This window comes from Nerophis lumbriciformis, linkage group LG06, assembly GCF_033978685.3.
Source record: "Nerophis lumbriciformis linkage group LG06, RoL_Nlum_v2.1, whole genome shotgun sequence".
NCBI lineage: Eukaryota > Metazoa > Chordata > Actinopteri > Syngnathiformes > Syngnathidae > Nerophis > Nerophis lumbriciformis.
In genome coordinates this window covers 23,943,572-24,015,660 of record NC_084553.2, presented here as the reverse complement: position 1 = coordinate 24,015,660, position 72,089 = coordinate 23,943,572, and the positions used below count along the sequence as shown (strand labels likewise).

General features: G+C 39.9%; 1 long non-coding RNA gene across 1 annotated transcript; it reads right to left on the bottom strand.

The window, feature by feature from the left end:
* Positions 1-30,185: 30,185 nt before the first annotated feature.
* LOC133608307 (uncharacterized) lies at positions 30,186-52,297 on the bottom strand. Its single transcript, XR_009815554.1, has 3 exons — positions 52,219-52,297; positions 30,599-30,828; positions 30,186-30,504 (listed from the first exon to the last, which is right to left on the bottom strand). It is a non-coding gene; the product is annotated as an uncharacterized lncRNA (long non-coding RNA).
* Positions 52,298-72,089: the final 19,792 nt, after the last annotated feature.

The window sequence follows — 72,089 nt, the reverse complement described above, 5'->3', positions numbered from 1 at the left end:
TGTATCATGCCATCACTGCAAATTGAATAAAGGGGACCTATGATGATTATAAATTTAAACATTTCCTTGGTGTCTAAATAATGTGTTGGATATGATTTGGTGTAAATCTTGCATAAAATTAGTGCCACAGTCACTTTTATAATCTTTTTTGAGTCTGTCTGCAAGATGTTCGATTCTGGAGGCGTTGCAGGACTGCAAATAAAACCACGCCTGCACCCTCTCCCAAAGTATCAATTCACCGTATCTTTTCAAAATGTGCAATGTTTCTTCCACTTCGTGGTGATATCACGACATAGCCAGGCTGCAAAACCCAGCGAACATCCAAAACTGCGTGCAAGCTCACGCCAAATGATTATGATTATGATTTGGTGCTTTGGCATATTTTACCATGAGTAAAATAAGAAATAACAAACTTCACCCAAGATACCTATCGATTTCATCATCATGCGACAGACAAGTACAGTATGTACTCAGTGGTCTAGTGGTTAGAGTGTCCGCCCTGAGATCGGTAGGTTGTGAGTTCAAACCCCGGCGGAGTCATACCAAAGACTCATTACCTCCCTTATTGGCACTCAGCATCAAGGGTTGGAATTGCGGGTTGAATCACCAAAAATTATGCCCAGGCGCGGCCACCGCTGCTGCCCACTGCTCTTCTCACCTCCCAGGGAGTGAACAAGGGGATGGGTCAAATGCAGAGGACAAGTTTCACCACACCTAGTGTGTGTGTGACAATCATTGGTACTTTAACTTTAACTTAGCTTATGTTGAGAAATGTTTCTGTCATCAATAACTCCTAAAAATGTGGTTTAAGACACAGGGCTAACTTTGATGCTGTATGTATTATATATTTCGTTTTTTGCACTAAAAATCATAAAACATTTTAAAGTGTGCCAATTTATCAACTTTAAACCATTCAGAAATATTACACCAGGGGTCCCCAAACTACGGCCCGCGGGCCGGATTCGGCCCCCCAGCATCCAAAATCCGGCTCACGGGAAGTCCCAGGTTAAAAAAAAAGTTTATTTTTATGTTATAATTTTTTAAATCTTTCCTTTCTAATCCATTTTCTACCGCTTGTTACTCTTGGTGTCTCCTAGCCGCCCAGGCATCTCATATTGTCTAAAAATGAATTTTCCCATCGATAACGTGACAATGTTAATGTCAAAACGGATTAAAAAGACAACGTATATATCAGTGACGTGCAGTCAGGGGAGGAATGGAAAGAAAAAAAATTTAAAAAGAAAAAAACAATTTTTAATTGTTATATGTATTCAGTGATTATACTATAAAGTTATTTTCCATTTAACTTCACCAGTTTTAGATTATTGTGATTATTGTCGCTGAATTTTCACATTTGCCGTTCAAATACTGAAAAGAGACTTGCGGTGAGTCAGCAAACAGTTGAGGCACGTCACTGTGTTGAGCCTCAGCATTGATTGCACAATGACTCGGCTAACTGCTGGCCTGCTGTGCAGTGAGACCGTATTGCTATATGAATTGTATTACATATTTCCATAGTTTAGTTAGCTGAGGTATATAATGTACAGTGTATTTTGTCAACAACTGTATGTGTGTAACGTATTTCTTGTGCTAAGCAATCATAAAACTGCTGCGAAGACGCACTGTGTGAGGCTCGCAGTAATCCTGCCTCCTGGTGGTAGAGGGCGGTAGTGATCCCAGAGATCATTCATGCGACTACTCGGCTGCAGAAGAAGTGACAACAAGCAGCAACAGTTAGCAGCGATCATTTATTTTTTCCTCTCGCCTGGAGATCTACATTACATATCTAAAATAAAACAGTTTTCTAAACTGGACTTTCAATCGAAGCGGGAGGTAATACTTAAAGGAAGATCTACATCAAGACAGAGAGACTTTTAAAACTGAAGAAAGATGAGGAAGACTTCCATAAACAAGTTATCGATGCTTTTGTTCAAAAGGAGCTGCGCATGGACTTCATTTATAAGTAAAGGTAAGACCATAATAACGTTTTTTTTTAATTAAATGTGCTTTTTTGTGTGCTACAGTTTGTATGTGTAAAGTTAAAGTTAAGTTAAAGTACCAATGATTGTCACACACACACTAGGTGTGGTGAAATTTGTCCTCTGCATCTCCTTGATCACCCCCTGGGAGGTGAGGGGAGCAGTGGGCAGCAGCAGCGCCGCGCCCGGGAATCATTTTTGGTGATTTAACCTCCAATTCCAACCCTTGATGCTGAGTGCCAAGCAGGGAAGAATGCTGGTATGAGCTTTTAAACATAACCCGTTAACTGCTGCCAATCAAATGGTGAATAAGATACTCTTTAGGGTTCATATGTTTGTAAATCTGACTGTGATGAAGTCAGTGCCTCACCAGCCATCAACCTCACCGCACATCAATGCACTGTCTCTTCTGTTTGCAAATGACACCTGTTTTTTAACCGTCTAATACAGGGGTCCCCAAACGTTTTGACTCGTGGGCCGCATTGGGTTAAAAACATTTGGCCGGGGGCCGGGCTGTATATGTATATATATATATATATATATATATATATATATATATATATATGTATGTGTGGGAAAAAAATCACAAGACTATTTCATCTCTACAGGCCTGTTTCATGAGGGGGGGTTCCCTCAATCATCAGGAGATTCCTCCTGATGATTGAGGGAACCCCCCCTCATGAAACAGGCCTGTAGAGATGAAATAGTCTTGTGATTTTTTTTCCCCACACATACATATATTGCGCTCTACTACGGTATCGAGCACTATTTTTTGGATAATCTTATTAAGACATATATATATATATATATATATATATATATATATATATATATATATATATATATATATATATATATATACATATATATATACCCCTGTATTAGACGGTTAAAAAACAGGTGTCATTTGCAAACAGAAGAAACAGTGCATTCTTACAAACATTTTTGAATCATTGCTATAGATTAGAAATAAAATAAGTCCAAATATGGAACTCTGAGGAACCCCAGACATGTATTTAGCTCTAATACCTTTCTGATTATTAATAGAAACATATGTATCTCTTCCATGGAGATAGTTATGTGGAATTTTAAAACATATTCCAAACTGTTGAATTGTATTAGAAATATTTTATGAGAATAGGTGATAGTTTTATCGTAGAGTTATCCCTGATATTCTGCCTGTTGTTAAAAAAGTCAATTTGAAACAAGTTAAAACAAAGGAGATTAGTTTTATAGACTATTAAAGTAAAGTAGAAAATGATTTGATATACAGTAACATCTTTCAGAGGCCCTTATAGGCTCAGCCCTGACTCTTTACAATGTCTGGCCATGCCCCCGCAGTAAATCAAACTTTACAAGGCAAGATGGATTTCTCTCCTCTTAGATTTATTACCTTTGACATAAACACGTGAGGGGGCGTTTAAGTCAATCATGCTGGCTTTGCTACCTCTGTAATTCATCAGAGCCAAAGCAATTAATATTTCAATTAACTGAATCTGTTAAAAACTGAAGCTCTTAATTCATATATTCACTGTCAATAGACTTTGTGGAAGAAGGACATCACTCTCACAAATGCTTGATGCAATGTAGAAAATATAAATAAGCAAATATCAAATGGAAAAATACATTTGCTTTGATCACTGCATTTTTGTGTGTGTTATGCTTTTTAAACTGTCTTGTTCTTGACAAAGCATTGACAAAACACTTACTTCAAGTGTATAATTAGGGAACCCAAACACATTGTTAACATCAGTTTGAATTGCACTTACCACTGAAAGCAGAGCAAGATAAAATAAGCGTCAGGCAGTGGAATAATCAGATTTCAAATACTGTGCCGCCATACATTTAGTAAGGCTTTTGAGAGGCGACAAAGAGAGAATAGGTAAACTGTCATGATTTGTGAAATATTTGCTTAATTAATCTCAATACAGTCAGCATCAGTTCTCTTCAAAATATGGCAGGTTTTCCCAAACGTTAATGTTGAAAATCAATAATAAATGTATCTCTGCACCTTAGAAACATGTAGATACATTTCCTGCTCAAATTGTACGGCATCATTTCAGTTTTAGAGACATGCTTTTATTCATTGTAAAGATATGCAGTTGTGTAGCATTTTTTGGACTGGCAAGCAATAGGGTAATGTGATGAATTCCCTTGGCAGCATCAAGAAACATAAAGATCAACTGAGCATACACAAGCTGGAAAATGTTGTCATTCATATTCAACATTAAAATTCCTATCTGTGTGTATGTGTGTGCGTGTGCTTGAGTGCACAGTGATCACAGCCACCCGATTGCCTGCGTTGAAGTACTGTAGATTGCTGCTATTGACATTTTCCCATTGTGCATAGTGGTGCAGCAGGCAATAATTAAATATCAGGTGCATAAGCTGCTCTTTAATTTGACATGTGTGCTTGAGGCAATAAACACATGTGGTGCAGCGGGGGTTGCAAATTGCAGGGGAATAAAATATCATATCAAGAGTGAGAGGATCATTGTATCAGGTACGCCATGACAGCTCGTTTGATCATTATGTCAGGGTGAAGGAGGTTTGCTAATTAGTTGTCATTAAGACTCACCCTCTAATCAGGGCTCGCTCTTGCATAACAAATGTCCCCATCACATAAGTGAACAATAGCCTTATCCCTTTCTGGCCACGCGAATGCTGATACACAGGTGCATTGGCATCTTTTGTGGCTTTAATTACAACAGAATGACTGAATCATGCAGTGGAACTAATGTTCATTTCTAAACAGAGTGGAACACTTTTACTCCTTTCTAAATGATTCCCTCCTCCCAAAATCATCATGCCTAGAGTAATATGTAGGTTGATTTACTATGCAGAATAGATCAAGCATACGGTCCGTGAACAGAGATAAAGAAAGACTACTTCCGTCTCACAGCAGCACAGATGCATTATATCAGCATAAGTGGGAACGACTTCTTCAGACAACACCCTTGTGAGCGGACCCCAGATGTCTCTGAAACCACGCTTGCCTCTTGCCATAACTTTCAAAGATGGCAGAAAGTGCTCCGGTGAGAGACCCATGCATTATTAGCTGACAGTCCCATATAAATAATAAGGCACATAATGCCAACTGTGAGTGCTTGGGTGCCCACAAGGACACTCAACAGGTGCACCTCTCGTCGCTGCATTTCCATTTTGTTCAACAAAGAGCCTGTCTGTGCGAATAACTTCTGTCTGAAAGCTTTGCCTGATCATTCTTTTATGTGCCACTTCGCAGAATGCACAACATTCACAGGATCTCATGATAATAGGCTCGTCGGGACGCAGAGAAAGGAGCGAGACGCTTGTCAGAGTGCATATGTCGTCCTTCCACCCGAGGGAGATCGCTCAGAGCACGACACATCAGTTACAGGACACCGAGAGACCATCCAAGCTCCCCCTTTCTCCTGCCATCTTGCAGCCTAATGGTTGTCATGTTAGGGAGGGCCTGGGCTCTTGTCTGGGCCTGGCCTGTAGTCATGTGGAATCCATTAGAGGTCGCAAGCGCACAGGACGGACGGTCGATTAATAAGACAGAAGTAAGGCATTGGCAGGGGAAGAAAAGGAGTTGTTGTTTTTTTTTATCTCTGTACTGCACTGTACAGTACTGTCCATATGGGCTTGTTAAAGCAAACAGATGTAGGGAGGGAAATTGAAGAGGATGTCTAACATCATGGTTGCACTTCTGAGCCAAGTCTCTTGTGTACTCACAACAACATGCCAAATGGAAGCTCCCGTTCTGGCCACAATATTGCAGCATATTCAAGTTGCTTCAAGTTGGCTTGAATGACCCGCTGTATATTGAGATTGCCACCTAAAACCATAACTGTGGTAAACAACCTTGGACACGTTTAAAAAAAAAAAGATCATGAAAAAGCTAACGTCCCCACTATCTTACACTTGTTGCACACAATAATACAAAGTGTAGTCAGAGTGAATCTAGCAACGCGTCTTCATCAATAAACGTTGTAGCTTGTTGGCCAACTGCCAGAACAGTAAAGTAGAACAAAGAAAGCCGCAAAGATAAATACAATAATATGTTATATTTTCTTACTGAGATACTTGTTTATAAGCAGAAAACAGAGCAATGCAAATTATTCCATTGAATTTGCAAGCTCAATTGTACCCTGTGTGATACTAATGCTTCACACACAAGACTACCATGAGTGCAAGGTCATTGATATTATGCTCTGTGAATCGATATAGATAGATAGATAGATAGATAGATAGATAGATAGATAGATAGATAGATAGATAGATAGATAGATAGATGGATAGTACTTTATTGATTCCTTCAGGAGGGTTCCCCCAGGAAAATTTAAATTCCAGCAGCAGTGTACAGAATTGAGATCAAATTTAAAAAGTAAAAAGTAAATAATGGGGGTATGAATGGAAATAAAATAGAAAATATTACAACAAGAATACAAATAAAAAGCAACAATAAGAATACAAATTTTACAGTAAAAATTGTCATCCTAGTACCCGCCTCGCCCCCAGAGAGGAGTTGTACAGTCTGATGGCATGTGGGACAAAGGAGTTTTGCAATATTTAAAAGATATGAATACATAATCAATCAATAAAATAGATTATTTAACCCAGCCCTCACAATATCAAATATAGTAATGTTTTCTCTGACACAAAAATAATTGTTTTCCTCTTTGTTATGGACCCAAACTCCAACGTTCCTTATCCAGAATCAGAATCAGAATCAGCTTTATTGTCATTACGCAAGGTAACGAGATTGAGGCCATTCCATACAGTGCGATGTGTGCATGCTAGAAAAACAATGTGCAAATATATAAAAATATAAAAAATGTAGAAGTGCAATGAATATGGTGTGAAATGAATATATACATGAAAAATGAATAAGGCACCATTTTTTCTTGTCATCAAAAATGTAGTTGATTTAGTTTTTTCTAATTATCAATTAATTTCAGATAGATTTTTTTAAACATTTAGAAGCCTTTTCTTATGTAATGTTTTGTTGCATGAGCAATGGCTGCGATACGGCCAAAGCGGCAGAACCCATACAATTCTAGTCCGTGGGTCAGTTTCCCCCACCAGCACGGTGCCAACAGTCGGCAGCCCTCTGCCACATACACGCAGAGTTTCTATTTTTGACGCCGACAAACAATTTTTTAAATAAAATACTCTGTGTTCCACCTTGAAACGTCCTAATCGGTGGAAACAGATCTAAAGTAAACTGGTCTTTTTCAAATGTTATTGCACCTCGTTGACACGATGGATGAAAAAATGCTGATTTTGGAGCGCCAAAATGAAAGAATCATATTAAAGGCATAGCCTGAGACAGCTATTTTAGGGGCTTGTGTGAACTCTGACCTGACACGAGGGAGAAGCAGGGGAGTGATTAGCAGGAGTGGAATGAGAAGTGTGTGTGCATACTTTATTTGGAGCCCCTGCATTACAAAACATGTTAACACTTTTTTTGTGTATGTACAACTGTTTATATCATTTTAATCAAACGTGAATTTATATGATTCATGTTTTTTAACCAAAAAAAAAAAAACAATCATGGAAATAAATTGTGCAATATATATTTTTTGCAAAATATAAATTATAAAACACGTAAAAGATTAAATTATAAATTTACTTAACACAACTCTGTTCAGGATTCAAACCTAATACCACTTTCTTTTGAAACAAACACAAACAGTGTGCGCCACAGTTGCCAGAGGGAATACATTTGCGGTACAATTTAATATATTATTCATTAGGTGACATTTTATGTGCGCTTTGTTCACGCAAAACTGGGCCCCCCGTGGTCCTACGCGCATTGCGTGATTTGCACATAAGGAGGGTGGCCCTGCAAGTTGGTGTACATCACAGACACCACTAGTGGGTATTGACGGATGGTGAAACAGTGACACGTTCCACAGCGTAGGTGTTCAGCAGCTGTTACGCATCAAGTGGAGATCCGAGGTTACAAATGCCATGTATGGTCTGCTGTTTGTTGTTTGGAAATGACGTCAACCATTTGTTATTTAGCGTAGTCTTTTTATTTCCATAAACAAAAAATGAGTTGTCTGTTACTTCATGGTGTATAATCAAATTTGCATCAAAAATACAAATGGTGATATTGTTTATTAAGGCTAGTTATCATGATGTCAAAGAGGATTCATCTTTTTGCACTCTTCAGTGGTGTTAATTGACTGCATGGTTAAATGTGTTTGGTACCTTGAAGCGAACGCTTGTGTGACAAACGCATGCAAGATCTGCCACACAAAAACCCTGAAGTGAGAGGGATGCGATTCGCTGTGCCACCCAAGCCAAGTCATTAGGCTCCACAGCACCTGCACAGTTTCCTCCTACGTAAAGAGCTGTAAAAATTAATCACACACATCCTTATGCACTTTGATGCAATTTATATTGCGCTTTAATGAAGGCTGACAGCTGTAACTAAAAGGCAGAATGATCACTTATAATTCAAATAAAAATCAGAGTGCAAAAACAAAAGTAATTTACATGACTTTTTTCCCCCTGTCATGCTCTATTTCATCATTACCCTGCTTTGATTTGTGCTGTTTTAGCGAAAGACGCGTGCATCTGAAAAGACTAAATGATCTGCAAATTGATGCGACACCAAGGCTGTGTCTCACTCCCGTGTATGAGCTCTAATTGTGCATTGTGTGAAGGTGTAGCATGAGATTATAGAAAAAAGCTTTTCTCTTCACCTCATTTTAATCTCAATGTCTGATCAGTTGCCTTTGTTGACTTCCTGCATGCTTAGAGGCATTTTTACACTTCTAGTTTTATAACCTCGTATACATTGTGACTTACAGTAGATATATTTCTCCATGTTTTTGCAAAAGCGGAAGCTTTTTGGGTTTCCAAAGAAAAATTAAATAGAATCTACGATACATTTATGGCTAAAGATTCTGGTCGCATACAAAAAACATCATGAGCAAAACATTTGAGCTGACCTTCAGAGATCCCTAATTAAATTTTGGGCGTGTGGTGATGCTATAACTGATTTCATTCTTCATTATGGTCTGTAATGACATTTCTCAGCTGTCAGAAGCATTGCAGGAGGTTTGCTTGTGAAGTTGACGATGAATAATCCATTATACTAACCTCCACAGCATTACCATAAAAGAAAGGGATAAAACAGAGCTTAAATAAACCCAAAAACACAACAATGAATGTTTGCTAAAAATGTACTTTTGAAGAGGCAAATTAAAATTTAAACCATATGCCTTTGTCATTTGGTAACCGACATCAGGGCTCATACTGGCTTGTGCACAAACCCATATGTCTTTGACCCAATGAAAGACTTTTAAGGACTTCCAAAGATATAATTAAGATGTCAGTGTGTGTGGGTCAGCTGCAGTGTAGGATCTAGTACAGACGATGCACCGCAAATCTACAGAGAGCCCAGCTGGAACAGTGAAGATGCACACATAGATGGATGTCCTTAGCCCTGATTTACACAAATGTAAAAAGTACGACATGTTAAATACTAGTTCATTTGCACACAGTAAGAAGAGCTCTAATTTGTGTTGGAATGGAGAAGCGGAGGGAAACCCTCGTCACCACTTGTCACCTGGTGTTTGGGGTCTGCATAGTCAGAGTTTCTGAAAATTATAAGGCTGTGTCACAATTACACTTGATTTGTGCTTTATGTCAACACTAAAAGGTCAGAACTTGGGAATTGTGAAATAGAGAGCTTCACAAAACACAGATAGTATACTATGTATCAGAGTTTTTTTTTTTTTTTTTTTTTTTTTTAATGAAGCAAAGTTGCAGCAATTGACTTGTTTACAGTAAAAGACTCAAGCCAAATGTGATCCAGAAAACCAGGAGCAATCTAGAGGGGAGAAAGACTTGAACCTGCGGAAAAACAGAAAAAGTGCATCATTTCAAAACAAGAGAAAAAAGTAAGTCGCTACTATGCTATTTGCATCCTCTTTTACTGATCTTTTCCTCAAGATGCTTGAGGAAATGCTGAAAGAGCATGAGGAAACATAGGCGGTGGTTTATTTTGCTAATAATGTTAACCATATTAGTTTTGAAATAATCAAGGACCAGGGCGACAAAACCATGCAATTAGCGTATGCACTTAAAATCCTTTTATTTCCTCAAAAACCGACAGTGTGCTTTACAACCCGTTGCACCTAATGTACGGAATAATTCTGGCCAAAACTATTTTATTTAGTAAATGGTGTAATGATAAGTGTGACCAGTAGATGGCAGCCACACATTAGAGATACGTGTCGACTGCAATATGAAGCCAGTAAACAACACCAACATTTTCCGTTGGAAAGGGGGGCGTTTTATCTTCAGATTACTCAAAAACAATTTTTTATTATAGGGAAATGACTGTCAGATTCATATTCAGTAGTAAAAACTACTAAACATTTCGGTCACCTGGATGCTCTGAGTCAATAAATTCTAATCAAAGTCACCAAGGTCCCCTTAAAAAAAGTTACGGCCCACAACTCCAATGTTCTTCTTCCTTTATCTTATGTTTCAAATGTACTAATCATGATAAGTTCTAGAGGCGCATTGCACTTTGTAAAATATATCTGTTCCAATCCCAGTGGTCTTTGTAATTAATTTAGAAAAAAACATTCTCTTTTTGAGTTCTATTCACGCTTGTAGCGTATGGTGCTAAGGGATCTTATTTTCAATAGTTGGATATTCACTAAGACTTGAGGTGGATTTCTGGGTCAACCACATGTCCTCCTTAATACTACTCTATATGAGGCCATCCAAGTAAAATACCAGTGGCTCTGTTAAATATTCATCCCCTGTCAATAATTAAATGCTCATTATTTGAACCTGAATAGTGCTGTGATTCCAAATTTAATGTGCTTCTAATGCATGGGGCAATCGGCATGTCTAATAAATAGGCAGCATGATGAAAGGTAGATAAGTATAGTCATACCCATTCTTCTGAGCGAAAAATAATCCATGTTCCAGATGAAATATTCACAACAGTTGTCCAGACTTTGTTGAAGAACATCTGAGCTTTTGTATTCCATCACCGTACAAGGTTTGGAGCAAATGTCAGTGAAAAGATGATTGTTATCTTTGCCCCCTTTTTGGATGGACTCCCCTATGAAAAGCAGAAAGTGCCACAACATAATCAGCCGCCTGCAAGGGAGATAATGACACACAAGCCAATTTAGGTGATAGCATACAAGCAGGGCATGCATATACAATAAATATGCAAACAACAAGATCTGATAGCCAAAGGCAGGATGCTTCATGATAATACAAGTATTGTCCTGAAGCCATCTTGCACACTAAACTAGCAGTGCTACTGTATCAATTAAATCTTGGGGGAAGTCAGTGCATCAAGCCTTCTTTGCCTCTTTCTTAGAATTTGAAATACATCATTTTTTTCTTTGATGTCAGGCATTTTTCATTGTTTGTTGTTATTATGATATGCATACGAACAACTGAGAATTACCACAGCTCTTTTTTTCAACTGTCTCATAGTTGGTGTGTATGTGCGTGCACATGAGCTCTCGTATGGCTGAAGGACATGTCTATGATGTAAACACAGGGAGGATAAACACACAGGCAGTTGACTGTCTCTATTGTTATTATCCTGTTTGTATAATTAGCCTTATAAATTGCTCACATCAAAGGCGCTGTCCCCTGGAATACCTCAGTGTCTGTTGCAGAAGAAGCCTGCACTGGGGGTGCATCGGTTGTCCTTGTCCCTTTGAGACGTGTTGAACTTCTGGGGGGAATCATTCAGTTGAAGCAGGGAATTGTAGATCTTAACATCTTTTGTACTTATTCGTCAGTGACAGGGACATTTTCATCAGATTTCCAAATACTGCCCACCTCCTTATTTAGTGTGTTAAGAGAGGTTAAAACCACTAATTGAAGTCAGAGAACTTGAAAGCCTGCAATCACAGTAGGAAGAAGTGGTTGTCAGTACAGATGACTGCCAAAGCCAAACGGTTCAAAATGGATCGGAGCTTTTGTTGTTACCCACTTCATGCATATGCCTCAGTTTAGTCATCAAGATTAATTTATTATTTTTCCCGAGTGCTACTGAGATAGGCTCAAGCACCCCCTGTGACCCCATAAGAGACAAGCGGTAGAACGTTTTGTAATTTTTCAGTTTCACAAATTCCTCTGTAAATTCACCAAAACGCCAACGTGAGGTAATTGAGTCTTTTTAGCTGATAGCAGAGCTAGCTTCCGCAGCTAGTGGGTCCATGATGATGAATTCTGTTTTGCAGTGACGTGTGGTGAGGTTCATGGCTGGTGAGGCACTGACTTCATCACAGTCAGTATTACAAACATATGAACCCTAAAGAGTATCTTATTCACCATTTGATTGGCAGCAGTTAACGGGTTATGTTTAAAAGCTCATACCAGCGTTCTTCCCTGCTTGGCACTCAGCATCAAGGGTTGGAATTGGTGGTTAAATCACCAAAAATGATTCACGGGCGCGGCGCCGCTGCTGCCCACTGCTCCCCTCACCTCCCAGGGGGTGATCAAGGGGATGGGTCAAATGCAGAGGACAAATTTCACCACACCTAGTGTGTGTGACAATCATTGGTACACACAAAAAAGCACATTTCATAAAAAAAACCTTATTATGGTCTTACCTTTACTTATAAATGAAGTCCATGCGCTGCTCCTTTTGAACAAAAGCATCGATAACTTGTTTATAGAAGTCTTCCTTATCTTTCTTCAGTTTTAAAAGTCTCTCTGTCTCGATGGAGATCTTCCTTTAAGTATTACCTCCTGCTTCGATTGAAAGTCCAGTTTAGAAAACTGTTTTATTTTAGATATGTAATCCTCCATGTTAATAGTCCAGGCGAGAGGAAACAATAAACGATCGCTGCTAACTGTTGCTGCTTGTTGTCACTTCTTCTGCAGCCGAGTAGTCGCAAGAATGATCTCTGGGATCACTAGCGCCCTCTACCACCAGTAGGCGGGATTACTGCGAGCCTCACACAGTGCGTCTTCGCAGCCGTTTTATGATTGCTCAGCACAAGAAATACGTTAAACACATACAGTTATTGACAAAATACACTGTACATTATATACCTCAGCTAACTAAACTATGGAAATGTATGATATAATTTATATAGCAATACGGTCTCACTGCACAGCAGAGCAGCAGTTAGCTGAGTCATTGCGCAATCCATGGTGAGGCTCAACTCAGTGACGTGCCTCAACTGGCTGGTGACTCGTCGCAAGTCTCTTCTCAGTATTTGAACGGCAAATGTGAAAATTCAGCGATTTTGAATACAAATAATCTAAAACTGGTGAAGTTAAATGGAAAATAAGTTTATAGTATAAGCACTGGATACTTGTAACAATTTAATATTTTTTTTTTCTTTTTACATTTTTTTTCTTTCCATGATGGCACGTGAGGCCCCGCCTCACCTGCCTCCCCTGACTGCACGTCACTGCTGTTTTGTTTGATCGGCTGTTTTACTGCCGTGTGGAAGGCACCATTGGGAAACAATTAAGGTACCGTATTTTCAGCACCATAAGGCGCACTGGATTATAAGGCGCACCTTCAATGAATGGCATATTTCAAAACTTTGTTCATATATAAGATGCAACGGATTATAAGGCGCACCTACTGTATGCATCCGTTAGATGGAGCTGCGCTAAAGGGAATGTCAACAAAACAGTCAGATAGGTCAGTCAAACTTTATTAATAGATTACAAACCAGCGTTCTGACAACTCTGTTCACTCCCAAAATGAATAAACAGCTGTTTTATTTTTTTCCCCGAGATAAAGTCAGTGATGTGGTGTTTTGTTTATCTTTTAACAACAGCAAGGTATAACATGTAGTGCAACATTTATATCACATAGTGGAGGGGAACGTTTCCCTGATTCAATAAAGACGTAAAAAACAGTGATACTGTTACGGTAAATCAAACGTTAGTGCAATCACAATATAGTAACACTCGAAATAGTGCAGAGCAATAACAATATATCAATAACTCAACGTTGCTCAAACGTTAATGTCACACAACACAACACACAAAATAAACATGTAAAGCTCACTTTATGAAGTTATTCCTATTCCACGAATCCCTTGAATTCTTCTTCTTCAGTGTCCGAATTAAACAGTTGGGCGGATATGGCATCCAACATCGTCAAAGTCGTCATTAATGGAGTCAGTGTCGGTACTGCTCTATTCCCGTGTTCTACTGCGTGACTGATCGTCTTAAGGTTAAACTCTGCGTCGTAAGCGTGTCTCTTAATAGGAGCCATTTTGGGGTCTTTACATAAACAAAGAAATGAAAATCAAAACGGCACGCCTCGCGCATTCATATATCCCAGCATGCACCGCGCGCTTCTTCTTTTTCTTCGGGGGCGGCTGCTTACCGTAGAAGAAGAACTTCTTCTTTTACGGGGGAAAAAGAAGTTGGCGGCTGCTTACCGTAGTTGCGAGACCTAAACTTTATGAAAATGAAGTTTAGGTTTGTTGTGGTTCAATATTGGTCCATATATAAGGCGCACCAGATTGTAAGGCGCACTGTCAGCTTTTGAGAAAATTGGAGGTTTTTAGGTGCGCCTTATAGTGCGGAAAATACGGTACGTAAATAAACATTTAAAACTAGAGATTTCCGATAATATCGGACTGCCGATATTATCGGCCGATAAATGCTTTAAAATGTAATATCGGAAATTATCGGTATCAGTTTCAAAATTATCGGTATCGGTTTCAAAAAGTTCACGGTGGCAGAGGGGTTAGTGCATCTGCCTCACAATACGAAGGTCCTGAGTAGTCTTGGGTTCAATCCCGGGCTCGGGATCTTTCTGTGTGGAGTTTGCATGTCCTCCCCGTGAATGCGTGGGTTCCCTCCGGGTACTCCGGCTTCTTCCCACTTCCAAAGACATGCACCTGGGGATAAGTTGATTGGCAACACTAAAATTGGCCCTAGTGTGTGGATGTGAGTGTGAATGTTGTCTGTCTATCTGTGTTGGCCCTGCAATGAGGTGGCGACTTGTCCAGGGTGTACCCCGCCTTCCGCCCGATTGTAGCTGAGATAGGCTCCAGCGCCCCCCGCGACCCCAAAGGGAATAAGCGGTAGAAAATGGATGGATGGATGGGTTTCAAAAAGTAAAATGTATGACTTTTTAAAACGCCGCCGTGTACACGGACGTAGGGAGGAGTACAGAGCGCCAATAAACCTTTATTTTTATTTATTTATTTATTTATTTATTTATTTTTTATGTCCTGTCCAGCTTCTCAGGCAAATCATATAGTTGATGTAGATGCCCATGTCGGCTGTTCAGATTTACTTTACAAAAGAGAAGTGTAGGCTACTTCTCTTGTTCCCTTATTTTTATTTGACTTTATTAAATGTATTTATATTATCATTTGGTGCAGCCGGGCCAGAGCAGGAGGGGATAGAAAGAGAAAAAAAGAAGACAGAGGGGGAAATTGTGGGGACAAGAGGGGGATTAGACAGAGAGACAAAAACAACAACAGCAAACAACAACAACAACAATAGAGCAACATCAGCAAATACGACATGTACAAATAAGACGGTAAAAGTAATAGCAAATCAGCAGTTAGCGAAAAATAAAAAATAATACAGAAATGACAATGAGCATTATTACACTACAAATGGATCAATACAAATACCAATAGAAATAGCGGTATTGATAAAGAACACTACCAATACTTTACCTTTATTATCAACAATACAGTTGTTCATGTGCAACAATACATATACGTAATGATAACTTGACATACGAAAGAATGCAGAAAAATGGAGGGGGAGAAAGAGAAGCAACCTACATTAACCTTGTACATTGTTATAGTAAAAATAGGTTAAGCTTTGTCAGTGTGCCATGTGTTATACAGAGTTTACCCTAGGGCAACAACGTTAATATATGTTTGATGAGACGTGATTATGTGCATCAGTGTAAGTATGCATATGTACTTGTATATGTACAGAATGTGTATATGTGTTTGTACAATTAATGTATATGTACAGTATGTGTATGTGTATGTTTGTATATTGAATGTGCGTGTGGATGTACGAACTTTAAGTATGTAAATATGTACTGTATTTGTGTATGTATGTGGGAGCGTAGGTACCTATATATGTATGTATGTATGTGAGCATATGTGAATTTGTATGTACAATATATTCGACTCTCAGAGTGCGTGGGAGCCAGAGCACGGCCCCATCACCCCCGAGAGCCCAACCCACAAACAGTAGGCGTGGTGCCCAGGGAACCAGGGACCACCGCCCCCACGCAGCCAAGCCGGCCAGCGACAGGAACCCCAGAGCCCGGCCCACCGTACCGCCCACAAGGGCCAGGAGCAGGCCGCAGACAGACGCACTCGGCAGAGGACAGGGCACGAGAAAAGCAGGGAACAGCCAGACCCCAAGCCAGCGAGAGACCACACCCCACACGGGCAGAAAGGCGAGACGCCCCGCCCGAGGGACCCAGAGACTCCCCGCAACCGGACGGGAAGACCGCGCCCGCCCCACCGGCAACCGGGCCCCCATGAGCCCACCCCCCACCCCCGGAGAGCGCGGCGAGGTCAGCCCCCGGCCACCCCACCCAAATCGGCCGCCGCAGGACCACCCGGCACAGGGCCACGGGAACCACCCACCCCACCTGCAGGGACCCCAACGATGGAGATGGAACAACCAGCAACCGCCCCGCCGAGCTCCCCCCCTGAGGGTGATAGTAGTGTATACAGTATAACATGACATGATGTCTAGCTGCTATAAGGTTATTCTTTCGGGTATTTATAAAAGCGATACAATGTTTCAGTTTTTAAAGTGAACAAAACATCTAATTTGCAACTTTTTCAACATTAAAAGAGGCTTAATCATTCTGACAAACAAATATATAACTATTAATAAATATAACTTGATTAAGTAGAAAAGTCATAACAACGTTTCTGTATGTGAACCTGCAAAAGGATCATTACCTTTAACAGCAAAATGAGCTACACTTCCGGGGCGAGGCGGCGTGTTTGGGTGTGCGCTGTGTCCAATTTCTGGTAAGTTCCACCAGTGCCCACAGTGGGATTCGGTCGGCCAAAGTCCTTGCAATGGAATGGAGAGCTTCCTGTCTGACTGCGGTACGTCCCGATGAGCCCAATCCCCTATTTAGAAACATCTTACCAACACTAATAATTAATAATTCACAAATGTAGGGGAGAAAAATCCAGGCTCCAAAACAAAAAGTTTTGGAGCCTGTTGTTGGGCAATGCCCAACACCTCTGCAAAGTTTCGAGGAAACCTCATTGACAGAAATAGATGGGGATTTATTTTTGTACTTAAATGTATTTTGGAGGAGCGGTTTGGTTCAAAGCACTGAAGGAATTAGAGCATTTATCGCGTGACCTGCCCGTTTCCACACAGTTCCAACACAGTGAATACTGCAGTGGCTTCAGATGAATTCAATTCTTGGTAAAGACATATTTGCGGTGAATTTAATGACCGTTATGACCCGTAGTTAAGTATAAAGATGGGGAAGTGAAAGAGGGGAGGGTACGTAAGTATGTGCTGATTCGGCTGCACTCAGAGACGCAGGCGTGAACAATGATGGCTCGGCAGCTGGAGGAGAGTGATGAGAGACCGAAAGTGTCGGAATGGGTTTGCACGGATTTGATTGACATTACCGAAGCTGCTTCTGCCATCAATTTCATGCTGATTATTATTTAATGTGTGTTACTTAAAAGCATATGCAAAATTAAGATTTAGTCACAAAAACACATTTTATATGGTATTTAAAGAATAATATGCATAATATATTGCTTGTTAATATTTATGAAATAGGAATTTCAAGCATTTCTTGTCTTGGGATGGTCCTCTACTTAAAGTGTTGACTTTCCTGATCTCAATTAATAACTAAGACAGCAAGAAAAGGAAGAAAAAACTGGCAGCTTTTTAGCAGAGGAGAAAAAGCTGTCAAGAGGAATTTACTTCCTAGTCAAACTCACTAAAAAAGTGATTAGCCTCCATAACAGTATGAGAATTAAGTTTAATTCAAGATGAATCTGAAAATGTATATTTTTTGTCAAAAGCTTTTCATGATCAGTCGTTTAATGATTTTCAAAAAACTTATTTTGTGTCTGAGTTATTTTGTTGACACAAAAAACACCTGACACTAATTGTAAGTTACTGTAAGTCAGTCCTTCTCAAATAGTGGAGTGGTGCCCCCCTGGTGGGGCGCGGTGCGACCTCGGGGAACATGCTTTTTTGCCCTACCAGAATATGATGAAGCGTATGTAGCACTTGGCTTCACTGTAACCACGGTGGAAAACGAGGAAAAAACAGTGTGTTGTTTCCTTTAATGTTAATAATCTTACAATGTTATGTATGGGTATAGTTATAACACTTTTATAGACAAATTATATTATTTATAGTCACAGTGGAGAATAGGGGGGGGGGGGGGGCACAAAATATTTTCTTCCTACTAGGGCAGGGGTCGGCAACCCAAAATGTTGAAAGAGCCATATTAGACCAAAAATACAAAAACAAATTTGTCTGGAGCCGCAAAAAATTAAAAGCCATAATACATACAGATAGTGTGTCATGAGATATAAATTTAATTAAGAGGACTTAAAGGAAACTAAATGACCTCAAATATACCTACAAATGAGGCATAATGATGCAATATGTACATATAGCTAGCCTAAATAGCATGTTAGCATCGATTAGCTTGCAGTCAGGCAGTGACCAAATATGTCTGATTAGCACTCCACACAAGTCAATAACATCAACATTAATGCACAAAGTTAAAAGTTTGGTGGACAAAATGAGACAGAAAAAGAAGTGGCATAAAATACGGCCTAGAAAGTCAGAGAAAGTTATATATGTAAACAAACTACGGTGGGTTCAAGGACCGCCAAAATTAGTAGGACAAAACGGTGCTCGCCAAATACTCGAATCAGTGAAGCATGTTTAATATAAACAGTGTGCTTTATAACAATTAGGGAGGTTTGTGTCATGTTTGTCCTCCTACAGAAACCATACTAAAACAAAAAATATATTTTTTTCCCCTCATCTTTTTCCATTTTTCATACATTTTTGAAAAAGCTCCAGAGAGCCACTAGGCCGGCACTAAAGAGCCGCGGGTTGCCGACCCCCGTCCTAGGGGCACATAACAGAAAATATTTGAGAAGCACTGCTGTAAATTAAGCATTAAAAGTACATTATAATAGTTAGGGGTGTAACAAATAAAGAAGTATACAGGAGGCTTTTTTATGCTTTAAGATGCAAGCATAATATCAATAGTGTTATTTCTATTGCTATTTTTATTACTCCATTTGTAGTGCAATAATGTTCATTGTCATTTCTGTGATATTACTATCTACTGATCTGAGCCGAGGATGTCGTTGTGGCTTGTGCAGCCCTTTGAGACGCTTGTGATTTAGGGCTTTATAAGTAAACTTTGATTAATTGATTGATACTTCATTGACTGATTATTTGTGATACATTTTTGTATCATATTTCTTCATAATTTATTTGCTGATGTTTTTCTGCTCTCGTTGTTGTTGTTCTGTTGTTTTTTGTTGTCGATGTCTCTCTGTCTTATCCCCCTCTTGTCCCCACAATTTCCCCCTCTGTCTTCCTTTTTCTTCTTCTTTCTATCCCCTCCTGCTCCGGTCCGGTTGTGCCAAACATTAAATGTATTAATTTAATGAAGTCAAATACAAATAAGGCAAGAAGAGAAGTATCCCACACTTCTCTTTTGTAAAGTAAATCTGTACAGCAGATATGGGCGTTTACATCAACAATATGATTTGCCTAAGTGCTAGAAAAAATACAAATATATAAAAAAAAAGGTTGCCAGCATAATTTGAGTGTCAAGCTGCTGGTTGAAGTAATATTTGTCAAATGGTTGACCTATTTAGGAGTTAATATATAATTATGTTTTTTCTGCCTCATTTTCACAAGAAACAAAATTTAGTTTTGATTAGAAAGTTGACATGCGCGTTTCATTGCCGATCAGAGATCGACACAATCATGCGTTCAATGAGCGAGGCTAATTTGAGATACGAGTGTTTTGACTAACTAGCTTGATTGTGGAATGAATTGTGTTTGTAACTTCAGGTACCACTGTACTTGTAATCGCTATGCAGTTCCAATGAACCAAAAGCTCCCCCCGAGTATGCATTTCAAGTAAGACACAGGAAGTTTACTAAAAATGGATAATATTTTGTACTACATATTCAATTGTATTAATTGAAAATTATTAGACGCTAAACAACTTTATGTTATGCATTGTGTGTCCTTCCTGTACCAAAAACTGTGAGGATACCCATAAAAATAGTTGTGTCAGTGTGAATTTTTATGTGGACTACACAAAATGCAATGAGCATCAATGTATATGGTGTTCGAATCATGTAAGGCAGGGATTCTCAAACTGAGGTATGTGTACCACTGGTGGTACTCGGGCTCCATCGAGTGGTACGCCAAATATTTGATTCAAAATTTAAGTACAGTGTTTTATTTTCCTGTATTCAAACAAAGTGTTACTGTTCAAGTTGTGTGTAATGTTACAATATCCAAAAATATTAAATATACTTGTTAAATAAAACCTCTGCTTTGTTTTTAATGAATACTGAGGCCTACTACGCTACTGTATTTTAATGTTTGTCATTACGGTGGCATTTGGAGATCCAAGTGTTTTCTGAGGTGGTACTTGTTGAAAAAAGGTTGAAAACCACTAATGCAAGGCACATGTGTCCAACTTAGGCCTTCCACATCTTTTAATGTGACCCGGAATAGCCTGGAAATAAAATGTGTTAATAAAGTATTTTATATTTTCTTACTAAATGTATTTTTTCTTTCCATTTTGACATTGAAAATACATTTGCTGCATGCAATTGCATATCTTTTAAACTTTGATATTATCAAATAATGCAACAAAATAGTATGTCATCATACATTCCAAAATATTTTTTTATCAAATAAATACTTAAATATCTTCTTGACTTATGATTTCAAAGCAAGTTTTCCGTCAAATTGTACACTGTAAAAATGACAATAGCCTTTATGGCAAAATTCTGGCACCGTTAGTCCATACACAGTATTTCATAATAAAAACAACAACTGTAGAATTTACTCTAAAACACTTTTTTTTTCTTACATCGTATGTAAAAAAGATATAATAATCAGAAGTACTGGCAATTAGTACTTACATGTTATGATCATAACATGTGTTTATATATATATATATATATATATATATATATATATATATATATATATATATATATATATATATATATATATATATATATATATATATACCAGTGACGTGCGGTGAGGTTCATGGCTGGTGAGGCACTGACTTCATCACAGTCAGATTTACAAACATATGAACCCTAAAGAGTATCTTATTCACCATTTGATTTGCAGAAGTTAACGGGTTATGTTTAAAAGCTCATACCAGCATTCTTCTCTGCTTGGCACTCAGCATCAAGGGTTGGAATTGGAGGTTAAATCACCAAAAATTATTCCCGGGCGCGGCGCCGCTGCTGCCCACTGCTCCCCTCACCTCCCAGGGGGTGATCAAGGGGATGGGTCAAATGCAGAGGACAAATTTCACCACACCTAGTGTGTGTGTGACAATCATTGGTACTTTAACTTAACTTTAACTTTACACATACAAACTGTAGCACACAAAAAAGCACATTTAATAAAAAAAACGTTATTATGGTCTTACCTTTACTTATAAGTGCGGGAACAGTGGTGTTCGTGTTAGAGGAGTTGTGAATGAATGAAATATGAAATCCGTGCTGCAGTCTGCAGGTGTACCTAATGTTGTGTCCCTGCAGTCGTTCACGGCTCCTCCGGCGCGAGCATTGTTGTTTTTGCACTTTTTGGCTTCTTGTTAAGTGACTTTTTTTGGGTGGATTCGGTCTTGCACGTGGAGGGTTTGGGTGTGGGCTTTGGTTGGTGTGGCGCTCCCGTCGGGGGGTGAATTCTGCGGCGGGGGTGCATTAACCGGCACCAGGAGGCGGGATTACTGCGAGCCTCACACAGTGCGTCTTCGCAGCAGTTTTATGATTGCTCAGCACAAGAAATACTTTACACACATACAGTTGTTGACAAAATACACTGTACATTATATACCTCAGCTAACTAAACTATGGAAATGTATAATATAATTCATATAGCAATACGGTCTCACTGCACAGCAGGCCAGCAGTTAGCCGAGTCCGCAATCCATGTTGAGGCGCAACTGAGTGGCGTGCCTCAACTGGCTGCTGATCACCGCAAGTCTCTTCTCAGTATTTGAACGGCAAATGTGAAAATTCAGCGGTTTTGAATAAACATTATCTAAAACTGGTGAAGTTAAATGGAAAATAACTTTATAGTATAATCACTGAATACATATAACAATTTAATTCATTTTTTTTCTTTTTACATTTTTTTTCTTTCCATGATGGCAGGTGACCGCACGTCACTGATATATATATATATATATATATATATATATATATATATATATATATATATATATATATATATATATATATATATATATATATATATATATATATATATATATATATATACATACATTTATATTCATATATTTTCACTGTCACAAACGGCCCTCTGATGGCAACCATAACTGCGATGCGGCCCTCAATGAAAACCAGTGGCGGGGCATGCGTTTCTCACCTAGGCCTTCAGTGATGTCCGATTTAGTCCGACTTCACCTCTCAAATTTTTTTTATTTATTTCACCACATGGACACTGCATGAGATACTATACAGAAACACACTTGCACAGTACTGGCCATTGAATCCTCTCAACAGTGTACAAAACGGTCTATTTTTCCGGCACATTTAACATTCAATAAACCCGCTTCAGCAATTAAAACATATTGATTGATTGATTGAGACATTTATTAGTAGATTGCACAGTACAGTACATATTCCGTACAATTGACCACTAAAGGGTAACACCCGAATAAGTTTTTCGACATGTTTAAGTCGGGGTCCACGCTAATCAATTCATGGTAAATCTTACGTGGTACTGTCAAAATTAAAAGAATTGTATAAAACAAATGACTCATGAAAAAATAAAGAAATAAAATATTTGAACTCACAATTTGAGCCATTCGATGCCATATAAGCCAGTGGTACCGCTAGTAGAAGTCGGTTGATTCGTGTGAAAGTGGCGGGAAAACCATTTCACCGCCAGGATAGTTTCCGGTGTCGGCCGACCTCGTCTAACAAGATCTAGTTTCTCTTAAGTATCCTTCTTGAAAATGGCCTTGCAAATATATATCTGACACCTAATCAACGTTTCGCTCTCCTTCTTTGTGAGTACAGGTGAGTTTTGCTCTCCTTCTTTGTGAGTATAGGTGAATTTTCTGTGGCTTTCTATGGCTGGTATGGCTCTGGTGCCATTTCCTGTTTTCGCAACTTGTAATTGGATACTCACAAGTGAGTATCCAATCATAGCGTGAGACCATCTAGAAGGCCTTACTGACAACAACTCGTGATCTAATTGGCTATAGCAATTGTCTAACAACTGTATGTCCCCGTTGACTTACAGTGCATGGACGCCCGCATTGTTGATTCTGAAGGCCCCGGGCAGATTTGGAACAGCATGGCAACATAAGCTCGCTGAATTCTGATTGGATACAAACTCTAACCTGAAAACAACAGCACTGGAAAGAGATAATATCATCAATCAATCAATGTTTATTTATATAGCCCTAGATCACAAGTGTCTCAAAGGGCTGCACAAGCCACAACGACATCCTCGGTACAAAGCCCACATAAGGGCAAGGAAAAACTCAACCCAGTGGGACGTCGATGTGAATGACTATGAGAAACCTTGGAGAGGACCGCATATGTGGGTAACACCCCCCCTCTAGGGGAGACCGAAAGCAATGGATGTCGAGTGGGTCTGACATAATATTGTGAGAGTCCAGTCCATAGTGGATCCAACATAACAGTAAGAGTCCAGTCCATAGTGGGGCCAGCAGGACACCATCCCGAGCGGAGACGGGTCAGCAGCGCAGAGATGTTCCCAGCCGATGCACAGGCGAGCGGTCCACCCCGGGTCCCGACTCTGGACAGCCAGCACTTCATCCATGGCCACCGGACCTGTGCCCCCCCCCCCCCCCCCCCTCCACAAGGAATAGGGGAGCAGAGGAAAAAAGAAAAGAAACGGCAGATCAACTGGTCTAACAGGGGGGCTATTTAAAGGCTAGAGTATACAAATGAGTTTTAAGATGGGACTTAAATGCTTCTACTGAGGTAGCATCTCTAATTGTTACCGGGAGGGCATTCCATAGTACTGGAGCCCGAATAGAAAACGCTCTATAGCCCGCAGACTTTTTTTGGGCTCTGGGAATCACTAATAAGCCGGAGTTCTTTGAACGCAGATTTCTTGCCGGGACATATGGTACAATGCAATCGACAAGATAGGACGGAGCTAGACCGTGTAGTATTTTATACGTAAGTAGTAAAACCTTAAAGTCACATCTTAAGTGCACAGGAAGCCAGTGCAGGTGAGCCAGTATAGGCGTAATATGATCAAACTTTCTTGTTCTTGTCAAAAGTCTAGCAGCCGCATTTTGTACCAATTGTAGTCTTTTAATGCTAGACATAGGGAGACCCGAAAATAATACGTTACAGTAATCGAGACGAGACGTAACGAACGCATGAATAATGATCTCAGCGTCGCTAGTGGATAAAATAGAACGAATTTTAGCGATATTACGGAGATGAAAGAAGGCCGTTTTAGTAACACTCTTAATGTGTGATTCAAACGAGAGAGTTGGGTCGAAGATAATACCCAGATTCTTTACTGATTCGCCTTGTGTAATTGTTTGGTTGTCAAATGTTAAGGTGGTATTATTAAATAAATGTCGGTGTTTAGCAGGACCGATAATCAGCATTTCCGTTTTCTTGGCGTTGAGTTGCAGGAAGTTAGCGGACATCCATTGTTTAATTTCATTAAGACACGCCTCCAGCTGACTACAATCCGGCGTGTTGGTCAGCTTTAGGGGCATGTAGAGTTGGGTGTCATCAGCATAACAATGAAAGCTAACACCGTATTTGCGTATGATGTCGCCTAGCGGCAGCATGTAAATACTAAAGAGTGCAGGGCCAAGAACCGAACCCTGAGGAACTCCGCACATTACCTTAACATAGTCCGAGGTCACATTATTATGGGAGACGCATTGCATCCTGTCAGTAAGATAAGAGTTAAACCACGACAAAGCTAAGTCTGACATACCAATACATGTTTTGATACGCTCTAATAAAATATTATGATCGACGGTATCGAAAGCAGCGCTAAGATCAAGAAGCAGCAACATAGATGACGCATCAGAATCCATCGTTAGCAGTAGATCATTAGTCATTTTTGCGAGGGCTGTCTCCGTAGAGTGATTTGCCCTGAAACCGGATTTAAAAGGTTCACAGAGATTGTTAGACACTAAGTGTTCATTTAGCTGCTGTGCGACAATTTTTTCGAGGATTTTCGAAATAAAGGGAAGGTGGGACACCGGTCGGTAGTTTACCATGAGGTCAGGATCAAGGTTAGGTCTTTTGAGCAGAGGATGATGAATAATTTTAGATATTTAGGGAAAGTAAAAAAAAAAAAAACTTTTATCTTTAATTATGATCATGATTTCTGGTTATGTTAGGCCAGCAGAGAAGGCCTTGCTGGCCCTGACGGCACACCACTGATGAAAACCAGTTTAACATGCCAGAAATAAGGCATAATTTGGTTAGAAACTCAAGTTTTATAATGTAAATTTGGTGAAAAAGGTTTGCCTTACTTAATTTTTAAATAATTTATGATTGATTATCATGGGTAAAACAATAACACAAATAAAGTAATAATACCTAAACAATGCTTTCGTGCTCCTATTACTAATGTTCTACCGAGTGAACTGGAGGGTTTGATTGACATCTAGATAATTATTTGATGGCTTGTCATCACTCACTCTGTGTTAATTTAATTCAATTATTAATGACTGCATTAATTTTATACCAGCATGGAAGCACTATCAGGCAATTCAATGTTGTTTTCCTATAGCAACACGTTCATCGTTTAGCCACCACAGTTTGTTGCTTTCTTTGTAAAACAAACAAACAAACAAACAAACAAACAAAAAACACTGCAGTTTGAGGAGCAGGAGATGAAATGTGCAAGAGTCAGTCATGTAGCTGTTCACGGGAGTGACTTGGAGGTCCTCCAAGAGAACACAAGGTTTTTGAGATGAAATAAATCTCCAAAAATCATACTGAGCTCTCAAGGGAGTGAGACCATGAATTGACAAGCCCTGTGTAATTCTTGACAGAGGGAAACCTGGTGTACAGACGCTATCGCCAACGCGTTATTAAAAACATGAGCGTGGTGGAAAATAAGTACAGAAAGAAAAAAAATACTGATTAAATTTTAAGCAGCCGGCGGGCCGATAGTTTGCCTGAGGCATATTTGTCAGTTTCAAAGGGTGTTTTTATTAATTTTGTATTTTGCATTTTGTTAGTGGAAAGAGCTAAATCCATCGGGAGCGCCACAAGCTATAGCCGGCAAAGCCTATAGTGGGGAGAAAGAAGACGCGGCGCATGCCAAGCATATCCTGCACATTTAGAGAAAGAACCAGATCTAGATCAGCAGCATAACCCAGAGACCCCCCACCAACGACACAAAACACACATTAACCACACAAGCGTGAACAAATTGCTCACAGGAATTTTGCACACAATGCACAGAAGCAATGTTTAACCACTTTATCTAAAGTGTACAACATTTTTCATTTTACAGAATAAAATATTTAATTTTTCTTTTTACATTAAACCCCTTTGCTCATTGTCCTGTGTTATTTTTCAACTAAGCTCAATTAATTATTCAATATTCCTCTGGTAGGGGGAGATTTTTAGGGAGTATACAAAATAATTAAATAACATAATGGCGCACAGACCATCCTTCTTTGGATCAGCACCAAGCTGCACACTTTCATAGAGACCATCCTCCGACACATGCCCAAATTTCATCATTTAGATTTATTCATTATTCACTTAGAAATTAAAGAGAATGTCGGAAAAATGTTTGGTTTAATCATGGATTTGCAAAATGTAACGGATTCTTTTGCTGGCAGTGCACCACCTCTACCCAATGTCATGAAAATAGGTTAAGTAGTTTTGCTGCTACAGTAACAAACACACTGTAAACAAGACAACAGCCTTTGTGGAGGTCTTAATGTACCAGTAGAGTCGAAAAACACATTGCCTCTATATTGAGGCTATTATCATATATATCTGATTCATGGGAGCAAAAGACTTCCAGAGTTTGCGAATAAATAGATATGATCAAAATAGTATCAATCTCCCGAGCCATTTTGAGAGATAATGAGGAAGCCAGTCATGTGATCAATCGCAATCCTCACAAAGGGTTCAGTTTCAGTGTTCGAAAAATAAACGGAAAGTGAACCCTTCGTGAGGATTGTGATTGAATCTTCATCTAAACAGAAATTATTTAAGCGTCCTGTCAGTCGACATCCCAGCGAGAGTGGAAATATTAAAAAAGCGGGTTAAGAACAGTTGCTGCAAAAAGTGTCTTTTTGTGTCTTTTTCGCCACTTCGGGAATGTGAAAGTCGACCTGCCTCTCGGTGCATGGCCACATTTGTCTACTACCAGGTGAGAGATACATGAATTATGGTCTACAATTTACTTTTACCAAGTTTAAGACAAAGCAGAAGAAGCTACTGGTTCAGTGTGTCAACAATAGCAGCGTAAGCTAGCATTAGCTCAATGCTATCAATGCGCCGCTAAAATAGTCTGTCTGTGTTGGAGCTTATAATAATAATATCACTGATATTTGGATATTTTTTAGGTCACAACATGTAAATGGAATATTTTTGGCAGTTTCTGGATGTTTTTAGAGAGAATAATGAGCACAATACAGGACCCTCGATCTGTTGACTCAATAGCTATTTATTTACGATTTTGAATGCATGAAAAAAAGCCAAGCATATGTTTTCTTGACTTACATGTTATGTACTGAGAAGGGAAGCGACAACCAAGGCAGAACTGTGGTTTATAAGGTTTATTAAAACCTTTGATGAGTACGTGGCATGTTTATGCTACTCTAAATGAATGGGTGTAGACGATGTGTAGAATTAATTGTGTAAGTGTTACCAGGGGTTGTTGTCTGTGAGTGTTGGATGTATCCTTCGTCGAATCAAGGGGGCAAGGCGAAAAGGCAGTCCGTAAACAGGCAAGTAGACGAGGGTAGGAGAGTGGCAGCGTAGTCCGTGTCCGAGCAGGGGTCGAGGATCGAGGTAGGCAATCCAAGATCCGGATGGATGTCGAGAAGAAAAACACGATCACGAATGATGGGTAAGACACTGTGGATGGCCAAGGGACATGAACGAGGGAGACACGGAAAGAGCACAGAGAAGGCGAGCAAAGCACATGGGAGAAAATACCAGACGTGATGCTTACTGGAAAGATGAGCGACGTTCTGGCAAAGGTTCCTCAGGTCCGCTGGTTTTTATGTCACTCCCTCTCATTAGGTCCAGGTGCCTTGATCCGCGATTGTCTGCGATTGTCGTTTTCTTGGCGTTGAGTTGCAAAAAGTTAGCGGACATCCATTGTTTAATTTCATTAAGACACGCCTCCAGCTGACTACAATCCGGCGTGTTGGTCAGCTTTAGGGGCATGTAGAGTTGGGTGTCATCAACATAACAGTGAAAGCTAAAACCGTATTTGCGTATGATGTCGCCTAGCAGCAGCATGTGAGTACTAATGAGTGCAGGGCCAAGAATCGAACCCTGGGGAACTCCACACGTTACCTTAACATAGTCCAATGTCACATTGTTATGGGAGACGCACTGCATCCTGTCAGTAAGATAGGAGGAGTTAAACCAGGACAAGGCCAAGTCTGACATACCAATACGTGTTTTGATACGCTCTAATAAAATATTATGATCGACAGTATCGAAAGCAGCGCTAAGATCAAGAAGCAGCAACATGGATGACGCATCAGAATCCATCATTAGCAATAGATCATTAGTCATTTTTGCGAAGGCTGTCTCTGTAAAGTGATTTGCCCTGAAACCGGATTGAAAAGGTTCACAGAGATTGTTAGACATTAAGTGTTCATTTAGCTGCTGTGCAACAATCTTTTCGAGGATTTTCGAAATAAATGGAAGGTGGGACACCGGCCGGTAGTTTACCATGAGGTCAAGATCGAGGTTAGGTCTTTTGAGCAGAGGATGAATAACCGCTTTTTTGAATGCTAAGGGAACAGTGCCAGAGGAAAGTGATAAGTTTATAATATTTAGCACTGATTTTACTTTGTATTAGAAATGGCAACAGCGGATAAAGAAAAATAAGCAGCTTATTGACTACAGGCTGCATTCGCAGTGTGCATTTGTGGGGCGCTGACATGCCAAGCTGGGGTGACAGTAGTGATATACATTTGTGTTTAAATACAAGACCTCGACTATTGTAATGTTGAGCAACTTCCGTGGACTTTGCCTGAGTCTTTACTCCGAGGGAGAGTCATATATCCGGCCATTACAGACGGCTTTGTGCCAGGATCTTTTTTCAACTTTTGGAAGTAAAGCGTTACATCTTTTAATTTACTTTTTTAGACTGCAAGAAGTTGACTTACTTATGTCGTATTAATATGTGGCCCGAATTATGTTATTTGAAAATGTTTACTTCTATTAATGATTAATGTGATCTTGTGTTAACTTTTCTGTTTGTTTTCTTTTTATTGCTGTGCAGATCAAGGAGGACATGGACTTGGACAAGGCAATTTATAGAGCACCAGACTAAAAAGGAAAGACACAAAACATACATATACCCGTTTCGGTGATCATTTAAAAACGAAGTATTTTATATGCAATATAAATTAACAAACTCATGTACTGAAACTGCAGTTGTTGTGATTAATTTCCTCTGCCTTCATTGCAAATAATTATATGATAATAGTAATATTACGCTATCACATTCTTTACAATTACTGGCTATAATGCAACCAATTTGGTAAAATTAGAAACATACATCAATTATGAATCACATATTAATAAAGTAGCTGCTAAATAGGATTGTGGTGTTGCTGTATGGATGGACCGTGAGGAATCTTTCTGGGACATCATCTGGATTGTCTGCGTGTTTTTAAAAGTACATGTCCCGTTACAACAAGCATCCACAAGCATAAAAATAAATCTGTTACGTATGACGGGGAAGGAGACGACACAACGGCAGGGATCAGTTCAATAGGTTTATTGAACTCGATCTTGATGAATTGGTGGAGTGTGTATGCTACTAAATGTGAATGGTGCAAGACGATGTGTAGAATTAACAATGTCAATGTTACCAGAGTTTGTTGTAAGTGTGTGTTGGATGAATCCTTCGTCAGACCTAAGAGGCAAGGTGAGAAAGCAGTCGGCGGGCAAGCAAGCGGTTGGGAGCTGGAGAGAAGCAACGAGGCCCATGTCCAAGCAGGGGTCGAGGATCGAGGGAGGCAGTCCAGATTCCAGAGGCACAGAATCTGGACACAGCTCAATCACAGGAAACAGGGGAAACACTGCGGTGAACACAGAGGACATAAGACACGGACACAGGGAAGGCATAGGGGGAGAGCAGGTACGCGGGAGAGAAGCCAGAGACAGGATGCTTACTACGAGGAGTGAACTACGTTTTGGCACTGGATCTTCGGGTCCGCTGGTCTTTATGCAGTCTGTTTCATCAGTCCCAGGTGCGCTGATTTGTGATTTCCTGCAGTCTTGCAGGCGCGTGGCTGCGGGCGAGCAGGGGCGTGTCCTGGCGCGCTTCTAGTGAAGGTGCTGGCAGCGCTTGCAGCAGATGACATGAGGGATTCCGCATGCGCCGTGACAGAATCCACCATTAACTAATAATTAGACAAAAAATCTTTAGAACGCTTGTCAACACGTGACACATCTTCATGATAACTATCTCCCATGATCAGTCAGCTCTGACCGCAGGAAAATCGGACGGCGGTGGTGCTGGTAGCTCTTAGCCGCTTCATCTACACTAAGGTAAAAGACCGAGAGAAAACATAAACGATTCAACATTCTTCTTTAAATTTGCCATTATTCAACCCCGCGCTACTGAGCAGCAGATGCATGATGTAAATGTAAGGGCGGGGACAACAGACTTAACCAGGAAATGTCCCAGAGGCTAGACCGACCCAATTCATATCTCTCCAGTCGCTGCTGGAGGACTCTCGCCAGGACCCACACTTTGTCAACCGCATGGACTGGGTCCTTGGAAGGATGCAGCTAATGTCACACTACAATGGCAGCATCGCGCAAAAGCTCTTTGGGTAAAATGTTACCATATATGACAATTTTGGAGGAAGTATGAAAGTAGGCAAGAGTATTTTATAAATATCTCCACAATGCCTCCATGCCTCCAATAAGTAAAAAACGTTGGTTTTGCAAAATAGGTCCCCTTTAATGACACTGTTATGAGATTTTTTTTTTTTATCAACTTTTTTTTATTTTTAAAGTGATTAAAAATCGTTACAAATAACAATCAGGATTTATTTCAACATTTTGACACCCCTTTTATCCATCTATCCATCTATCTATCCATCTATCCATCTATCTATATATATACATATATCTATCTATCTATCTATATATATATATATATATATATATATATACATATATATATATACATATATATATATATATATATATATATATATATATATATATATCAGTGACGTGCGGTGATTTTCATGGCTGGTGAGGCACTGACTTCATCACAGTCAGATTTACAAACATATGAACCCTAAAGAGTATCTTATTCACCATTTGATTGGCAGCAGTTAACGGGTTATGTTTAAAAGCTCATACCAGCATTCTTCCCTGCTTGGCACTCAGCATCAAAGGTTGGAATTGGGGGTTAAATCACCAAAAATTATTCCCGGGCGCGGCACGACTGCTGCCGACTGCTCCCCTCACCTCCCAGGGGGTGATCAAGGGGATGGGTCAAATGCAGAGGACAAATTTCACCACACCTAGTGTGTGTGTGACAATCATTGGTACTTTAACTTAACTTTAACTTTACACATACAAACTATAGCACACAAAAAATCACATTTAATTAAAAAAAACTTTATTATGGTCTTACCTTTACTTATAAGTGCGGGAACAGTGGTGTTCATGTTGGAGGAGTTGTGAATGAATGAAATATGAAATCCGTGCTGCAGTCTGCAGGTGTACCTAATGTTGTGTCCCTGCAGTCGTTCACGCTCCTCCGGCGTGAGCATTGTTGTTTTTGCACTTTTTGGCTTCTTGTTAAGTGACTTTTTTTGGGTGGATTCGGTCTTGCACGTGGAGGGTTTGGGTGTGGGCTTTGGTAGGTGTGGCGCTCCTGTCAGGGGGTGCGTTCTGCGGCGGGGGTGCATTAACCGGCACCAGGAGGCGGGATTACGCGAGCCTCAGCCAGTGCGTCTTCGCAGCAGTTTTATGATTGCTCAGCACAATAAATACTTTACACACATGCAGTTGTTGACAAAATACACTGTACATTATATACCTCAGCTAACTAAACTATGGAAATCATACTTGCCAACCCTCCCGGATTTTCCGGGAGACTCCCGAAATTCAGCGCCTCTCCCGAAAACCTCCCGGGACAAATTTTCTCCCGAAAATCTCCCGAAATTCAGGCGGACCTGGAGGCCACGCCCCCTCCAGCTCCATGCGGACCTGAGTGACGTGTTGACAGCCTGTTCACACGACCGCTTTCCCACAATATAAACAGCTAATGATCGAGGGCGAGTTCTTGGTTTCTTATGTGGGTTTATTGTTAGGCAGTTTCATTAACGTCCTTCCAGCGCAGTAACAACACACAACAGCAGCAGTCAAGTTTTCGTCTACCGTAAAGCAGTTCGTTTGCCGTAAACAGCAATGTTGTGACACTTTTAAACAGGACAATACTGCCATCTACTGTACATGCACATGTGACCCATCCATAATGTGTCACATTTTTGTGTTGATTTATTTATTTTATTTTGTGGTTTGAATTCGTTTTTGGAGCTGTCATTCCACATTTATCAGTATTCACATTGGTCAGTAGGGGGCAGTAGGGCGTTTCTTCCCAATTAAATGCTATCACCTGCAGACCGGTAGTGTCTTGTCATTCTGATGAGAGCGACCAGTCTGTGAACAATTGAAACGTCCTGTGTGCTTTTTCCTCCTGTATAACAGGTTAGTTTTGGTGAATCAACTCACTGAATAATATCCATGTGATCTTTATAAGTTTAAGTACACATTCTGATGGTGGAGCCTAACTCTAAAGTGTTGGTGAGTTGTAGTTTGTATTTGTGAATGAATCCAGTGCACAGCTGCAGTAATCAATACAAAAAGGCGACGTGAGTGCGCAATGTTTATATAGGAACTTCTGATCCTAATTCAGACTCCCAAATTAGAGCTCCCGTTTTCTTATTGATTTTATAATGTATATTTGTATAATGTGTGTGTTCTGAAATAATGACAGAGAATAGAACAAGGATGGACAATTCAACCCTTAACTCAACAATGAGTAGAGGAGTGTTATGTGTGTGTATATGTGTAAATAAATGAACACTGAAATTCAAGTATTTCTTTTATTTATATATATATATATATATATATATATATATATATATATATATATATATATATATATATATATATATATATATATATATATATATATATATATATATATATATATATATATATATATCTAATAAAATATATATATATATATTGCTAGAATTCACTGAAAGTCAAGTATTTCTTATATATATGTATCTTAAGCACGCCCCACGCCCCACCCCCGACCACGCCCCCCATCCCCCACCCCCCACCTCCCGAAATCGGAGGTCTCAAGGTTGGCAAGTATGATGGAAATGTATAATATAGTTCATATAGCAATACAGCAGGCCAGCAGTTAGCCAAGTCCGCAATCCATGTTGAGGCACTGAGTGACGTGCCTCAACTGGCTGCTGATCACCGCACCATCTCTTCTCAGTATTTGAACGGCAAATGTGAAAATTCAGCGATTTTGAATAAAAATAATCTAAAACTGGTGAAGTTAAATGGAAAATAACTTTATAGTATAATCACTGAATACATACAACAATTTAATAGATTTTTTTTCTTTTTACATTTTTTTTCTTTCCATGATGGCAGGTGAGGCCCTGCCTCACCTGCCTCTAGTGACCACACGTCACTGATATATATATATATATATATATATATATATAGTATACATACACACACACACATACAAGTTAACTGTTCTTTTCTAGAAATGTGTACTTCAGATATTGTACATTACAGTATATATAGGGGAGAAGTTTTAAGAATACAACAAACAACATTTTAAGATAGTTTCAACTTCACTTTGAACCAATTCAGTAGAATGGCACATATGTATATATATATATATATATATATATATATATATATATATATATATATATATATATATATATATATATATATATAGGGCAGCACGGTGGAGGGGGGTTAGTGCGTCTGCCTCACAATACGAAGGTCCTGAGTAGTCTTGGGTTCAATCCCGGGCTCGGGATCTTTCTGTGTGGAGCTTGCATGTTCTCCCCGTGACTGTGTGGGTTCCCTCCGGGTACTCCGGCTTCCTCCCACCTCCAAAGACATGCACCTGGGGATAGGTTGATTGGCAACACTAAATTGGCCCTAGTGTGTGAATGTGAGTGTGAATGTTGTCTGTCTATCTATGTTGGCCCTGTGATGAGGTGGCGACTTGTCCAGGGTGTACCCCGCCTTCCGCCCGATTGTAGCTGAGATAGGCTCCAGCGCCCCCCGCGACCCCGAAGGGAATAAGCGGTAGAAAATGGATGGATGGATATATATATATATATATATATATATATATATATATATATATATATATATCCCCATCATATAGTCCCTGCCACCACGCGTACCCCCCACAACCGCCGCAAGGACACACGTGTTGCCTAGACATCGACTCCCCCGGGCACCGTCGTAGCCACCCTGACTCACCCGAAAAGGCCAGCGACACACAAAGAGACCCACTGCCAGCACCAGCCCCAGCGCCGGACAGGGAACTCCACAGAGCCGGACAAGCCAGGCCAGAAAGGCCCACGGACCAGGCACAGCTCCATAAAACTCCGTGAGGTCCTGCACTGGGATTGGCAGGTCACCAAACCGCAGCCCACGGAGCCCCCGCCGGTCGAAGAGGCAACGCTGCACCCCCCTCCCGCATTAAGGGGAACTGCACTTCTTTTGTAATTTTGCCTATTGTTCACAATCACTATGAGAGACAAGAACACACGTCTTCTTTTTTAAAGATGATAAAAAATGCTTGGAAGATGTGGATTATGGAAGTCATCATTGGAACCAAAAACTAAAACAACTTCAAAACCCTCCATCAAAGTTTAGTATACACACTGCAAGTAATAACAGACACATTCATAGCTATATGTAATATATCAATACAGTATATTGATCATTTTAATCATTGCCGGATCTAATTATTCGCCGCATTTATTTCAATTTCCATAGCAGCGCATGTCCGACTTCCGGCAACAACTTGTGTTCCTACTTCTGGATTCAAACACAAGTGTGTTCTATTCATGCAAATTCTGTAACAAAGAACAAAAATGACTAATTTTGGACAAATGAGGATTCACAAACTTATCTTTTTGAATCTGAATTTATTGAGGCTGAACTACTGCTTCAAGAAGCAAGGACGAAGGAAGAGTGAGACGTTGGCACAGACAGAAGCAGAGAGAGTGAAGTGAAAGTGAATCGAGGCTGCAAAATGTGGATCTTGAAGCCAAACTATTTTGACATAAATGGATTGCTTAGCCATAATTAACCGGAAAAATGTCCTTGGCCAGCTGGACCAAACAGACAACTGTCCATTGAGTGAGTCCCACTTTATATTGGTCATGATACATGCGTAGCATGCAAATGTGTTAGTACGTTAGAAAAAGAGTTCCTCAGTGTTCACTCTTACAATAACAATGTTGCTACAGTTTGGTTATTATACAGGTTACGGAGCGTAAATTAAGTTTTGGTGACAGTTTTTCAATGCATTTTTCAAATGATTTAGAGGTAGAATTAATTGCTCCCGTGCATTGCTAGCCACCATGAATGAAGCGATTATTATGCTATTTTTATTTATTTATTTATTTTTGTCCTGTCAAACTACTCATTTATTTATTAATGTTTTGCACAGTTGGACTTGAGCAGGAGAGGATAGAAAGAGAAAAACAGGAAGACAGAGGGGGAAATTTCAGGAATAAGGGGGGATAAGACAGACAAGACAACAACAACAACAACAACAACAGACCAACATTAGCAAATATGATATGTACATATATGATACGAAAAATGATAGCAAAGAAGCAGTTGTGAAGTAAATATTAATAACATAGAAATGACAATGAACGTTATTGCACTACAAATAAAGCAATACAAATATTGATAATGAATAATAATAGTAATTACCTTTATTATCAAAAATATAATTGTTTCAAATGCAACAATACATTTATGTAATGAAAACTTGAATTACAAAAAAAAGCAGATAAATGGAGGGGAAGAAAGACAAGCAAACTGTATTTACCTTGTAGATTGTGATGGTAAATGTTTTCGTTAGAACGCAAACAAATAAAAATGAAAACTTTTGTCTTCTTTTATTTTATAATGTTTGTGAACTAAAAGCAACATTCAAAAAAGTGTGGAGTACCCCTTTAAATCGTAAAACATTGGTGAATATCTTTATTGATCGCTAATAGAAATTAGACAAATACTGCATTGTAATATATATATATATATATATATATATATATATATATATATATATATATATATATATATATATATATATATATATATATATAAATATATATGTAGGGCTGCAGCTAATGATTATTTTAGTAACTGAGTAATCTATTTATATATAAGTTATAGCCTCAATACGCATTTCAGGGAAAATAGTTAAAACAAACAATTCATTTTCTGATTTCCATTACCTTAATTCTTAAGAATTCTTAATTCTTAATACATCCACATCATCAACATTGGAATTGCACTTGTAATAATTGTATTAATAAAAATAAATACAAATACTTTGCTTTTTGCGGCCACACAGATCACCACCGCTCTCATGTGTGCTCTATTTCAGAGGCCCGGCGAGAACTTTATCCGCGCCCAATGTTTTTTATAATTTTTTATTAGTTACACTCAACGTTCCCTCTAAGGTGCACACCTGCGCAATTGCGCACTGCTCACGCGTCCTCTGCGTACAGCAAATCTATGCCGCACAAAAAATCAAATCCCACTTTTAACAAAATAAACAAATCGTTTGTTTTTTATGATTTTGCAATGCAACTGTGATTAACAGGTGACAAAAGGCGGCCACAACAGATAAAAACAATGTTTGTCAACACTTAAATTATTGTAACGTCTGTGGAGACACTTAAAGGAGGACAGGAATTCCATCGGTCCCTTTATTTAGCGAAATTGTTTGTCGGCCATAACCACACCAAAACAATGTGTAAAATACTTTTATGTAGCAAAACTGGTCGTTGTCTAACGTACAAACCAAGCCAAAAGCAACTCTTTGTCATCTGTTGTATCAACATCAGCTGCTTGCTCTCTCTCTCTCTCACCTGCACCAACACATACATCCATCCATCCATTTTCTACCGCTTATTCCCTTCAGGGTCGCGGGTGGCGCTGGAGCCTATCTCAGCTACAATCGGGCGGAAGGCGGAGTACACCGTGGACAAGTCGCCACCTCATCACAGGGCCAACACAGACAGACAGACAACATTCACACTCACATTCACACACTAGGGCCAATTTAGTGTTGCCAATCAACCTATCCCCAGGTGCATGTCTTTGGAGGTGGGAGGAAGCCGGAGTACCCGGAGGGAACCCACGCAGTCACAGGGAGAACATGCAAACTCCACACAGAAAGATCCCGAGGCCGGGATTGAACTCACGACTACTCAGGACCTTCGTATTGTGAGGCAGACGCACTAACCCCTCTTCCACCGTGCTGCCCCCAACACATACTGTACACTATATGGCAAATAGCCACTGGTGTGTTTATGGCCACACAAAAAGTTGGACAACTCCAATACTACACGTAAAGTGTAAATTTCAGGTCGTTTTACTATGACTCCTCAATCAGTGTGCTTATTCTACTGTCATTTGTTAATGTTATTTTTTGGATATTAATCAGGAAATTATGTTACAGGACTACATAATTGCTAATAAAAGTATTTATTTTACAGACAGAAATTTAATAAACACTTTATCTCATGCAACATGTGAATGTTTTAAGGGGAACTAAATGTGATCTCTGAAAGGGGTACACAATCTTTCCAAAGCAGGACCCCCACCCAGGCATAAAATACTATAGTGCATAGCTGATTTTAAAAAAAACCAATATCTAAGTGGGCCAAATCACATTTATTAGAAAATAATCTCTTGAAATTGACTAGTCACTTGATTATAATAATAAGACATTTAAATTGTTATGTCAGGTTTGAGACAAATGTGCTGCTGGTATGACCACAGTGTGCACGTCTGTATTCCACTGAATACTCAGGGTGTTTGTGCGTTTGCTCACACACATGAAAAATTAGAGGGAACATTGATTACACTCAATAAAACATTTATCGTAGCAACAGAATATAAATCAAAGCTTTTTCTGATTTAAAAAAAAAAATGTTGCAGCTGTACACATGATGTTATGACCTGTTGCACGGGACATGTCTTATTTTATGTTTAGTAGTCTTCTAATTTTGTTCAAGTCTAGTTTTGTTCCTTATCATGATTAGCGTCCCCACCAGCTGATGCCAATTATCATTTCACTTTATATTGCATGTCACGCGACTCATGGTTGCGGTTGGATTGTTTGCTACACGCAACAGGTATGTTAAGTGTCAAGTTACACAAAGATAGCGCTCCCTTCTTTGCTTTTTCATTTGTGTCATTGCTATGTGCTATGCTCAAGCTTCAAGTGCTCAAATGCATTTACGGTTCTAATGTATTTTTGCCTTTGTCATTGGAATAAAACATCATTCCTACCTGCAAGTTGCTTCCTGCCGTCTTTTGCATCCTGGGAGACAAGACAGTTGCAATACTGTGTCCACAACATAACATATAAGACATTAATAAGACTTAATTTAAAACTTAATCTAGATTAAAAATATGTATACTTTGCATTTTTTTTTTTGTAATCATCAATGTAGTGAATCCGCAATATTTGAAGCACGTCGCAAAAACGTCCAATGCAACAACAAAGGAGAACTGTAATTTGTAAGAGTGTAACAGTACACACAAATTTCGGTTTGGTACGTACCTCGGTTTAGAGGTCACGGTTCGGTTCATTTTTGGTACAGTAAGAAAACAACAACATTTTCTGGTTATTTATTTACCAACATTTGAAAACAATGGTTTTATCCTTTTAACATGACAATAACATACATATACACTCAGGGTCGATTGCAAGGGTTACTGCAGTCAACATATATAAAATAAAAACTACATAAGATAAGGCTCAGAATTGGTTTCTTAACAAAACCTTTCTACATATAAAGTGCAACATTTCCACATATAAAGTGCAACATTAAACTGCTTCAAATTGTTGTCAGATTAAATAAAATGACAAAACTTTTCTTCTACATACAAAAAGTGCAACATTAAACAGTTTCCAGTCAACTCAGCCTCAGATTAACCTTTCTTTTCCCCCCCAGCCTTTAACACTGGTGACTTTCACTCAATTTTCATGTTTTTTGCCAGAAAAATCAGTTTATCCACATTGTCTACAGAAAGAGCAGACCTGCTTGCAGTTATGGTATTTTTATTTTATTATTTTTTTGTCATAAAGAAATACAATCATGTGTGCTTACGGGCTGTATCCCTGCAGACTGTGTTGGTCTATATTGATAGATAATGTATATATTGTGTTTTTTATGTTGATTTAATAAAAAAAAAAAAAAAGTATATATATATATTTTTTTATTTTTTTATTTCTTGTGCGGCCCATTACCAATCGGTCCACGGACTAGTAGTTTACACAACGTGCGGTGTGCTACTTAATATGTCCGTGTGGAAACTCGTCCGGTACACCTCCGAACCGAACCGAACGGTTCAATACAAATACACGTACCGTTACACCCCTAGTAGATTGTGATCCTGTTATGCAAAAAAATTACCACCAAACCATATAAAAGCCTAGTTTAGCACAGTTGGGACATGTGTGAAAATTAATTGTGATTTTTATGACAATTTTGAATTTTGGTTGGAATCATTACAAATCAGCGCTGTACAAAGTGTATTAAATTAAATAAAAAGAAGGACAGCATTCTAACTTCAAGAGAAACTCGGATTTTCACATTTCCAATTCCGGGCAGACAGTATTTCGGAGCAACACAGACTGCCCTGAGGCTTTTATTTGCAGAAGTTTTAGCTCCTGGCTGAGATTGAATGCTGTTTAGTGAGAAGACAAAGCTGAGCAAGCGCTGTGTGTATGTGCATAATTCACATCAGTGCATACTGCAATTTCATTGAAAATTGTCAGCATTTGAGTCAGGTAAGTCTTCCAAACCTTCCAACAGCTTTAATCATCTCGAAAAAGAAATAGCCGATGAGGCATTTGATGGCTATTAGCAATGTGTGTTCCTTCTTCAAATTCACAGTTCATTTGAAAATACTCATAAAGCATTTGTGTCAAGTCAGTCTGACAGAGCGGTTTGAAGTATGCTACTTTGTTGTGTAAAGGTGAAGGAGTTAATTAGGTGATGGAAAGGTGACTGATGCTATATACTGTATATACAGCACATACGACAGCGAGAGAAGCCAAGTGGGCTGCTAATCATGCCCTGCGCCCTCGTACCGCAGCATTCATCTTCAACCAAAGGCTTTTGAAGTCAAGACTGTCAGCGTCACTGTATTCTGCACTCACTTTTATTGCTTTTCATCGAGAGATCATGCTTTATCAAGATTGATTTTGAATACATCTCAGATAAAGGTCTAAATTACGTTTAAGTGATGTGTTCAAACGTGTGCATTTAGTTTTTTTTGTGTCTTTTTATGCTACATTAATAGATGTTAAAATTGGGGCGGGTAAAATGGCATGTTCATCTGAATCTGTAGCATTACTAGCAACTTAAATGTTGGCTGATTGGTTGATTTCATTTGAGCAGACAGTTTGACTTTTTACACTTCATGTCCGATCAAAATTTTGGGTCGGTTAGACACTTTGACAATAAATTATAGAATTGAAAATGTTTTATAGCTAGTCACTAAAGTAAACACAACAACTCCTTTTTATAAAGCTTCTCCTATTTATTTTATGATTTGCTAGTATTGGACGATGTATTCATTTTGTGGTAGTGAATGCTACATACAGTTTTAGTAAAACAAGTAAAGTAGCTGGTGCACAATAACCAATGATTTTGTAATAATAAGAACAAGAAATAGAAAAATCTTGAATTAATCACTTTTGTATACAGTGGAACCTCGATTTACGACATGAGTTCTTAAACAAAAAAGTTTGTATAGTGAAACAGAATTCCCCGTAAGAATCAATGTAAACAATAAAGAACATTACATTAAAAACATTACAAAAAGTCTTTATTTTAGTAAAAAACTGCACACTTTGGCAATTCAAGACATATATATATATATATATATATATATATATATGTGTGTATACATATATTTACAAAAAAACGCACATTTTGAAGACACTATAATGTACGTATATATATATATATATATATATATATATATATATATATATATATATATACATGTATATACACTTTGAAGACACTATAATGTACGTACATATATATATATATATATATATATATATATATATATGTATATATATATATATATATATATATATACATATATATATATATATATATATATATATATATATGTATATATATATATATATATATATATATATATACATATATATATGTCCATTAAACCCACAGCAAGTAAACAAACTCGACACAAGTGCCGCTCGCCAACAAAGCTCTTCACAATAGTACAGGATGTAAACAAGATGTGACGTAGGGGGCTCCACCTCTTCAAAGCTGCTGTGCCCGCTTATACAGGTAGTGATGTCATAAAATGGTAGCCCCCGATGGTTTCAAGCGCCATGGAAAATGAATGAATGAATGAATGAAGCGTTTGTACTCCGAGACATGTTCGCACACAGAGGCATATTTGGCGTGATGTATAGGTTTGTAAACTGAAAAAGTCGCAAATAGAGGCGTTCATAAATCGAAGTTCCACTGGATTGATCACCCCTACTTTACATTGAAGCTTTACATTGGCCTCAAAAAGTTATTTTTTAATCCTTTTGAGCCGTTTTATGATGTTGCCCCTGCTGTTTTATTTAATTGTTGTTTTAATTTGTTTTGTGCTTTATAAACAACATGTCCTTACTGACTTACTTCCTTTTTTAGAACAATCCTGCATGACAACTTAATAACTAGGAGTTAAATCTTTTAAATGTATACTTTAATTCACCTTGATACGAAATCATCCTCTAAATCATCCTTACAAAAACCACTTGTGGCATATAATTTGTACGGATCCTCGGGGAGGTGGAGCAAAGCTCTCCCAAATAGGGTTTGGGATGAGACATGGCCGAGTTTGTCTCAAAGGCAGTTTGTCATCAGCATGTTTGTTCACCATAAATCCCCTGCACAATGACCCATTATATTGACATTGTATCTCAATTGAGTATTCCAGTTGGTTCCATAAAGTCCTTTGGACTCAAACATGTAATTATACATGTACACACAACTAAATGCAATTTTTATCAACCAATTAGAAAAACCACAGCGTCTGTAATGCTGATTAAAAAATAAATATTGTTTTCTTATAAAATCAACACGATGATATTTTTAATAGTGATTTCTGGTCGGATCTCTCCTGTTCTTCCCCCTTATTCATTCCGTATTGAAGCATACTTACATATAACAGCACCTCATTGTGCTTTGAGGGACAATTATTTTTTTACCGATTGAGTGCAGAAATTGGTTAATTGATTACAGGTGGCTATCCAAATCAAAAGCCCAGTGAGCAATTAAGAGCAGGCCTTAGATATGATTATGAATTAATAAAGAATGGCATTAATGAATTGTTAATGACAAAAGAAAAACAGTGCTTTTGTACTTTATTGTGCTATTAAAATGTTAGAAAATGAAAAATAAATAGTTGTCTGAACAGTTGTTAGTTATGATCATAGTTTTTATAATGCTAATGACAAAAATATGCTGATTCCTTTGCATCACACATTGCAACACTTTCACCTGGACTCATCTGGAGTAGAGGATGAGATTTTGACACTACATGCCAGAGGTGGGACCAAGTCATTGTTTTGCAAGTCACAAGTAAGTCTCAAGTCTTTGCCCTCAAGTCCGAGTCAAGTCCCGAGTCAAGACAGGCAAGCCCCGAGTCAAGTCCAAAGTCAAGACTGGAAAGTCTCAAGTCAAGTCCTAAGTCCTGCATTTTGAGTTTCGAGTCCTTTCAAGTCCTTTTAACCACAGACTAATATATTAACACAGATTGTGTATGCTTTTCAAACGCTGTATTTATTTATTAAAACAAGTGCATTTTAAATTGCAGGAAAGAAAATTGTGCTGACATTGCACTTTATAATAGCACTATTAACCAGTCATTTTAAACATTAACTCATTCCTTTACAGAACAAACACATTGAAAAATAAAGTGCAAATGTACTTATTTGTACAAAAGTGTTAACATTGAAAAAACATGACATATACGTGAACATAACAAAAAAGTTGTACTTTTTATATGTCAGGGCCCTATGCTGCATTGCATTTGCAAAAGACCAAATTAGCCAAGAGTCTGTCAGTCATTTGTGCACGATGGGGGCGTAGTATGATGCCACCATGGCTGAAAACTCGCTCCACTGGAGCACTGGAGGCAGGCACTGCCAAGACTCTCATGGCCACTCGGAACAGTGAAGAAAGAGTCTTCATGTTCAATGCCCAGAACAAAAGGGGGGAGAGAGTTGTTTTGGGTTGGTGCACTACTTGTAAGTGTATCTTGTGTTTTTTTATGTTGATTTAATTAAAAAAAGAAAAAAATTATTTCTTGTGCGGCCCGATACCAATCGATCCACGGACCAGTACCGGGCCGTGGCCCGGTGGTTGGGGACCACTGAGGTAAACAACCAACAGTATGTCAGAAAGCTAGCTAAAACGGTACACATATTCATAATATAGTATACATTTTAACTGACCTTTATTTGACTATTTTTGTCTTTTTTTAGGTGGCTAAAATATGCGGTGCTGCTGACCGCCGTCTAACGTTACGTGTGATATATTGACTAACGTAACCCTGCTTAAAGAAAATCACTGAACAAAAAGTATGAATAAGGTAGTGAACTGCAACAGATTCCCGTGTTTGCAATAACGTTATAACGTTAGCAGTGAGTTTACAGCCTCACTGATTTAACTACACAGCAAATAAAAGTCACATTACTTAGCCAATAAACGTTATCTTGCATTCAAAACTTACCGTTCTTTGTGCAACTTCAAATGCCGGACGAAGTTGGAAGTTGTTGCCTCTCCATCAGTAATTTTCGAACCGCATGTGTTGCATACTGCAAACCGTTTTGTGTTGACCACCTCGTAATTTTTATACCCAAACAAAATTATTTTAGGTATAATTTTTTGTTCACTGGCGTGTGGTTTGGACATGTCGTCTTCGTTGGTTGTCCTGCAATTTGATTGGATGAATGCTGTGTGATGAAAACAAAGTAGATCTAATTTGATTGGCTGTTGTACTGAGACCACACCAGCTGACACACGCAACGCTGATAGACAAGTACACAATGAAAAATACGGAGCGCTCCCGAATAACTTTTTCATCTTTGGGTTTTGGCGAAAGTAGCAAGTCATGTCAAGTCATGTCAATTCAAAAGGCTCAAGTCCAAGTGAAGTCACAAGTCATTGATGTTAAAGTCTAAGTCGAGTTGCAAGTCTTTTTACATTTTGTCAAGTCGAGTCTAAAGTCATCAAATTCATGACTCGAGTCTGACTCGAGTCCAAGTCATGTGACTCGAGTCCACACCTCTGCTACATGCTGACATTGAGTTTAAATCCAGGGCTCATGGACAGTTCTGGAACTTCCTCACAGAGAAAAAGTACCCTAATCTGAGGAAATGTGTGACCTACCTGACAGCATTATTTGGTTCCACCTATTTGTGCGAGTCAACCTTCTCCCACATGAAGATAATCAAGTCCAAATACCGTTCAACTTGGTTTTTCGCTGCTAAAAAAGTGTGGGCACCCCTGCTGTAAGCCATAGGCTTGCAACCACATTCTCCACTGTAATCAATAGTTACATTTGACTGGATTGACCAATGCAACATCCTACTAGTTTCTTAAATTAATTCCATCCATCCATCCATCCATCCATCCATCCATCCATCCATCCATCCATCCATCCATCCATTTTTTACCGCTTGTCCCTAATAAAGATAAAAATGTTTTGCATAGCTCCGATTTAACAGGTTATTGCATAATGCACCAAATTGCAACTTTTTTTTTATAAAAAAAGAAAAAAGAGCAGGACCAGCAATTTGTAATAATTTGCAGCTGAGATAGGCTCCAGCACCCCGAAAGGGACAAGCGGTAGCAATGGATGGCTGAATGGAAGTTTTTACAAAATGTGTAGACATTTATTACGAAATGCGTTCAAGAATGTGTTACAAAATGCAGCGTTACTATATAATTAGGTGAATATTTATTGCATTATTATGAGTGTAACAATGTAATGTTCCCCAGCTGCCCACTGCTCCTCGAGAACACAGACAAATTTTGCAGTACTTTTGACAAAGATCTTTACCCTGATGCAACTTTGTAACGCATGTTAAAAACTAAAAACTTGACCGTTACCATAAGAGTTTTTTTATAGGTTATGATTTTTTCACTGATGCTTAAAACCATGCAATGTTTTATATCGTTAAAAGTGTATCAGGTTAAAACTCCAAAGCAAATATGGAACAGTTAACAAAAAATAACAAGGTTTAATAACAAAAAGAACACTCACGAGGAGAGGAACAACAACAGACACACTCAAAAGGAATGGACAACACAAAACGCACTCAAAAGGAGTGGAGAACACAAGACGCACTCAGAAGAAGTGGGTTAACTCACTCAGGCTGAGTGGAGAAATACACTGCACAACTATACAGGGACGAAACCACCGGAAAGGTAAGTATGAGTCAAGCAAAGATGGCAAATAATGATCACAGGTAAGCGCCTAGTGTGTGGAAAAAGTCCTTGGAGGAGAGTGAAGCATCGACAGTCAACTGCCAGAGATTGGACTGGCCGGGTAGCTTAAGTAGGCCAAACCACAAATTGGCTGTAGGTCTGCTTGAGTGGCTCCGCTCCGGAACCATACTTGCCAACCCTCCCGATTTTCCCGGGAGACTCACGAATTTCAGTGCCCCTCCCGAAAATCTTCCGGGTAAACCATCCTCCCGAATTTCTCCCGATTTCCACCCGGACAGCAATATTGGGGGCTTGCCTTAAAGGCACTGCCTTCAGCGTCCTCTAGAACCTGTCGTCCCATCCGCTTTTCCTCCATACAAACAGCGTGCCAGCCCAGTCACACATTATATGCGGCTTTAACACACACACACAAGTGAATGCAAAGCATACTTGATCAACAGCCATACAGGTCACACTGAGGGTGGCCGTATAAACAACTTTAACACTGTTACAAATATGCGCCACACTGTGAACCCACACCAAACAAGAATGACAAACACATTTTGGGAGAACATCCGCACCGTAACACAACATAAACACAACAGAACAAATACCCAGAATCCCTTGCAGCACTAACTCTTCCTGGACGCTACAATATACACCCCCGCTACCACCAAACCCCCCCTCCCCACTTCAACCCCCCGCCTTTCAGCACATCCTGTGAAAACACATTGCTGTTTTTAAACATGGAACATGAAAGTTCAGAAGCTTGTTTCCAAAGCCTGTTCTGTTTGTCAAAGACCCTTGTCACCGGCAACACAATCCACACAAGGATAGTGATAGAATAAAAAACGATGACGACCAACACTGTTGCAGTTTAGTGGAAAAATCCAACAAATGTGTTTACTTCTCTGACTAACCCTCATTTCATCATACACATTAAACAACAAAATGTGATGTGTTCATAAGCCTTTTTGTTGCTGATGTACTCATAATTCCATGTTCTCTGTATTGCTGCTTGAACTTTGGCACTCTGTACCTCTGTGTTATGTTTGGTTGTCTTTTAGGGGTTCTGCTTCAGTGCTCCTGGATAGAACATGACAGTTACATTAATGGCTGTGTATAGATGGCTGTCCACATGTAAGAAACAAGTTCAATTGAAAAAAAAAAAAAAAATAGACAACCTCGGTTGTGACAGGAGGAAACAGAAATACATTTATTGTAGGGAGGCCCAGATGGACAAGTCTTCAATTTAACCATGTGTTGAACTCACAGATGCAATTACATAAACACATGCAATACATTTTCAATGTTATTTTTATCTGGAAAAGGCTCTGTGTATTACATTTTTGTTGAAAAACAATGCTAAAAAGCACATCTAAGTGGTTTGGATCGTAGACGTTTGTTATTTCTATGTTATTCTTACTGTTGCCTTCCACAACCTCTAAGGAAAACAACAGTTGTAGCCAAAACCGTCAGGTACGGAAATAAACACACAGGTCTGGCTATAAGATTAATTCATTATTTGAAGACCCAATGAATTTATTTGGATTGGATGGTAGCAGGTATAGAAAGTCAAGTCTATATGTTTTACCTCTTAAAGGTGATCTATGATGGACGGTGTGGCTGCATTGGTAGGGCGGCCGTGCCAGCAACTTAAGGGTTCCAGGTTCAATCCCAGCTTCTGCCATCCCAGTTACTGCCGTTGTGTCCTTGGGCAAGATACTTTACCCACCTGCTCCCAGAGCCACCCACCCACACTGATTTAAAAACAAAAACAAAAAAACTTAGATAATGGGTTTCACTATGTAAAGCGCTTTGAGTCACTAGAGAAAAGCGCTATATAAATGTAATTCACCCCAATTCACTTCACAATTTTAATCTGCATTTGTGGTCTATTGGATATGCCTCAGTGTAACCATCGTTTGTGGAGGCATTCTCTTTAGATGAAAAGTGAGTGCATGGTAAATGTTGCCAATTGGGACTGCAACCTTAAAACCCCAACACTGCAAAGGCTCAAGAGCCAGTTCAGAGTTGGATTTTAAAGCTTTTCTTTACCATTGTCAAGGCACCAGAGGTTGCCATCCACATTTGAGCTTTTTTGGTTTAATTATGACTCTAAAATCTTGCCGGCCGGAGTCTGAACAGTCTGTATAATGAGGTGGGCAGGGTTTCTTCAAGTAAATGCCAGCAATTTACCGCCATCTTGGTTTTGCTCACAGTTCAAAGCTAACTTTTTGTGTGAATAAAATGGAAAACGCTATTAAATCCTGAACGCCTGAAGAGACCTGCTGTTCATTGTCCACTTAAACAGCTGTCCACTCATTTACAAGGCTCTTCTGGGACTATTGCCCAATTACATATGTACATTGATTACACAGAGAAGTACGGACTCTTATGCTCTGAGATCCAACGATCAGCTATTGCTCTCTGTCCCTTTTGCTCGCACTGAGCTGAGGAAAAAAGCTTTTGTCTATGCAGCTCCTGGTGCTTGGAACATGTTACAAAGAGACTGTAAACTGATTTTTTTTTATCCTTAAATGTTTTTAAATCTAAACAGAGCATTTGAAGCAGCCTCAGTTATCTGTAACTCTTTTGATGTCCATCCTGTCATTTTAATGTGTAATGTAATTCAATGTGTAACTTTGCTGCCTCTTGACCAGGACTCCCTTGAAAAATCAATGGGATTTTTTTTCCTGGTTAAATAAAAAAATATAATAACAAATACAAAAAATAAACACCCGCAAAAGTCGTCCAGTAATTGAAGCCAATACAAGAACACATCCATTTTTGGAAAGCCAAAATAACAAACTGAAAATGTTAGAAAATAAATATTGAAACCATAAAAAGAGTGGTTGAAGATTAATGCCTTATTTTAACCAGCTCAACATAGTTTTTGACAATGGTCCGGCGTGCTTGCTCACTGGGCGCTTAATACAAATGCGATGCTGGTTAAATGCTAACACAAATATTCCACAAGCCAAAGAGAATACCACGACACCAATTTGACCCCCTGTAAGTTGCATTTGTTACATTTAATAATATTTACAGTCGTCAGGAACTCACATGTTGACTGTAGGCATGTCTTCAGGATGCAGAGACAGGGGACGACATGCAGATACAATGGTAATTTGTCAAAAGCACAGACAGGACGAGCATTCAATCACTGGTGACAATTCAGTACAAAAATGTGTTGGAGACAGGAAACATGCAACACATGCATAGGCAGTGCAGAACAAACACAATGCACTAGCCCCGTCTGAGAAACGAGACTGTTGCTCTTCTGATTAGTGATCAGAGGCAGGTGAGTTCCCTGGGCAATAAACCGAGACAGGTATGTGGTGACAACCAGGGCCGTAACCAGGATTTGACAAATGGCGAGGTCAAAAAATGTTGGTCCAAGAGGAGCTTTGAAAGTCTGAAATCATGGTATCCCAGCACCATATAAATAATAATACCTTGAGCAACACAATGAACAATCCATGAACAATCCATTGTTTTTAATTTTTATGCAGAATTATAACGTATTAAACTATTTTAATGTCATTAAAACCTAAGTTTAAAAACGTTACTTAATTTCAACTTCAACCTGGAAATGAACCAAATACCTATTACGACAAACTCCAAGTCCTAGTGACGCGCCACGAGCCAAGGGAGACAATCTGTCTTCATAGTCTAAATCAGTGACAGAGAATGACTAGGCCAGGAATACATTTCTGGCTAACATTTAAAATGAAGCGCCTTGTCATTCAATAATTTACATTTGACATGTTGTCTATCTGTGTTGGCCCTGTGACTTGTCCAGGGTGTACCCCGCCTTCCGCCCGAATGCAGCTGAGATAGGCTCCAGCACCCCCCGCGACCCTGAAAGGGACAAGCGGTAAAAAATGGATGGATGGATGCCCTTCTCTACACAAAACTGGCCACCCACAGAAAGCAAAGCTCTACGCACAGTGTGTGTTCTGCGTTTAGGGAGGGGCGGCACCTGACTGACATGACAACGATATTATACCAAAAGCGTTTCACATCAATTTAATTCGGTTTAACCAACATTAGTGACGTCAGTATAATTTACTGTTAATGTCATGTTGACAGCACATATTGGAAGGGATAATGTTTAAAGTAAAAGTGGACTACATTGCCTTACGTTGTTTGGAGTTGTAGCGGGCTGTGCATGGCCAAAGATCTGATATTGGTGATGTACAGCACATATGATCTTCTACACAAAGTAAATTTGCAGTCAATCATATCATCTTCTTTTTGTCACTTAAAAAAAACACAAGACCTGACCTCGGTGTCCTCACTGGTAGTTACGGCCATGGCGACAACATGGAGAGAGACAAAGCACTGGAACAGGAAATACACTAAACACAAGGAAAATAATTGTTTTGGGTGTAAATGTGTTTTTAGTCTTTACTTACACACAAAATTACCGTATTATTGTATTTTTTTTCACAAATTGTCACACCTACAGTATTTCTGTTAGTGTTAATTTGTGTGCAGTGTGCCAAAATTCTTCTTTAAAATATATACGATTAGTACAAATTGGCACAAATGCATTTCTTTTATACAAGTGCTGTAGTACAAAAAATGTAATTGAAACTCCAGTGAATAGCTACGAGTGAAATACTCCATCAATGCTTCTGTAATGAAATATCAAACCAAAGCAAGTCCAAGCTTTAAAACACTGACACATAATGAATTCCATTATTTCATCAGGACACTGACGTGCACCACACACAGAAATGCCAACCATCCAAAATCACCCAATTACTTACAGTATATAGAAAACAATGAATCTACATGTAGTTCTTCTGCAAAGGACCAAGCGACCTTTGAACTGAATTCTACCAATGATTGGTGTTCATGCGATGAACGAGACGTGTAGGGACAGAGTAAAACAACACAGCGTGAGATCTCAAGCTACAAAGCTGTGGTGGAGATCATGGGCTTGTCTGATATGAGGTATACTTGAAAGTACATCTAACACAACATTGGCCTGTGCTCGAAACGACCACACCATGTCTCAAAGATATGTCCAAAGATGAGGGAGTAAGTCTGCCTCTCTTGTACTAACAAATGTTCAGGCCTTACTTCACAGTCAAGGACCCACGCTTGTTTAGCATCCCATTCTTTTTCTGCACAATTAGGAAGTGAACGACAAAATGTTTTTTTTTTTTTTTCATAAAAAAAAAAGCTTGACTGAGATTTGTCAGTATTGACTATTTTACTCAGAGTAAAAGGGAATAAATAAATAGGTTAAACATTTAATTTGTATTATTGGACTGCTATCCTGTTTTTCCCTCATAATTTCGTACACAAATTGAAAGGCAAAATCTTTAATTCAATTACATCACCTTTAAATCATTGTATCACAAATACTGCCCCTATAACTAATTACTTTTGTACTTTCAAATGTGTTCATGTTCACACAAATGACAGGACATCTTGCGCATTAAGTCTTTATTTATATTTCACTTTGGTAACTTAATTTTGTAGTAAATCAAAACCATTAGGTCCTCAGTAATTTGTGTTTAAATGTGTTACAATGTACTATTATAGCTTTTGAAAATGAGTTAAAGAGGAACTGCACTTTTTGGGGGGGAAATTTTGCCTAACGTTCACATTCATTATGAAAGACATGCTGACTGATTATTTTTTTTAAATGTATTCTAACATGTAGATGAAAAAAAAGTCAGTTCACAGCGTAGCCAATGGGAGGTCCTCTATTTCACCCATAAAATCCAATAAATAACCATTCAAAAACCGCCAACAATACTCCATTTAAATTTTGTGATTTGAATATTATCCAAGTATTAGTGATATTGTTATTATAAGCGTCAATACAAACAATTTATAGTGGCACCGTGATCACAAGCTTGTGTCCAATTTTGACATGATCGACTGGCTAGGGGTTTTCTTGCTTCCCTGTTTACCAGAAGTTTATTGTAAATCATAAATCATGCATCTCACCTGGACAGAAGAAGTCTGAGGACATATTCCGACAAGTTGGTACACTTTGACAGCCATTTGGGACCCGGAAATGGCGAGAACGACACGAAAAAATGCTTTGTTCTCCCGTTTCCCCCACCCAGTTTCTTCGTGAGGATTATGTCATCCTTTTTTTTTTTTTTGAGTTTTGAGTTTGAGTTTATTTCGAACATGCAAGCATATAACATGATACATCACAAATTCCAGTTTCTCTTTTCAACGTGTTCGAAAAGGAGTAGGAAGAAGCAGAGCTTATTTAATCCTACCCCTTTTCTTTTACATAACAGTTGCTAAAACTTTTGTTCACTTCTTATTCACAATTTATTCACAATATACTCCATAGGTAATCACAATAAAAATAAATAAATAATAATAATTTAATAATAATAATTGGTGAAGTAAGTCGCCCCCCGCGACCCCAAAGGGAATAAGCGGTAGAAAATGGATGGATGGATGGAGATAAGTACGTTTATTTTGAGAATGAATGAAAGAATGGATGAATTAAATACATTCAGAATGTTTATCATGGTTCTTCTTCTTTGTACTTTGTAAACACTTTAAGTTTGAAGAGTTTGTTGAAGTGGATCATATTAGTACATTGTTTGATTGCTTTGCTTAATCCATTCCATAATTTAATTCCACATACTGATATACTGAAGGTCTTAAGTGTTGTACGTGCATACAAATGTTTTAAATTACATTTTTCTCTAAGATTATATTTCTCCTCGTTTTTTGAGAAGAATTGTTGTATATTCTTGGGTAGCAGGTTATAGTTTGCTTTGTGTATAATTTTAGCTGTTTGCAAATTCACTATGTCATTGAATGTCAGTATTTTTGATTCAATAAATAAAGGATTTGTATGTTCTCTATATCCAACATTATGTATTATTCTAACTGATCTTTTTTGTAACACCGTTAGTGAATGAAGTGCACTTTTGTAGTTATTTCCCCATATTTCAACACAGTAACTCAGATATGGTAACACTAGTGAGCAGTAGAGAATATGAAGTGATTTTTGGTCTAGAACATGTTTTGCTTTATTCATTATTGATGTGTTTCTCGCTACTTTATGTTGTATATTTTTTACATGAGATTTCCAGTTCAATTTATCATCAATCATTATACCTAGAAATTTGGTTTCATTTACTCTTTCAATTTCTACGAAGGTCCTGAGTAGTCTTGGGTTCAATCCCGGGCTCGGGATCTTTCTGTGTGGAGTTTGCATGTTCTCCCCGTGACTGCGTGGGTTCCCTCCGGGTACTCCGGCTTCCTCCCACCTCCAAAGACATGCACCTGGGGATAAGTTGATTGGCAACACTAAAAAAATTGGCCCTTGTGTGTGAATGTGAGTGTGAATGTTGTCTGTCTATCTGTGTTGGCCCTGCGATGAGGTGGCGACTTGTCCAGGGTGTACCCCGCCTTACGCCCGATTGTAGCTGAGATAGGCTCTAGCGCCCCCCGCGACCCCAAAAGGGAATAAGCGGTAGAAAATGGATGGATGGATGGAATTTCTACTTCGTCTATTTGTATTTGTGTTTGACTTTCTCTTCTACTGTTACCAAATAGCATTATTTTAGTTTTACTGAGATTCAACGATCATCGTTCTAGTTTTTTGATTAAAATATTGTGATTAATTGTGTCAAATGCTTTAGTTAGATCCATAAACACTGCTGCCGCACATTTTTTACTATCTATTGCATTGTTAATTTCTTCTGTAATTTAAATTAAAGCCATTGAAGTTGAAACATTAGCTCTGTATCCATATTGGTTCTCTTTGAGTATTCTATTTTTGTTTGTGAAACTCTCTAATCTGTTATTGAACAGTTTTTCAATGATTTTAGAAAATTGTGGAAGTAAAGAAATAGGTCTATAATTTGTAAATTGGTGTTCGTCTCCAGTCTTATAAATTGGTGCAACTTTCGCTATTTTCATTTTGTTTGGAAATGTACCTGTTTGAAATGATAGGTTACTAATATACATTAATGGTCCTGAGATCTCTTCAGTAGCCTTTTTTTATCGTTTCCATATCAATTCCGTTACAATCAGTTGAAGTCTTAGATTTAAATTTTTTTTACAATTATAACTATTTCCTCCTGTGTCACATTACTGAGGAACATGGAGTTGGGATTTCGCTCTATGGTATCGTTATAGTCCTCAATTGAAACTGGGTCTGGAATCCTTTCTTCCAATTTTGGTCCAATATTTACGAAGTAATTATTAAAGCTTTCAACTACTTCCTTTATGTTGTCATTATTTTTATTTCCGTCTACAAAGTATTTTTAATAATGCTATTGAGGATGCCCCATGTTGCTCTCATGTTATTTTTGTTCCTGTCCAATAATTCACTGTAATATTATTTTCTACATGATCGTAGTATGTTTGTTAACTTGTTTTTATACATTTTGTACTTAATTTCTGCCTCTGTAGTTCTTTGTGCTATACATTTTCTATATAGTGTATTCTTCTTCTTACAAGCATTGTTTAATCCTTTTGTCATCCATGGTTGATTATTCTTTCTCTGCTTTATACTGAGTTGTTTCCATGGACAATGTTTGTCATAAAGTATTATGAACGTGTTTAAGAAATGTTCATATGCTTCATCAACCTCTTTTTCATTGTACACATTGTCCCAATTTTGCTTTTGTAGCTCAATTTTGAAAGCAGTCATCCTCTTCTCTGTGCACAGTCTTCAAAATGTCCTTTTGTCTTCCATGTTCTTCTTGTAGTTTCCATCATATACTGTAAAAACTGGCAGATGATCACTAACATCGGTTATAAGTAGACCACTTGTAGTGTTATTATCAAAATCATTGGTAAAAATATTATCAATAAGCGTGGCACAGTATCCTGTAATTCTGCTTGGCTTTGTGATTTTAGGATATAAGCTGATGCTGTACATTGTATCAATGAAGTCATCAATGGACTTTTGCTTGTTAGGGTTCAATAAGTCAATATTAAAGTCACCACTGTTACGGCGCACACGCGTTTGGTGCTTCCGTCTTCTGCGGCAGCGCTCAGAAGCTCCGCTGTGAGCACCAGACACGCCCCCTCGCTCATCACGCGGACCGCGCCCAAACTCCGCCGTAGCCGGAGGCAATCAACACCCAACACACCTGGAACTGATGAGGGAGGACCGTATAAGTACCTTCGACGCTGACTCATCGTCGTCGGAACGTCGCTCTGCTCGAAGTAAGCTTCACGTCTCTGACTTCCCTCCAGCTCACGCTCGTTTGCCTGCTTTCCTTGTGCCTCATTTCCTGATCCCAGTGTTGTCTTTCATTCTTCCCACAGTACCCGTATTCCAGCCTCGCTGTATACCTCCGCTGCCATATTTCCCTCCTGGACTCTGCTTGCTCTCCCCGATCCTTGACCCAGTTTTGGACTTTCGGATTTCGCCCTCCTGCCCCGATCTCGCTTGGACCTTGGACCCTCCCTCTTGGATTTCCCTTTGGACTTGGACGCTTTTCATTCAACACGCACCTCAACATAATTTATGGTATTTATATGGTAAATTCACACACATAGTTTCTCATGCAAAACACATAGTAGCATACACACTCTATTCACTCATCAAGCACGCAATAAACCTGTTGAAGCTTGATATCCTGTTATCGTGCCGTCTCCTTCCCCAGTACGACATAACAGTACGTTCCGACCACAATGGAACCAGACGGCCCTCCCAAGTCTTCGCCCGGACCTCTGGCTAGGACCTCCCCCAGTGCAGACTTGTCCTCACTCCAGTCTGCCATCCAGCAACACCAAGTCCGTTTTTCCACCCTGGAGGACAAATTGGACGTTGCTTTCGCCAGCCTGTTGTCCAAAATCGACAACCTCAGCATTGGTCAGGTGACACCCCCCACACCTGTCATTAGCCCACCCAATACACTCGCCACGGGGGGCGCTACACCCCTCCGGGAACCTAAGATAGCAAGCCCTAAAAATTTTGAGGGAAATTTTGAAGACTGTCGTGGCTTCTTGGTTCAATGCGAGCTAATTTTTCTACACCAACCTTCCCGTTATGCTAATGACGGTGCTAAGATTGCTTTTATATTTTCCCTACTATCGGGACCAGCGCTGAAGTGGGCCACGGCTGCTCTCAGTAAAGATTCTAGAATAAACACCAATTTTGCGGCTTTTCGCAAAGAATTTTTGGCAGTATTCGACCATCCTGCTAATGGTGGAGACGCCGCTTCCAGACTACATTCCATGCAACAGGGCCCCCGATCGGTGGCTACTTATACCTTGGAGTTTAGAACCCTGGCGGCAGAGAGTGGATGGGATGACAAGGCACTTCAAAGCGCTTATCGTAGAGGACTAAATGACTCTATTAAGGACGGTTTGTTGCGAGACAGACCTGCTAACTGTCAAGACCTCATTGAGTTAGCCCTTCTATTCGACCAAAGACTTATGGAACGTGAGGCGGAGAGGGAGAGTAGTTTTGGCAACACAGCTTCTGCTAGAGTCTCTGGGTCCACTAACCGTTCCTTCACCCGAAGTCCTGTCTCCATAACACCGGTTCTTACCACACCTCAAGAACCCATGCAGATTGGCAGGTCCCAACTATCATTTGAGGAACGAGAACGGAGGTTCCAACTCCGACTCTGTCTATACTGTGGTCGGGCAGATCATCTGATACGCGACTGCACGCTTCGGCCAAAAGATCGGACTCACCAGTCAAGGGGATCCTGGTGAGTCAAACTTCTATCCCCACGACTCCCTCCAGGAGGAACCCCAGTATTTTGTTCCCCGAAAGCTTGACCTGGCAAGCTAGGACGTTGTTCATGGACGCATACCTGGACTCCGGAGCCGACGAAAGTTTCATGGACTTAAGGTACGCCCAAGAAAAATGTATTCCATTAGTACCTTTAGAAATTTTTGTGTCTGCCCAGGCTCTAGGTGGTCACCCTTTGGGCCCTATCAAATACCGCACTAAACCATTGTCTCTTACTCTTTCTGGCAACCACACAGAGACCATCAGCTTCTGGGTTTTGGACGCTCCCTTAGCCCCCCTCGTCCTAGGCCGATCTTGGCTCGTTCAACATGATCCCCACATCTCCTGGTCTACTGGCAAGATTCTGGCTTGGAGTAATCACTGCCATGCTCATTGTCTTAAATCTGCAGTAGTTCATTCCAAAAGCCCTAGACCAGCCTCACCACCGGTGGACCTCTCCCGAGTCCCCAAGGTTTACCATGATTTAGCCTCCGTTTTCAGTAAGGAACAAGCCTTGTCTCTTCCACCTCACAGACCTTACGACTGCACTATCGATCTCATCCCTAATGCAGCCCTCCCTAGCAGTCGATTGTATAATTTGTCCCTCCCTGAAAAACAAGCTATGAAAGATTACATCTCTGAGTCCCTTGCTTCTGGTATCATCAGACCATCTAAATCACCTGTCGCCGCTGGATTTTTCTTTGTGAACAAGGATGGGTCACTTCGTCCCTGCATCGACTACCGTCAACTGAACAGTATCACCATTAAGAACAAGTATCCTCTACCCCTACTTAATTCATCCTTTGAACCTCTCACCCCTGCCACCATATTCTCCAAGTTAGATCTTCGCAATGCTTATCATCTGGTCCGCATCAGGGAGGGAGACGAGTGGAAGACAGCATTTAATACTCACCTGGGTCATTTTGAATATAAAGTAATGCCTTTTGGACTGACCAATGCTCCCGCTGTCTTTCAGGCCCTTGTCAATGACATTCTTAGGGATATGATTGATCGATTTGTGGTGGTCTACCTGGATGACATACACATTTTTTCCAAGAACCCTCAGGAACACCAGCACCACGTCCGTCTCGTCCTTCAACGATTACTGGAGAACCGCCTATTTGTCAAGGCTGAAAAATGTGAGTTTCATTCCTCATCAGTTGATTTTCTTGGTTTTGTCATTGAAAAAGGACACATCAAGGCTGACCAAATAAAAGTGACTGCGATAGTGGAATGGCCTCAACCCTCTACTCGTACCGAGTTACGTCGTTTTCTGGGATTCGCTGGATTTTACAGAAGATTTATCAAGGATTTCATGCACTTACATCAACCAACAGACCTTTTCAGTGGAACCGTGAAGCAGGTATGGCATTTTGGTGCCTGAAGAGGAGCTTCGTCTCTGCACCCATACTTGTGTATCCGGATCAAGACTGCCCCTTCATTGTTGAGGTTGATGCATCAGATTCAGGAGTTGGGGCAGTCCTCTCGCAACGCTCCAAACAGGACAGCAAGATCCACCCTTGTGCATTTTTTTCTAGACGTTTATCCCTTGCTGAGCGTAATTATGATGCTGTCTACGAGGCTTTAAAGGAGTGGAGACATTGGTTGGAAGGTGCTAAACATCAATTTCAGGTTCTCACTGATCACCGTAATCTCCTTCATGTCCGATCAGCCAAAAGACTCAATGATCGGCAGGCCCGTTGGTCTCAGTTTTTTGGTCGCTTCAATTATGTTCTTTCTTTCAGACCAGGATCCTGTAATACCAAAGCTGATGCACTCTCTCGCCAGTTCTCGGAAGAAACCCCCGACAAGACCCCAGAAGAAACCATTCTTCCACTCTCCAGGATTATCGGCATGGTCATTTGGAAAGTGGAGGGTCTTGTCCAAGACTCCTTGAAAGAGAGACCTGGACCAGATGGCGGACCTCCCAACAGATTATTTGTTCATCGGGAACTTCGTCCTCAAGTTTTGGAGTGGGGACATTCCAGTGTCTTTTCCTGTCATCCGGGATTTCAACGCACTCTTTCCTTCATCCGCCGGCGGTTTTGGTGGCCATCCATGGCTAAGAATACCCGTGAGTTTATCACCGCATGCAGCACTTGTGCACGAAATAAACCATCCCACAGACCACCGGCAGGACTGCTGTGTCCTCTTCCCATCCCTAGTCGCCCATGGTCTCACATATCTATGGATTTCATTACTGGTTTTCCCTCATCCCAAGGTAATACCACCATACTTACCTTCATTGACCGATTTTCTAAAGCCGCACATTTTGTTCCCCTTCCTAAACTCCCATCTTCCTCTGAAACTGCTGACCTTCTTACCTCTCATATTGTTAAACAACATGGCATCCCGGTGGACATTGTCTCGGACCGTGGTCCCCAGTTTACATCCAGAGTGTGGCAGACCTTCTGCAAGGGAATTGGGGCCACGGTCAGTCTCACTTCTGGCTATCATCCGCAGAGTAATGGTCAGGCTGAAAGGGCTAACCAGAGTGTGGAGACCATGTTGCGCTGCATTTCCGCCCGACAACCATCCTCCTGGAGCAAGTTTCTACCATGGGTCGAGTTTGCTTATAACTCCATGAAGAGTTCAGCTACGGGATTCTCACCATTTGAGTGCTCCCTTGGCTACCAACCCCCTATGTTTCCCCAACAGGAGATGGAAGCATCTGTTTCTTCTTCTCGCAAGCATATCAAGAAGTGCCATCAGGTATGGAAGGCAGCCCGTGCATCTCTACTGAAATCGACGGAGAGAATGTGCAACAGTGCCAACCGACGACGTATTCCGGCCCCCGTTTACTCTCCTGGCCAACAAGTACTGCTACGTTCCAAAGACCTTCACCTTCAGGTACCATCCCGTAAACTCGCACCCCGTTTTGTAGGACCCTTCACTATTGAGACTATCATCAAACCTGTTGCAGTCAGGTTAGCTTTGCCCCCTTCAGTCAAAAGACACCCTCTCGTCCATATTTCCCAGATAAAGCCGGTTGCTAGTTCTCCACTCTCCCCCCCCCGAACCTATCCCTCCCCCTCCTAGAATTTTGGACACTGGTGATCCTGTTTGGACAGTCAAAGAGATCCTTGGGGTACGTCGACAGGGGAGGGGGTTAGTTTACTTGGTAGATTGGGAGGGTTATGGACCTGAGGACAGGTCTTGGGTTCCTGCTTCATATCTTGCTGACCCCAAACTTCTTAAAGAATTCTATTAGGCCAACCCTGGAGCTCTTCGGCGCTCGTCGGGGGCCTCGCATAAAGGGGGGGCACTGTTACGGCGCACACGCGTTTGGTGCTTCCCTCTTCTGCGGCAGCGCTCAGAAGCTCCGCTGTGAGCACCAGACACGCCCCCTCGCTCATCACACGGACCGCGCCCACACTCCGCCGCAGCCGGAGGCAATCAACACCCAACACACCTGGAACTGATGAGGGAGGACCGTATAAGAACCTTCGACGCTGACTCATTGTCGTCGGAACGTCGCTCTGCTCGCAGTAAGCTTCACGTCTCTGACTTCCCTCCAGCTCACGCTCGTTTGCCTGCTTTCCTTGTGCCTCATTTCCTGATCCCAGTGTTGTCTTTCATTCTTCCCACAGTACCCGTATTCCAGCCTCGCTGTATACCTCCGCTGCCATATTTCCCTCCTGGACTCTGCTTGCTCTCCCCGATCCTTGACCCAGTTTTGGACTTCCGGATTTCGCCCTCCTGCCCCGATCTCGCTTGGACCTTGGACCCTCCCTCTTGGATTTCCCTTTGGACTTGGACGCTTTTCATTCAACACGCACCTCAACATAATTTATGGTATTTATATGGTAAATTCACACACATAGTTTCTCATGCAAAACACATAGTAGCATACACACTCCATTCACTCATCAAGCACGCAATAAACCTGTTGAAGCTTGATATCCTGTTATCGTGCCGTCTCCTTCCCCAGTACGACATAACAACCACATAAGAAAATTATTTTTTGACCATCGTCCATGTAATTTGCCTTGATCCATTCTTCAAATGTTTCTATACTTGACTTAGGTGATCTATATATACAACTGATGAATATGTTTTTGCTTTTTTCCTGACATATTTCAATTGTTATACATTCTAAGATATTATCTATAGCAAATGACATGTTTTTTTTACCACTTTGTAGTTCAGGTTCTTCATCACGTAGAGAGCTACTCCTCTTCCATTTTTGTTGGTTCTGTTGATGTAGTTTAGTTCATATCCTTCCAGATCAAAATCTATTCCTTTTTATCATCAATCCATGTTTCTGTGACAGCAATCATTTTGAAGGGTTCGTTGATGTGTTCCAAAAAGTTCTTAATGTTGTTGTAGTTTGCATACAAGCTTCTGCTATTAAAATGAATAATTGACAATTTGTTATCACATTTAATGTTGCTATTATATTGCTCATCTGTATAATAAAAACAATTATTACTGATCGAAAACGGGAATATATAAACATCCTGACAGTCGGCACCCGAATTACAGCAGCCATTGCGTTTTTGAAATTAATGCGCCATATATGCTTAAAATGATCAAAATACGTAAATATTAAATGTTATTTTAAATATGCCTGTTACTACATTACATATATACTTCATGTTAATAAAACCTAAAGGAGGTGTTTGTTAAGAATGCTCTTTGTAGTGGAAGTTGTGAACCCAAAAAGCAGTAAATAGCAGGCAATGTGCAGGTAAATGGGTATTTAATGTCAAAAGGTCTATAAATCCAAGTTAGAGTGCAACAAGGACAAGTACAAACCAAGCACAGGGATTCTGCAATAAAAATAACTAAAGAGAGCTAACAAAAAAGAAATGCAAAACAATAAGTATAAAATGCAACAAACCGTGAAAGTTCCTCTGAACACCAAGACACAAAACATTTTTGAATGAATCCACAATCAACAAAGAAAAAGAGACTGACTTAAATGGCCCTCCAACACCAGGTGAGACAATCAATGCAAACAAGCCACAGGTGAGGAGAGAAGTGTTTAGAAAGAGAGTAAATCGACGGCAAACAGAATACAAACAAAACAGGAAGTGGAACCAACATAAAAGCGTAAAACAGGAAGTGAAGTAAAAAACACAGGCATAACACCCGGAAACTAAAACAAACAATAGCCTGGCTTAACAGGTTGTCACAGTTTGGATGGTTTTTTTAAGGTCTTTATAGGCAGAATATAACAGCTCCCATTGGCTCCATTGTAAGCAAACTTTTGATAGCATGTATTTAATATTTACAATGGAAAACAACAACAAAAACAACAACAAAACATTCATTGTCATGTCTTTCATCATGATTGTAAATGATGGGCAACATTTGAAAAAAGTGCACTTCCCTTTTCGGGATTAAAACATGTACACATGATCATATATGGTTATGGTTATGGTTACGGTTTGAGTTTATTTCGAACATGCATACACTATGAAAAATAATCGTTTATGAGTCCACTATTAAAATATCCGTTAGGAGCTGGGCTACCTGGAGATAAATTTCAGTTATGTCTTAATCGGCTACAATGATAAGTCAGCTTAGTAAACATGCAAAATAAAATTATATACATAGTCGTAGTGAGGGGGTTATATTGATGGTGCTGTCAGGTTCAAACACCGAACTATCTATTACACAAGACAAGAAGCAAGGAATCACGCAGAGACAGAGTTCAATTTTGCTCACGCGGAGAAACGTATTGGGCTGCACACTCAGTTACAGTTACACCCTACACACTAAGGTACAGCCCCACGCGCTCCTCTATTTATTCGGGAGTTCCCTAGTTAACATCACTGAGGCTGCTTCTGAAGGGAGGGGTAATGCAAGCAGTCCCAGTAGACACAATACATGATTATTCAGATTGCAAATGTGCTGACACTCATGATTTTGCCCTGTCTCTGTTTTGTCTACGTTGAGGTACACAAAGTCCGTCCTTGGCTGTCAGCAGGCAGGGTCTGGAAACAAACTGGAAGATTACAAATGGTGTGCCTTTGCACAGATAGAAAAGCACAACTTCAGCACAACAGATAATAACTATAGCAATGGCCTTTAAGCATAAGAGTTGTGTGATAACTTATACATAATTATTCTAACAGGTGCTGCATCACCTGGAGTGTGGTGCCTTGCTCAAGTGCACCTTTGCAGGGATGTTGCAGCAGATTTTGCTGTTCTTTAACTGGTTTTAGAGCCGCAATCCTACAATCTTCCAGTCCCAACAGTCAAATATGCCATCCTAAGGGATATTGTATGCACAATATACATTATTCATATTGATTATGGCATTTCCTAGTCTGTCACAATAGTATTTAGCTTTACCTAATAAATTCTAGAACTGTTTCAATGTGGTAAGGGGATTGTTGACACGGATAATTGATTTTTCTATTACAATATAATTGCTAAAGGGATTCCAACAATATTCCGTTAGCATGTGCAATTCATCATGATAACAAATGGCAGTAACTTATCCTGCGTCATAAATCTGACGAGCCCCATTGTGACACAGCATTCAATTATAGCATGTGTCTAATTGAAACACCCCCGGAACATAGTGGGATGTCTTCCTGGCTGTAGCAGGGTTAAGAAAACGTAATTAATTATTAGGCGCTTCCTCCCTCTTTATTCTAAGTCACTGGTGTTCCTGCCTCAGTGAGCGGATGGCATTTTCAGCATCTCTTTCATCTTTCATAGAAATGAATGGCACGGTAGGAACGTTAGCAAATGAGCTGTAGAGCCAAGCCAGTGAATATGTCATTGAGTGTGACTTCTCCCTGGGTGAATTGTGATTTATCTGTATAGCTCCCTCGTCAGGTTAACTAACTCGCCCCTTGGACCCCCTCACCCCCAGTATTTGACAGGCTCAGTACATCAATTTGGGGATCTCTACCACTGAACAATGCCGCACTTGTCTATGACCCTCTGTACCTAACTTGGGGCATTTTTCCCCACAATTTAACACTGCACTTCCACTTAAAAAGAAACTGACATCACATCGTCACTGAACAGGATGAGTGATACGGTGAAGTAAATCCCAGTAAAATGGTTGCTAACCATCAAGAGCAGGGGTGTCAAACTCAAATACAGAGTGGTCCAAAATTTAAAACTGAACAAAGCCGCGGGCCAAGGTTGAACAAATAAACCTTTTGATAGGGACCCAAACAAGTTTTGCATTGAATATTGAACAAGCAAGGCTTATATAACTTTAGAGTGACATGCAAAATCGAGTTTCAAATAATAATAATAACAATTAAAAAATATCAATGGCATATCAAATACAATTTAAAAAAAAATGTAATGCCTCTTTTCTATTTGCAGCCTTCTGAGGTAAATATCAACATTAACTTTTTCCACAGGCTAATAAATTAGAAAATAAAATAACAATGAATGAACCAACCATTCAGGACTTTAAACTGCTCAGTTTGCAACACACTGATCTAATCTGATGTGCCCAAGCCAGATACCTGCCATCTTTTCTTGGATGCTAGTTCATTAATGTCGGCGCTCAGGCTTGGAGCTGAGGCATCTTTCATTATCGAACAAAGTTGTTCATCAGTCATTATACCTCGTAGTGCACCCGGACCACAGTCTTGGGGGCGTGCCTTAAAGGCACTGCGTTTATCGTCCTCCACGAGCTGTCGTCACGTCTGCTTTTTATCCATTCCAACAACGTGCCGGCCCAGTCACAAGAAATGTGTGGCTTCTGTACGCACACACACATGAATGCAACGCATACTTGATCAACAGCGATACAGGTTACACTGAGGGTGGCCGTATAAATAACTTTAACACTGTTAGAAATATGCGCCACACTGTGAATCCACACCAAACAAGAATGACATTGCGGGAGAATATCCGCACCGTAACACAACATAAACACAACAGAACAAATACCCAGAATCCCATGCAGCCCTAACTCTTCCGAGCTGCAATATACACCCCCGCTACCACCAAACCCCGCCCACCTCAACCGACGCACGGGCCAGAGTTTGACACCTATGATCAAGAGCATCAGTCTATCTATGCAGAAAGAAAGAACCAACTGAACCCCACATGAGCAAGCACTTGGCAACAAGGCCGAGGAAAAACTCCCCAGTGGGAAGAAACCTCTAAAAACTGATTCCCTGCCAAAACATTATTTGCCCCACCATGTCATCAGAGCCTGTACCGCATTTGGGCTTTGTCTGTCCACAATTGATTACTACATGTAAGACAAACACTTATATTTGTGGTTATTGTAAGGATATGTGTTTTAAACTATTTAAGCCTTAATAGTGGGGTAAATGAAATAGTTGGCCATTTGTATGGTATTAAAGGGATTGTGAAGGACTGTTGTTGATCTGATGTTGAAGTGCCAAAACCAAAAAATATTAACTGTTTTTTGTTCTTGCACATAATAAATATTGATAGTGTTTGTGTTTATTCATTCAAGAGTTACATCTATGATAATGAAATACATACTGTACTGCTTATGTGTTGAAGTACCCTTTAAAAATCTGATATCAACCCAAAAGACAATTTAGTGATTCATATTATTTTGATATTGACACATAACCTCAGGTTGTACTAGTAATGTGTGCACAGATGAGATGTGTCATGTCAAAATGTTACTTTGAATACATTGATTTAATGAATACACACAAATGATATATGTGATGTGTTTTGTTAAATTAATTTGCATATTCTGTGACTGCTTGTATGACTCTATACAATTATTTCAAATACTAGTGATATGGATATAAGGATAACATTTCATATAAGTGTTATTGCGACAAATGATCATGGTACGGTATTGTTGAATGTGCCTAAAAAGTACTTATACACACACTGATACCTTTTAACCAAGTTGTATTTAAAACAAACAAAAAAAAGAAATTCAATAAACAGACACACAATACAATTTCCTTGGCAGAAGAAACATTACTGAATCAAGTCTGCACATGTGCAGTGACATAGACTCGTCCAGTGTTTCTTAACAATAGGGTCATGAGAGCTCCCTGAAGGGCCGCTAAAAATATCTGTTTCTACTGAATTGTAATATACTTTTTTTCCACCACTTTTGGGAGTAATGACACACCACTGTCTCAAACAAATGGAATAATTATTGAGCTAAAATCCCAGAGAAGCTTCTTAAGCGCAAACATTATGACTAAAGTGGTGAAGTCATATTTTTATTTGCACTTACATTTTATTGACAGTTTATTTAAAAAACACACATATTATTATTATTCATTTAGCTAGAATGTATTTATTTTAGTAGTGCATAATTGTGTCAAATTAACCTGGCTGGGTCAGGAAACTGTGCATCGGGGCAACCCCAATCGCCATGAGTGTGGTGTAAGTCCACTGCCTGATCTGAAATAGATGGCGGCAACACTCGTCTCAAGCGGCTGGTGCGCCAATGTGAACCGTTAGCAAGGCAAAAGGTGGCTAGGCCCAGTTGTTTGGCGATCTAGCGTGGCATGGACCAAAATGAGAGCAGCTTGTGGGACCAGTTGGGCCGACGGATGCAACCCAGGCCACTTAGAATGGAGGTCATAAAAAATAAGGAGGAAGCATTGGTGCTGAGGGAATTAGCAGAGGGGGCAGATCAGCACACTTTAGAGAAGTGGTTCATCTTACCATAGCGCTGGTATCTCTGTCCTGTGGCTGAGGAAGTTGGTACATGGGTAGAGTGGGCGAAAGAGCCACAATTTCCACACAGCCTTGGTGCTGTAGCACCCCAACATCCCGCAACGTTTACCTCGAAGTCCACATGAGCGGAGGAGTTTTCAAGGAGTTGAGCGTCTGGGGCCACTGTCTGAGCCAGCGGTGCAAAGTGTGCAGAAGAGAGGTTGGAGCCGGTTTACCACGATGCTAATTGTGCAGCAGACTCGAGTAGTAAAGCCATTCCTATCGGGTTCAATCACGGAAAGGTTGTTTGGTGACATAAACAGTTTCTCCTGCAGCTTTGGAAGTGTCGTGTTTTCAGCCAGCGAATCCTTTCTTCTTCCAATTGGTTGAACCTGCAGAGGCTCGCCAGGCAGCGGAGATCGGTGACGTAGCTTTGTACCGACTCACTGGCGTGTTGTTTGTGCTGGTGGAAAATTATTTGCCGGACGATTAATCTCTGCGGGGCAGCAAAGTGACACAGTATGTCTGCGCAGGTCCAAGAGTGTTAAAAATACTCAATACTTTTCAGGAAAGTAATGAGTAACTTTTCAAAATGAGTTTCCTTAACACTGAATATACTATAACCCTTGAGAGTAGTTTTAATGACTTGCTTTCAAAATAAAAGTACAAAGATATTTACATTGGGCCATACTTACCCTGACTAAGCCTACTTAGCACCTCAAATCTGGCATGTTTGGCTGGTGTGAGGGCTCTGATCCATCGCAGTTTGGCATACTTTCTTTCCTTTGGCAAGATTGAGCGATAGGTTGCGTTTGTGCACAATTTCAAATATATGCCGAGTCATACAATGACTGACATGTTGCTGCTCCGTGTCTGTTCTTAATGATAACTGTCACATTTCATAATACAAATACATGGAAAGACTGGAAAATCGTCAAAACCAATACATGCACGCTTATTTGGGTGCATAATTAAAGTGTTTTCTTAATTATTGCGGTTGCTCCCCAAGTAGTTACTGACAGCGGCCACCTTGCACTACAGATGTTACCAGTTTAATTTTGCCTCGATTTTCACTTTAAGTCTGAGTGAAGAATGCGGGAAGAATGCACTACCGACCTGATAAGACCTGATAAGTCCGAAAAAGAAAGCGATGATACAGTATTATTTGCTCACTGATTCTACTTGGTGTTGGTTTGAACACACTGCAGCTAGTCCTGGGTAGTCCCACTACTTAATGCCTCAGTCACACGCACAAATCTCACAGGAATTAGGCAAAATTAAAGTGGTACCTACTGTATACAAACAATCCAAACAACTGGAAATATTTAAGAATGTCAGGAATATTGTAGGAATAAAGCCGAAGGCGACTTGTCCAGGGTGTACCCCGCCTTCCGCCCGATTGTAGCTGAGATAGGCTCCAGCGCCCCCCGCGACCCCAAAGGGAATAAGTGGTAGAAAATGGATGGATGGATAAAGCCGAATAAAAGTAATGGGACAAACAAACAGCCCCAAGCACAAATGTTCAGTGTGAGCGAGGGCCAGGAAATGGAGGACAAATAGCTGCTCCAGACAGGCATGGTACAAATATCCTTGTGTAGATATACTGTAACCTCTGCTGTACATTGATGATTCCTTGAGGTATCATTTCATCCCACATCTGACACGAGGTCATTAACTCAAACATTCTTTTCGAAGGGACTCTTACAAACTTTTCAGACACTTGCAGCACAGACATCTTGAACTTGTTGACAAGCTGCTTTCTGATCTTCCTGCACAAAAAAAGAGTCTCTTGAGAGTTGTTCATGTCTGAATCCAGTTTGTGTGAATAACTAATGCATTCATCAACCTGCCGGAACATTCTGTTTGTTATAGACAGCCGGCTTTAATACATAAGTCTCAGGGAAAACACAGAGACGTGAAACTACGTTATCTATGTATTGTAGAAACAGGTGATGAAACCTTCCCAAAATTGTCTTCATGGTTTCATATCAGTCAAAGTCATGCTTATACCCCGGCCTGTCTCAGCCTGATTAGCAAAAGGCTGAACCTTAAAATACGGTGTTGAAACACTGCCAGCAGACTCTCAGAACAAAATCAAAAGACTCACTGTAGAATCAAAAGACTTCAGTCTTTCTCTGCATAAACATGAGTGAAATAGAGGTGCTGCAGGTGGTGTTGGGTTGTGTGGAATTCTGACATCGCCCTACTCATCATATGTCCTTTCACTGTTGCTGACAAATTCAAAACACATTTAAAAGCACAATTTTATAGATAGCCACTTAACAGTCAATCTGTAACATGTTTAGGTAAATATATTTAACATTCATCCATCCATCCATTTTCAACCGCTTGTCCCGTTCGGGGTTGCGGGGGTGCTGGAGCCTATCTCAGCTGCATTCGGGCGGTAGGACAAGTCACCACCTCATCACAGGGCCAACACAGATAGACAGACAACATTCACCATCACATTCACACACTAGGGCCAATTTAGTGTTGCCAATCAACCTATCCCCAGGTGCATGTCTTTGGAAGTGGGAGGAAGTCACGGGGAACATGCAAACTCCACACAGAAAGATCCCGAGCGCAGGATCGAACCCTGGACTTTCGTATTGTGAGGCAGACGCACTAACCCCTCTACCACCGTCACGGCCATATATTGAACAATTTAAATTAATTAATTTAGATTTTTCCCTTATTCCTAGACTGATGTATTCATTGCATCTCATACTTTTCTTCTGGACATGATGGAGTCTAGTTCAATCTTTCACAACATCCCAGATGGTAATGCTTGTCCAACAACACTTTCACTTGCCTTCCTTTAACCCTTAAGATACATTAATAAAGAGTAGATGAACATCTCATTAGAATAATAGCCGTCAAGACCCTTTGCTGCTGTTCTCCGTCAAGTATAGACTTTCCTATTTGCTAAATGTCATGCACAGAGACAGGTCATTTACATTTTTGATCAAATGATCCTGCATTTTTTATTTGTCTTTGAAATTAAAGACTTCTTTAATCATTGTGGATAGAGCGGGACGCAGCCGACGTACTCATGTGTTTCTGATTGCATTAGAACTGATGTGGCGTGGCATGATGGATATTTAATAGTTGCGCTGTCCCTCTGTATCATGTCATGAGTTTGGCACACACAGATGCTCTGGAGCTCTACAGGCCTGCGCAGAATTGCTTTAATTATTAGGCCCATCATCTTGACTCTCAGGCACGAAGAGAAACGAGCAGAGTGAAGTAGATGAGCGGAATGTGTCAAACAATGCATGGTGGGATGTCATCCAAAGGCTTAAAAAGAGACTTGTGCAAAGTGATCTAGTATCAAACTGGCATGTCAAGCTTTTGCTTTCCCTCACAGCCTCTTTAACATGAGGGGCCACGAGGTGCCTACGGCAGCCGTGTAGTGCCCCAGGCGGTGCACCGATCATACCTCTCTACCTCCTTGTCGTCCTCTACAGCTATGTGCATTTGTACATTGCGGCATTAAAAAGACTTAACATGATTTAAAATGTCACATGTTGTCATGCCAATAGGAGCAACCTCAAAGAAAAGGCAACCACAGTTGCGTCACTCACACCACGGAAACATTCATCCACGCACTGGCAAGTCTATTCTCGATAATCGAGAGCTATAATGAAGGCACATGAAATGGCCATTGAAATTTGCCTAGAATACTTTTTTCATAGAACCAAAGAGGATAGATGGGAGCAGAGGCCAGAGAGTGATTATGTGGGAGAGAACAGCCACTCTTAAGCTGGCACCTCCAGCGGGCGGGCCATCTGCAGAGAGGGCCTGGAAATTGATGACAATGCTAATCACTGCCATGGAGGCCTGACTGGTGTGGATGAATGGCCATCGCTGCCTCTAAACACACTGAGTAGTGCTCATCACACAATCTTTTTGTCTGGCCGTGCCAGGTCCGCAAGCCTTCACTGGCCCCGCCCCTTTCCTGTACACACTCCATCAACATTTGTTTGGCTTCCTCTCAATTCAGGAAGTCTTGGTTCATGTCCCAGCACACATTAATTGACTGGGCGAGAGGATACTCAGTCACTTCCTATTTCCCTATTGAAGCGATTGTTGTTAGTTATTCTTATTCATCATCGCCTCCCACCCCCAAAATTTAATCATGATGTGTTTCTTGTTTCTGTATCGGTTGTCACTTTCTTTCCCCCGTCCAAGAAACACGTCTTTAAATCACTTTGGTCAGCGACACTCAGTCACAAAATGGGCCAGCGATGTACTCTAGTCTGATCAAATAATCCAAGCCAGTCAGATTGTCTGGAATTTGAGATCAACGAAGTTGGAGAGAAAAATTCTCAGAAACATATGAGAATAAATTGGAAATGAATGACATGATCCTATGGAAGATGGTTAGAGGGCAGTTTGTGGCCCCAGGGGCCTGTCATCTTGATATTTCATCCTGATGGTTTCCAGCTGTATATTGTAATCTTGAATGTGAAGAGGACCAGCTGCCTGGCAGTTGAGTTCTGACTGCTTCTCCCCGTGGGTCACCTGTTCAAGTTTGTGTTGTGAAGTTGAAATGAGATGAAACTTCATTACATTTACATTATGTAATTCAATAGAAACACTCATTATTTACGTTTGCTCGAGTGAATGAGCTTGACTGGTTCGTTCTCTTGTCGAAGAACACTTCAATATGAATGTGGTCTTGCTTTTTTAAATCCGGTCCCCACTCAAGAGATAAAAGCACAGACAACTGCATTACTGCCCATCTTGTCAGCTTTGTTAAATTCAAACTCCATCTTGCCTGCCAGGGTCTTAAAAGCTGAGCTGGCAGAGCACGGGACAAGAAGCGACAAAAGCAGATAGCTGCAGCTGTGATTTAAGGAATGGAGAATGAACTCTAAATGCATTTTTACACATTTACAAGGCATCCATTCTGTTGCCTATGAATCAATAATGGGCAACATGCGGAAGACCCGGGATACAATTATCCACTCTGAAGTTTCCTCCCTTGTTGCCACAATGAGCATTAAAGTTAGCATGCTGTCAGGTGCAATGTCATTTTCTTTTAGCTACACTAAGCCCGTCTCTCGGGAATGACATATTTTTCAAGCAGTCATAAATTCAGTTTAAATTAGAGAACATATTTATTGTGGCCATTAATACAACACTGGACTGTCCCATCAGGTTTAATATTAATTACAATCTGTGCATTAGTACAAGATTGTCACTTTTAAGTAGATGCTATCTAACAAACGCAGCTGTTTCTGAGATTGTATGCATGCTTTCGTTTGAAAGACTCCAGTCCCTCAGCATTGCTTTGGATATTGAGCCGTTTCATGCAATTATGAAAACCTCATTGCTCACATAAAACATCCATAAATTCAATTACGGTCTTCCTTGCAAATGTGTTGCGCCACATCAATGAATTGAGCCCTTTTTTTCCAATTCAATGAGTTTTGAATGAATAAAGAATAGTCAACAATAACCACTAAACAGAAACATCCACAGGGGATGCTGAGATTGTTGTACCAGGATGCATAAATACATACATAAAAATGCTCCAACTGTA